This window comes from Chenopodium album, chromosome 4 (assembly GCF_948465745.1).
Source record: "Chenopodium album chromosome 4, dcCheAlbu1.1, whole genome shotgun sequence".
Classification (NCBI taxonomy): domain Eukaryota; kingdom Viridiplantae; phylum Streptophyta; class Magnoliopsida; order Caryophyllales; family Amaranthaceae; genus Chenopodium; species Chenopodium album.
The window spans coordinates 26054882-26126970 of record NC_137837.1 but is presented as its reverse complement, the minus strand read 5'-3'; positions in this window follow the sequence as shown (position 1 = coordinate 26126970).

The following is a 72089-nucleotide window of genomic DNA, read 5'->3' as shown; positions in this document are numbered from 1 at the left end:
CAACGATATATTATAAGCCCAATTCCGATGAAATATTGAGGAAGTTATGACCAAATTACCAAACTGGGCCTGGTTTGAGCCTTATATGCGGCCCAATGATCTAGAGGAGGGCCTAATATGGATTTATCATTCCTAATGCAATTAGGAATGGTTTTAGTCTTCTAGATTCTTCTAGAAGGTTCTTTTCATTCTTAATTTAATTAGCAATGATAAATTGACTTTTATTGAATTTTTAGAGTTTTAATCAGAATAAAAGAACGTTTTTGTGGAAAATACGGTTTTATCCTCCTGTGCATTTCTATCTGATTTTAAGAAAACGCGTCGATTTCTCAGTCAGCGCCAAACGCCAGCTGTAGCGCCTGACGCTACGCTTGGCGCCTGGCGCTAGTCTTAGCGTCTGGCGCTAACGTCAGCGTTTGGCGCTAATCTGGCTTTTTGCGTCAGAACTCTGTTTTTGATGTTTTATCTTTTTGGCTGATTTTCTCTATAAATAGCTTCCTAAAAACTCCGTTTTGATTCACCAACTCTCATCAAGATTTTCTTGATTACTTTCTCTCTCTCTCTCTTTTCTAAACTAACCTTCTCTGAAATACAAAAATTCCGCATTCATTAGATTTAGAAACACCTAGCCATATTCGAATTTGCCTTCGCCGTAGATGTGAAAGGTTTTAATTTCTGAGGGTTTGGTCCCAAAACTTTATTTCGATTATTTGATTTAATTGTTTTAATTATTATTTTCCTTGAAGTTAATAACGTGTGTATTTTGTTATTAGAAAGAGGTACGAGGCATCCAAGTAAGTACTTTAGTGGTTTTATTGATATTATTATGTAGAAATCATGCTTAGGTTGTTATTATGATATTCCTAGTATCATGTCTAGGGTAACTTTAATATCAAGTATGATTAAAAGTATGATGCTTCCTATGTTCTTCCTAATATTTATATCATGTTAGGGCTAAATGTATTATTTTTATTGCTTAGTGACATGCTAGGGTTTGTTATTAATCTTGTTAGTATCATGCCTAGGATCTTGCTATTATTATGCTTTAACATGATTATTTTAATTATTATGATTGTTATTTCAATTATTGTTATAATTATTATTATGATGATTATTTATTATGTTGCTTGATGATTATTTATTGTCATTGCTTGATCACGCCTTTTATGCATGTTTAAAGGGAATTAGTATTTGTAATCACGCATAATAAGATAATTAATAATCTTGTTTAGGGTTAATATGATTATAATTCAAGTGATCGCCAATAATAGTTTATTTGTGCATTAATATTCAACCAACATAGATAAACAGGTTTAGGGTTAATCCTATTGATTGCATGTTAGTCAGAAAGCGCACATGAATACGATCAGAATAAAGTAGAGGCCTATTATTAGGGCAGGTTCAATCTCTTTTAGGTTGGATTTGTACCTTCATCCCCGAACCCTATTTGGTTCAAGACCTTATGGAGTTGACGATCTCTTGGATCGTTAAGGGGTGTAACCTTCACCTCGTGAACGGTTTAAAAGTTCCTAAAAAACTTGTTGGCGACTCTTTTGCTCTATCTTCTTCCCTTTTGGACGCCACCGTACTTTAGTGTATGATCACAGTGGGGTTCAAGCTAGGGGATTAACGCTTGAAATATTCCCTACAGTTTTTGGCGACTCCACTGGGGAGGATTTCTATTTTAATTCCTGAAATTTATTTCGGCAATGATTTAGAATGAGTGGATAAGACTCGAAAAATTCTAAGTATTTCATGTGCGTAATTTTGATTAACATTATTGTCATATACATAAAAAAAAAAGATCTCAATTGAAAGACCATCCGTAATGAGTTAAAACATAGGATTTTTACACGTAGGAAATTTGAGGAATATCTTTCACAACTAGGATCGAAATAACACTGCACGAAACAGGAAAATTTTATCGAGCATAGAAAGCTGCTGAGGAATGTAGAATTAGCGTCAGCGATCAGAAGTTAGCGCCAGCATTTTGACTTTATCGCCAGACGAAAGCTCTGTCGCCAGGCGCTAAAGCCAAAAGTTGGCGCCAATCTCTGTTTGCTGGCGCCAAATTCTCCCAATACCGAGCCAGAAATATGTGTTCTAATTTCGACCAGTTTTTAGCATTGTTTGCTCGATCCTACTTCCTGATTGAGTTTTTCTCACTTTTCTGAAACCCATATGTGTTCTACATATGGACATAACCCTCTGGGAATTCATGCTCCATCTACCTGATTGAACGCTCTGAGAAACAAAGGGTACATCCGAGAATGTTGAATTCACCAAACCATGGAAGCGAGTTTTTCTTAACTTGCTGTGTCCATCCACTCGCGCCAACCCTTCACGTTTAGGCTTCTGCGCGGTGCATCCGGACAATTAACCATGGACCCTCTTTGACTAACCCATATCCCGAACTTTAGAGAACTAGAGACATGGTTAGGTTGCAAACTCATTGCATCATATCGTGCCTACTTGACTAATTGTGCAATATTTGTTGTGCATATGGTATATGTTTTTCCTAACCGTTTGTTTGACTTGTGTTGAGATTAAATAAATTAATGACTAAAAGAACTTTGCCTAATTAATTAATTAATTTTAGTAAATTAAGTCTAATATTATAACCAGAGTTGACTTAGTACGGCTTTAGGCATACCCTGTAGAGTAATAATACCGAAAGCAGTTCCAGATCAACGTTCCAGCACTGGCGCCGAGATTTGGACTGCAGCGCCACTCTGTGCAATGTAGCGCCTAGCGACAGCTCTGTCGTCTGGCGCTACACTACACAGTGCGGCGCCAGTCTTGTCGTTTTGGCGACAGTTCGGTATATTGCTCGAGTCATCACTTTGTGTCTGATTAAACAGTTTACTAATCAATTCTGTTAATTATACCTTGTTAAGTCATTAATTGATTCTAGTCACATAGTGAAGCCACATAGTCATGACACGAGTCTTATCATGTCACCTACACTCACTAGTATTAGCACACACTTTGAGTATATGTCACCACGACCATGTCTTAGGTTCATGCATGAGTCGGTTTTTTCGTCATTTGAGTTGGGGGTACATTTTATTCCTAATTTTTCATATCTCTCCATCTACATGCTTTCTCCATATCACTACCCTCATTTTTCTACCTTCTTCTATCCATTGCATGTTGAATAAAGTTTGAGTCAAACAATTAACAATGAATATCCCCAAATTCCTTTTCCACAGTACTTGGTCGAGGAGAGAAGGCCGATTAATCAAGGATAACCTCTTTATTCAAGTCATACTTTTTGATAAACCGATTCGTCAAAAGAGGAAGGCTAAAAAGATAATGGCAACTCAAGAGGAAGTTAATGAACTTAGGAGTCAATTGACTGACGTGACTGAGGTGTTAAAGGCTTTAACCCTCAAAATTGATGACCTTGTGAAGCAACAACAAATGAACCTCATGCAAGAAAGCTTGAGCAAGCTATCTAGTGACTATAAATTTCAGGGCATTAGCTCACAAGGGGTCTTGGTGGATAAAGAACTTCTTCTGCATAAGTTCAATGCCAACAACATCCCAAAATTCAAGGCAACTAACAACCCTTATTTTCATCTAAGAGCTTTTGAAACAATAATGAGTGTTAAGGGTATTGATAAGAAAGTGTTTCCCTCTCCATTTTCTCTATCTCTTGAAACTGTTTGCCAACAATGGTTCTTCTCCCTTGACAAAGAGAAAACCTCTACCTGGGAATCGATAGTAAACACTTTCATTGATAGGTACAAGTGCAATATTCAAGTTGAAACCGATTATAGACAACTTGAGATGCTAAGACAAAAAGAGAATGAAGGCTTTACTTCTTTCTTTAATAAATGGAGGGAAACTTCCGCTAAGATGATTGAGGTGCCCACTGAAAAAGAATCTGTGAGGATGTTTATCAAGAACCTCCAAGAGAAGTATTCGAAGCATTTAAAATATCAACACAATCTGAATACTTTCAAGGCCGTTTATGACATCGGAATTGAAATCGAAGATGACCTCGCAAAATTAAAAGCTACTAACAATAGTAACCACAGTGGCTGGAAAGGAAAGAAGAACGACAATCCTTCTTCTTCCGAAAACGCCCACTCTAGTAATAATGTTAGTACCTTTGACCATAATGGTGTCTTAGCCATGGACAATCAAGGATCTAAAAGGAAACCCAGGAGAGAGTTCACACCCATTGGAATGACCTACGATGCTGCTTTCGATCGTCTCTATGATCGAGGATTAATCAAACCTATTGGCCCTACCGAGGATTCAACGCCAGAAAATCGATCTTCGAGATGGAATCCCAACTCTTATTGCAAGTACCATCAAGGACGCGGTCATACTACTGACGAATGCTACAGGTTTCAAAATCTCATTCAAGATCTCATAGAGGCAAACAAGTTCCCATTGCCTCTAGCTAGCGAGAAGACTGGATGATGTCGGAGCAAACGACACAAGACAAGAGGCGAACTTCAACGACAAGATTTCATGACCTCTTTTTCTATTTCTTTTTCAATTTTTTCCTTTCCCCAATAAGTCTAGCATAGGCACCTTTCTCTTCCCTTAGATTATTTTTGTAGATTCTTTCTTTTCCCTTAGATTAATTTTGTAGGATCATTATTTCTTTCCCTTTTAATAAAATGAGAATTTATTTCCATGCATATGATCATTGCGTTGCATTGCATTAAAAAAAATAAAAAATAATAAAAAAAAAATCATTGTCAAACTAAGCACAAGGTATACCAATGATTTGAGGCACCCCTTGTAGCCACATCATATTACCTTTCACCCTTCAAATATACAATCTCTTCTTGATAAACCACTTTGAGCCTCGTCTAACGATAAACCTTTCTTTCTTCAACCTACATCTACCTAACCTTGGGATGGGGCAGTGTGCAACTTATGCAATTTATATAAAAAAAAAAAAAGCTGGAGTGATTTCAAAAGATCAAAATAAATAAATAAGCAATAAAAATAATAATAAAAGTGTACAAAAGGGCAAGTGTTCTAATGTCTATGACATGAACATGTCTTTGATATGAACACGTCTCAGATTGCGTCTCTTATCGAGTGCTCGGTACCGTGCCTGAGAAACATGAATGCCAAGTGAGTGATAGACCGCATGATCAGGATTTCCCACACTTATAAAAATAAAAATAAATGCTAAAGCCAAAAAAAAAAAAAAAAAAAAACAAGGAGAAAAGAGAGCTAAAAAAGAGAAGCAAGCCTCAAGCATAAAAGCATAAAGATTCAAAAGCAAGGTTGCACACCTTGGGGGCTTATCGAGGGTCTTGAGCCTTTTATCCTCTTCTTCTATAACCTTTAGCCTAACAACGTTACAACCCTTAAAAAGACCTTTTTGAGGTATACACATACTTGTGCGAGGTCCGGTTAGAGCTACGTTCGGCCTGATTCCTAACGGATACGTAGGCAACCTCACATCGAGGTGCGGCCGTAATAAAAATGCATTCATATTCACATTCACACACTCACACCATGATCATATCAAGGGATCCCCCGTGCTCATCCCTATTCATTTAGAGCTAAACTTGGGGGCTTGATCCCTATATCATTAGCTTACCTAGCCTAAGAATCACCATCATTTGACTCTTCTTGAAATAATATCTTTCCACACACTTAGCCCTTGCGGCCTGACCTTAGTGTCACTTTCACATACATCACAGATACATGACCAAATATACTTTCCCTTAGGAACCCTTTGTCATCAGATCTTAACACAACATTGAAGCATGCCTCGTCATATCAATGTCACTCATCAATTATCATTGCATCACAAAGTATGAAGTGCTTAGCCTCCGTGCCTAAGTTACCTACATACTTTCATTATCAAGTCAACTAGGATAGTCTAAGATGTTACAGTCCTTGTACTATGAGAAACAACATTTGATTAAGCTCATTCAACATGCACCTTCAAACACTTCGATTTTCTTTCGCGTCTTTCTTTTTCGGGAGAATGTCGGTACCCTCCACAAAAATGATGGAAATTTTTTGCCTTTTTGCATTTTTCGAGTCGCACGATCACAATACAATGCACACACGAGTCATATACACGTTGAGTCATGTCATGATATCACCTTGATTTGAGTCTAACACAACAGTGAGTCAAGTTTATACCTTGAATCATGTCAAGTCAATTAGTTGAGTCAACACTAAGTCTTAGGTCATCCCTAAAGAAAGATAAGCAAATTCATATGGTCAAAGATATAAATGCAGGTGCATCCCAGCATGCAAGGACATTCCCGGATCTTTTTTTTCAAAAAAAAAACCGCGAATATGACCGAATGAGATTCTTCCAAGATGAGAGGAGTTTGAGCAAAATTACATGGATCAGTAAATTAGAGATGAAGAGCTTTAATTTACAAAATATTTGAGTTGATTTGGTTGAAAGGAAACGACCAAGCTCAAAGTTCGGAGCAAAACCAAGCAACAGCGGTAGCAAGAGCAGAATAGGGAAGACCCGACTCCAGCACCAGACGACAAGGCTGTCGTCTGGCAATAACATCTGGCGTCTGGCAACAGAGTTCAGCGTCTGGCAACAGAGTTCAGCGCCTGACTCTAGATCCCAGCGTCTGGCGACAGAGCCAATTCTTGACGCCAAAGATATTTCAGCAGCGACAGAGCTCGAAGCCTCTCAAAATGGTTATTTCGACCTCATACAGCAATTTCGGGTTCCTTGGTACGCCAGTTAGCCCCTATAAGCAAATTGACATGATTAGTAGTCGGCTCGATTACAATCGTAGTAAGTGATTGACCTGAAAAAAAAATCGTCTCACTTAGCTTAAGCGCCTAAGCATTGGCTCATTACAAACACCAAGGCATCGGTTCAAAAGCAAGCGCATTACTTATACGACAATTTTTCCAAGATTGGATTGTCATCTCCAACTGACAATATTTCCAAAATATGGATTGTCGTGCATCTTCTTCAACGATAATTTTTCCAAGATTGGATTGTCATTTCTGACAAAGTTTCCAAGCGTGGATTGTCGTGCTCCTTCTTTGTTTGGCAAGTTTTTCCAAGTTTGGATTGTCATACATTCATCGACTCATTGGCAAGTTTTCCGAGATTGGATTGTCATACACCTAGTTCCCTATGGCAAAATTTCCCAAAGGATTGTTGTAGGACTCTATTCATCATAAATTTCGGCAAAGGTTCCTCAACGTGGATTGTCATTCATTTCAGTAAGTGGCAAATTTTCCCGAAGTGGATTGTCAATCGACTCTTTTTTGCAAATGTTCCAAGACACGGATTGTCAATTGTGGCAATATTTTCCTAAAAGGATTGTCGCATAGCATTGGAAAATTTCCAGGGTGGATTGCTTTCAAGAGTTATATTCCAAGATGTGGATTGTCGATCGTAGCAAAATTCTTATGACAGATTGTTACGAAGCATTGGCAACTTTTCCCAAAAATGGATTTTGGCAAATTTTCCGAGATACGGATTGTCGCTTAATCGTAGCAACATTTCCAAGGATGGATTGTTACGAAGCATTGACAACTTTCCCTAAATCGGATTGTCATACATCATACAAGAGTTGTGTTGGCAACTATTCCCAAAGAAAAGAGGATTGTCATCACAACAAAAGCACCGACATACTGGTTCACAAGCAGCAAAGCGCCGACGTACTGACATAGCAGCATCATATTAAGGATCAACCAGCATTGATCTTTTCGAAGACTATCACAGCGGAAATTGGAGGCAGTTATAGGCATAGAAATCTTCAAGCGGTATTCTCTAGCTTGCGGAAGATCGTAACAATAAATCGGTTACTTTCACAGACGTGTGCTCGACGGTGCAAGATACGCGTTTCTTAACTCTCGTATCTGTTTTAACTAACGCTAGTTTGCAGGTATCGGCGTTGCAAGAATGATTTGGGATCACAGAACGTTCTGAATCATTCTCCGTCCCTATCAATGCTTTGACTTTTGTTTTCGAAACTTGCGTTTCTCCAAACTCAGTCAAAGTGGGGGCTTCTGTAGACACCCATTTGTGTCTCCCCAAAACCAAACCCAGTGATGAGTACCTTTCATGTTGAATCATAATCGAATGAAGTGAAAGTGTGGAAAGTTTAATGTTGCGAATAGTTTTAATTTCTTTTCTCTTCTCTCTGTTTTTAAAAACCTATTTTAAGAAAATAGCCAATCCAGTTTAGTTGGTCCATGATATGGGTCCAATAGTAGTGTAGTTGGATGGGGATTGAAAAGAGCTTTCCAACGATATATTATAAGCCCAATTCCGATGAATATTGACACTAGGTGAAAAAAGGCCTTTGGCAGCGGTTCAAACCCGGTCTAAGGCACCGGTTTGAACCGCTGCCAATGTGAGGGGTGCCAAAAATCAAATTTTTGGCACCAGTTCAAAACCGGTGCCATAGGGTAAAATAGGCACCGGTTCACCAGTGCTATATGCCTACTTAGGCACCGGTTAACCAGTGCCTAAAACTGCTCTCCCGCCAATTTTTTATTTTGGTGGTAGATATTTTAGGCATCGGTTGCTGCCTAACCGGTGCCTATTCACCAAATAATTTTTTTTTGTTTTTTTTTTCCAATTTTCGTGCAATAATATTTAAAAAAAACGTGTTTCCAGCAATAATAATAACCTGTAATTCCAACAATTATATTAAATATAATAATAATATTATTAATTATTACAATAAGATACAAAAATAATATTAAAAACAAGAATTCAATTATATATATATAGATATAAATATTCCCAAACGCAATACAAAAAAAAAAAAGTTGCTTACATATACAAATAATAGTAAGTACATATATAATGAATAATAAGTTATATAGTTCAAAAGTTAACAAAAATAATTTACAATTACAATGCCATTTACATGTTGAAGGTGATAAAAGACGCCAACATGTCACGAACTTCATTAAGCTCCTTGATTGTCAACGGACCATCCTTTTGGACCTTGCAAAACTTGAAATACAAAAACATTATTTTAAAAATAATTAATTAGGCAATACAATATGTATTTTATCAAATATTACCTATATGACTTCTATATAGCCCATTTTCTACATTACTTATCAAATGAACTATTTCTTTCTCATAACATGTCAATATTGGGTAGTTGTATGTGTGTAAGCCCTAAAATTGTATAGGAGAGCATTTTATTAAGGTTTATGACGCTTTTTACTCAAAATGGCCCGAATATGGCCTATATGACTTTACTTTGCCGTTTCCTACATTTCTTATTAAATGAACTTTATTTATCTCATAACATGTCAATATTATCTAGTTATAGGTGTATAAGGAAAGAAATCACATCAAAAGAGCATATAAACACAAAATGGCCCTAATATGGCCCATATGACTTCTATTCAGCCCATTTTCTACCTTTCTTGTGAAATAGCCTTTTTGTTTCTCATAACATGTCATTGTTGGATAATATTAGGTGTATAAGGCTAGAAATCACATCAATATATCATTTCAATAAGTTTAACAACGCATTTTACTCAACATCGCCCAAATAGGGCTTATATGACTTCTATGTAGCCCATTTTCTACATTACTTATCAAATGAACTATTTCTTTCTCATAACATGTCAATGTTGGGTATTTGTATGTGTGTAAGCCCTAAAATTGTATAGGAGAGCATTTTATTAAGGTTTATGACGCTTTTTACTCAAAATGGCCCGAATATGGCCTATATGACTTTACTTTGCCCATTTCCTACATTTCTTATTAAATGAACTTTATTTATCTCATAACATGTCAATATTATCTAGTTATAGGTATATAAGGAAAGAAATCACATCAAAAGAGCATATTAACACAAAATGGCCCTAATATGGCCCATATGACTTCTATTCAGCCCATTTTCTACCTTTCTTGTGAAATAGCCTTTTTGTTTCTCATAACATGCCATTGTTGGGTAATATTAGGTGTCTAAGGTGTGAAATCACATCAATATAGCATTTAAATAAGTTTTAGGACTTACCTCATCAAGCTGTTGAGTGTCCGTACAATGAGTCACAATGTCAAGCATGAATCTCATCACATACAAAGCACAATCAAGTCCATTCTCTTGTTGTGCGCACTAGCATATGACAAACAAATCACATCAGTGAAACATGCAAAGGAGATTAGAAAATATTTACTAACATAGATTTTGAAGATAATCACATTATCATGTAAATTACCAATGGTGACTTCCATGTTGGACCCTTTGGAGCACGACAATGTAGCTTCTTCATAACACTGTAGTAAAAAAAGTACATTCAAATTTGATTAGTCGTATGACTACTAAATTAGTTATTATTAGCAATAATCATCACTAGGTAGCTATATATATTTACTTTTGCAATATAGACTTCACGAGCCACTTCTCCGATGATCGAGCTTAATCAAGGGGATAAATTGTGTTATTGGAATTACAAATCACCATGAGGCTCCAGTGCTCCCTACATAAGTTCACAATAGACAAGGTAATTAATATTAAGGAGTCAACATATAATGAGGCCAAATCGATTGAATTTGACATGGTTACACTTACTCTCTATAACATGGGGCGAATATGAACTTGTCTCCCGCACGCGCTGATTCCCTTATACTCTGTTCAACATAGTACAACACGTCATGGGGGTTGCCTATGATTCTAGTAGTGGATAATTGCTCGGGGCATAACCACCCAACTTTACAAGGAGAATCAGTGTCAGTTAAGTGCTCGGGGAAAAAAAATTAGAACTTTGCTTCTTTTATGCAATTTCAACTCACAATCACTTATACATATGTAATTATGATATGGTTTGAGAATGTATAAGTTTATTAGTTGAGAAATGAAGAAAATAGGCTAGTGAGTAGCCATTTCGATTCAAATGACCTTGATTTTGATGAATTAGACCCAAAACCTTAGAACTTAGCAATTTTAATGTAATTTCAAATGACAAACACTTATAAATATGTTATTATGAGTTGTGTTGAGATGCAAGGAGTTTATAAGTTGAGAAATGAAGAAAATAAGCAAGTAAGTAGCCATTTCGGCTCGAAGTGGCTTAATTTTGATAAAATGTGGCAAAAAAATTAGAACTTTACTTATTTTATGCAATTTCAACTCACAATCACTTATACATATGTAATTATGATATGGTTTGAGAATGTATAAGTTTATTAGTTGAGAAATGAAGAAAATAGGCAAGTGAGTAGCCATTTCGGCTCAAAGTGGCTTTATTTTGATGAATTGGACCAAAAAACTTAGAACTTGGCAATTTTTATGTAATTTCAAATGACAAACACTTATAAATATGTGATTATGAGTTATTTTGAGATGCAAGGAGTTTATAAGTTGAGAAATGAAGAAAATAGGCAAGTAAGTAGCCATTTCGGCTCGAAGTGGCTTTATTTTGATGAAATGCGTTTGCTTCTTTTATGAAATTTCAACTCACAATAACTTATTCATATGTAATTATGATATGGTTTGAGAATGTATAAGTTTATTAGTTGAGAAATGAAGAAAATAGGCAAGTGAGTAGCCATTTCGGCTCAAAGGGGCTTTATTTTGATGAATTGGACCCAAATACTTAGAACTTGGCGATTTTTATGTAATTTCAAATGACAAATGCTTATAAATATGTGATTATGAGTTGTTTTGAAATGCAAGGAGTTTATAAGTTGAGAAATGAAGAAAATAGGCAAGTAAGTAGCCATTTCGGCATGAAGTGGCTTTATTTTGATGAAATGCGCCAAAAAAATTATAACTTTGCTTCTTTTATGCAATTTCAACTCACAATCACTTATACATATGTAATTATGATATGGTTTGAGAATGTATAAGTTTATTAGTTGAGAAATGAAGAAAATAGGCAAGTGAGTAGCCATTTCGGCTCAAAGTGGCTTTATTTTGATGAATTGGACCCAAAAACTTAGAACTTGGCAATTTTTATGTAATTTCAAATGACAAACACTTATAAATATGTGATTATGAGTTTTTTTTGAGATTCAAGGAGTTTATAAGTTGAGAAATGAAGAAAATAGGCAAGTAAGTAGCCATTTCGGCTCGAATTGGCTTTATTTTGATGAGATGCGCCAAAAAAATTAGAACTTTGCTTCTTTTATGCAATTTCAACTCACAATCACTTATACATATGTAATTATGATATGGTTTGAGAATGTATAAGTTTATTAGTTGAGAAATGAAGAAAATAGGCAAGTGAGTAGCCATTTCGGCTCAAAATAGCTTTATTTTGATGAATTGGACCCAAAAACTTAGAACTTGGCGATTTTTATGTAATTTCAAATGACAAACACTTATAAATATGTGATTATGAGTTGTTTTGAGATGAAAGGAGTTTATAAGTTGAGAAATGAAGAAAATAGGCAAGTAAGTAGCCATTTCGGCTCGAATTGGCTTTATTTTGATGAAATTCACCAAAAATATTAGAACTTTGCTTCTTTTATGCAATTTCAACTCACAATCACTTATACATATGTAATTATGATATGGTTTGAGAATGTATAAGTTTATTAGTTGAGAAATGAAAAAAATAGGCAAGTGAGTAGCCATTTCGGCTCAAATGACCTTGATTTTGATGAAATGATGAAAATTGCTTAATTTTTTTTTTTTTAAATATGCAACTTCCGCCGCACCAGGACACCCGAGGGAGCCGCCCCCGCTGCCGGAACAGCGAAGGCAGCCCGTGCCGAGGCCACAGCAGCCTCGACAGGTGGCTGCCAAGGCTGTAGCAGCCACGGCAGGTGGTTGCCAGTCTGCTGCTGCCTTGGCAACAGCCTGCCTGGGTTGCTGCTGCCTCGATAGGTGGCTGCCATGGCTGTAGCAGCACAGGCAGGTGCTGCCGAGGCTGAAGCAGCCATGGCAGCCGCCTGTCGAGGCTGCAGCAGCCCAGGCAGGCTGCCGCCGAGGCTGCAGCAGTCTGGCAGCCACCTGTCGGGGCTTTTGTGGCCTCGGCGCGGGCTACGTTCGCTATTCCGGCAGCGGGGGCGGCTCCTTCGGGTGTTCCGGGTCGGCGGAACTTGCATATTTTAAAAAAAAAAAACAAAAATTTGAGCCATTTGAAATCAACTTGGCGGACCTTGCATATTGTAAAAAAAAAAAAAAAAAAAAAAAAAAATATTTGGCGGTTTTATTTTAAGAGTATCTAATGGTTTAACACTGACAAAAATTGAGAACTAAATAATTTACCTCCTTATTAATCAACTTCACCCATGCACGTGGCCAATCAACGAAGCTACCTACAGCATGCCAACGCGTTGTTATCTCAACCTCCTCTATCGGTACGGGTAGTGGGATGTCTTCGAACCCCGCAACCACTGAATCGATCCCAACCGAGTAATGATGTGGCCCCACCGTAGCACCCGTCGTCGGTTGGGCCCTACCATACGCCACCAAACTCAACGCCGTACTATTTGCATGCCCCGGGGCTAGAAGTGCACACCGGGTGTCTTCCTACACAAGTATATATATAAAAAGAAGATAGTTAAATAGGACTTTTACAACAGCATAGATAATATAACAAAATTCATTAAGGTAGAGGGTTACAAATCACCTGTAACTCTGGAAATTCATGCGGTGTTGGATTTTCAAGCTCCCTCGACTCCGCATGTGTAGGAGTAGGAACCTACATCAGTACATCAATCATTGCACCTCAAATCTTAATTAACTCAGTATTTTAAAACTTTTAATAACCCAATTGATTTTACCTCAGGTGGCACATCTTCACCACGTATCTCATCTCCTCCATGTCTATCACCTTCTCCTTGTCCTTTTGGTTCAGAACATGAGTCGACCGGGGTACTCGTGAGGAACGGCAAAGTCGGTAAGTTCATCAGCTTCGCCCAAGCATTCAATTCACCAACTAACTCGTTGCGTACTTGTTCCTTAATTGATGCCACCTTGGCATCCAACTCCCCTAATGAGTTAACACTGGCTCGAGATCTACCCGATTTTGTGTATTCGGGACCCATCACCTTATTCCATCCAAGCAATGACCCTCCCGAACCTACTACTCGTCCTGGATGGTATGGCCTTCCCAAAGCCATGGTGAAAGGGTCATTCTCCACACTTGGTTCAAATTTGCCCTCCACCATCTCTTGAGTGTGCTCAAGCTATAGCATAAGGAAAAATGAGGTCAGTAAAACAGTTAATGGTTTGTACAGTGATTTAGATGCAAAAGTGACTTAATTTCAACAATTCATAGGTAACTTACAAGCTTATCCGCCAGTTTTTTGGCTTCCGGACCCTTGATAACCCATTTTTCGGTTTTCTTATCAAACAAATGGAGAGAACAAAAGAAATCACCGGCACGACTCACCAATGTAGTGATCGTGGAACTAGAGGGTTCCTTCGATGCCACTAGAAGCGATTTAGGGTATAAACCCGAACCGACCCACTAAGGTCTCTTTTCACCAAAAGTCTTAGGACCCATACGATGGACGTATTCCTTCTTTTCTATATTCGCTTGATTTTGCTCTCGAAGTTCCTACAAAACAAAAAATGTTAGTCTCATTACTACAAAAAGTGTCAAGCTATTATTCAATTGAGATCAGATTTACACAAACTTACAATGGCTTTCTTTTGACTCTACATTCTAACGAACTCTTCTCAATCATCTTTTGACACGGTCGACCATATTTGCCACGGAAGACGGTCATCCTCTTTGGCATTCTTCTTCTTTGTTTGCACCTTCTTCTTCTTGTAGATCCACCAATTAGTCAACTTGGTCTTAAAGCCTCTGAATCACAAATTAAAACCGATTATTAGTTTCTATTTAGTAACAACCATAAGGTTAAGGTATCTTAAATTGTCTAAATGTGCCAAAAACACACTTACCCTTGTATCATCCAAAAATGCTTGAATCAAACCCGAAGGTACTTGCCGCATTACAAGTGTAATGGGGATTTTCCGCGAACATATGCCAACTTGATTAGCAAATTGTCGACGCCATTTGGGCCCGGGTTGGCCTTTGTTGTCATACTCCAAGACCATGGAACCGTCCGGTTTCTTAAAGCTTCTCGTCGGACCCCTTCTTTTTCTTTCAGCCGGTGCCTTTCCCCCCCCCCCCCTCCACCACCTGTGTTGTTTTCATCTTGTCCTTGGCCTTGACTTTCAAGAGTCGGGTTCTCACCAACAATCTCACGTGCTAAATTTACAATGGCCGGTGCACGTTCAGCTGAAATTTCAAAATCGTCAAGCCTACGCTCGAACTCATCTTGAGCCTGATCCTCTGGCTCACCCAAGTCATCCTCCTTATTCACATCATAAGGCACATCACTATCATCGGAGTCGTCATCCTCGTACTCGTCCTCATACTCATCATCGTCAATGTCCTCTACCAAATGAGGATCATGATCATCCGCCATGAGATATAAGCACCTGTCAAAGCAATCATAAATCAATATTAGTGTATAGTAAAGTATATGCATGATAGTTATGATGGTTATGTAGAAGCTATTTAAGCCATTTTCACCTACTTATTATGGTCCTATAACCTTTTATATGCATGATAATGAGTACAAAATTCCAATTTCAATCTACATATGGAAAATAGGTTGTTAGAATGAATAAATGTTAGTTCATACACAAAACAAAGGAGTTGGGTTAAGTAGAAGCTATTTAAGCCAGTTTCACCTACTTATGGTCCTATAACCTTGTATATGCATGATAATGAGTACACTTAGGCAATTTCAAACTACAAACATGTTAAATATATTGAATGTAGGTTGTTAGAATGAATAAATGTTAGTTCATACACAAAACAAAAGAATTGGGTTAAGTAGAAGCTATTTAAGCTAATTCCACCTACTCATGGTCCTATAACCTTGTATATGCATGATAATGAGTACACTTAGGCAATTTCAAACTACAAATATATCATTTTCGCCTACTTATGCTCCTATATACATGATAACTAAACTATATTTGCAATGAAACCATTACTAACTTTTAATCAAACTACCTCATTCTGAAATTCCTTCGTTGTGGTCTGATCGCATATAACCTGCTTCGTTGTCTATGTCATTTAGTACAACAGGTCTAGGAACAGTGAAAGGTGCTGAATCATCAAACGCATCATATTCTTCCTCATCCTCAACATCTCCAATGCCTAGGATTCTTCTTTTGCCAGCTAGCACTATAGACCATTTTGAATCCATTGGGTTAGTTACGTAGAACACTTGCTTAGCTTGAGATGCAAGGATAAATGGTTCCGCACTATCATTCAAGTGGCCAAGAAATACAAGAGTAAAGTCCTCATGTTTGACGTTACGCCTGATATTATCAACCCACTTACACTTGAAAAGAGCAACCGTGAAGTCACAATAATCAAGCTCCCATATTTCTTGAATTCGACCATAGTATGACAACTCTGCATCGACAGGTGATTTATCCTTAGAACTTGCAAACTCCCTTGACGATGCCACAAGAGTTACACCACTGTTTTGGGTGGAGGAAGATTTCAAATCACGAGCCTCGGTCCAAAAAGTGTACCATTGATGTCATATCCCTCAAATGAACGGACATCATCCCAAGGACCGTACGCAAGCCACCGTACTGTATCGGTCACATTAGTATCATTCAATCCACTCATTACTCGATCACGAAACCAATCTACAAATTTCTTATTATGCAACTGAATAAGTGCCCTTTCACCTTTGGATGGAAATTTGGCACGCAAACTAGCCATGTGCTCGTCTAAATATGGGTGCACATCTGAAACATGGTGTAACACATAAAGGTGTGCTTGTAAGAACTGATCTCGGTCTGGTGACATTTGTTTCGACCCAATTGTGCCATGACCATCAAGTCTACCTTCATGTCAAGAAGTAGGAAGACCAATAGGTTGAGCAAGGGCTATGTAGTCTGCCACAAAGTTACCTATCTCCTCACCCACTGTCCCTTGCATTATACTTCCTTCAGGGTGAGCTCGGTTCCGTACTTTATCTTGTAATGTACCCATGTGTCTTTCAAAAGGGTAGCACCACCTCATGAACACTGGACCGCACAACTTAATCTCAGGCACCAAATGAAGAACCAGATGAACCATTATGTCAAAAAATGAGGGTAGGAAATACATCTCAAATTTGCACAAAGTCACAACCACATCTGCTTGCAAAGCATCTAGTGTACAAGGATCAAGAACTTTGCTACAAATTGTATTGAAAAACGAACAAAGGCTTCTAATCGCTTCCCTCACGTGTTTCGGTAGAATACCACGGATTGCAATCGGTAGGAATACTTGCATCATAATGTGACAATCATGGGATTTCATACTTGTCAGCTTCAATTCTCCATTTAAGGTTACAAATCTTTTCATGTTAGATGAGTAACCTGATGGAACCTTAATGCCGTACAAACATGCACAAAACATACGTTTCTCTACCCTTGACAATGTATAGCAACCCGGGGGTAAATAATTCTTTTCATCCTTCCCTTTACCCTTAACTTTCTTCTTTGACGCATCTTTGGCCTTTCCCTTTCCCTTGCTCTTTTCCTTCCCTTTTTTCGAAACATTTTCATCTTCTATTCTCGGCTCCTTCCCCTTTCTAACCTTTTCTTGAGGACACAATTCTGGACAAATCCCCATCTCTTTTAAATCTAACCGTGCACCCTTTCCGTCCTTTGTTTTACCTGGGATATTCATAAGCGTCCCCAAAAGAGCATCACACACATTCTTATCTATATGCATCACATCAAGACAATGCCTAACGTCATGTTCTCTCCAGTACGGCAGCTTCCAAAAGATTGATTCTTTCTTAAACAGAGCAGCTGAGACCACAGTTTTTTCTGATTTTCCAAACACCGTTCGTATCCCTTTCATCCGAGCACTAATCTCAGCACCAGTCAATGGTCTAGGCGCAGTATCCTCTTCCACGGTTCCATCGAAAGCCTTTTTCTGCCTACGGTGCGGGTGATCACGCCTAAGGAACCTTCGAGTCCGTAGGTAGACATCTTTGTGAGAATGAGTCAGGTATACGCTTGATGTGTCATCAATACATATGGGGCATGCTTTTTTCCCTTTGACCTTGTACCCACACAAGTTGCCATATGCAGGGAAGTCATTCATGGTCCACATAAGGGCTGCACGCAATGTGAACATCTCGTTTTGATGAGCATCGAAAACAGAAACCCCTTCATCCCACATCTTTCTCAAGTCGTCAATAAGCGGCGCAAGGTAAACATCTATGTCGTTTCCAGGTTGCTTAGGACCGGTTATTAGCAATGAAAACATTGCATACTTACGTTTCATGCAGAGCCAAGGAGGCAAATTATAAATCACTAAAAGTACTTGCCATGTGCTGTGTTAGGTACTAAGAGTGCCAAATGGATTCATCCCGTCCGTGCACAACCCAAGCCTTAAATTTCTGACTTCATTACCAAATTCCTCAAACTTCAAATCAATGTTCTTCCACTGTGGAGAGTCAGCTGGATGCTTCAGCATTCTGTTTTTCTTTCTTCCCTTTGCATGCCACCTCAAGTTTTTAGCGTCTTTTGGTATTGAGAACAGATGCTTAAACCTTGAAATAATGGGAAGATACCACAACACCTTAGCAGGAGGTCCCTCTGTACCAGGATTGCAACTCATGCGCTTGTACCGCGACCGCTTGCATCGTGGACACTCCTGCAGTTTTTCATACTCATTTCGATACAAAATACAGTCATTAGGACATGCATGTATCTTCTTATACTCCAAACCAAAGGGACACATGAGCTTCTTTGCGTAATAATAAGACTTAGGAATTTCATTCCCATCAGGCAACATATCACTTAATGCGGTCAACAAAGAATTAAAATTGATGTCCGTCCACCCATGCTTCGACTTAATGTTGAAAAGTGTTAGCACGGCCGATAGTTTGGAGTATTTTTTGCACCCGGGATACAAAGGCTTTTTGGAAGCCTCCGATAATAATTCAAACACTTCACCTTCAACACCATGCAACATCTCATCCACTTGTTCATCCTCGACCTCATCCACCTGATCTTCATCGGCTCCATACTCACCATTATCAACAATATACTCATCATTCTCGTATTCCTCGTCCACATGAATCTTATTGCTTCTAACACGCACATCATTCCGATCAAGATCCCCACTGTACTCTCCACTTTCTCCGTGCCAAATCCACACATGGTATAATTGCCTAAACCCACGACATAATACATGATCTCTAATGATTTCAACACTATCGACCACATTCACATTATTACAATCAACACAAGGACAATAAAGGCCTTTGCCTCCCAGTTTGCGTTGATAAGCTAAAGCCCTCTCGCAAAACTCTTGAACCCCATTCCAAAATTCCAATGTATCGCGCCTACCATACATCCAACCACGATCCTTCTCCATTTAGTAAATTGTCTCTAAACATATATAGCACCATATAATTATAATGTGTAAGTGCTACATATTTTATGTAAATCAAATTCAAGTACAAAACGTGAATATACCATTCATATAGTGAAAAAATGCATGTTTCCAAAGGGTCCTTATCACTCCAACCTAACCCATCCTTGAATGTCTACTCTCACTAGTGAATGTATGTCAACTTTCCAATTTTAAGGAAAATTCGGCAGCATTTCCCCCTAGTTCTCCAAGTACACGATGTAGATAATTAATTACCCACATATGTACCCAGAGAACATAGTGAGGAAATGGTAAGCCAAGATGTTCCTTAAAATCGAAAAGAAAACATACATTCACCACCTAAGTGAGAGTACACATTCAAGAACAGTCCCAACCGGGGACTATTCAAGACTTTCTCCTAATGAGAAAGCCTTGAACGGGTATCTAGGCATATGATGATGCAATTCAAGTATTCTATATATTGTTGTATTTATTTGCAATTAAACAATACACAAGTTGCAATTTCATGAATAAATTTTTATTAAATGGATAAATAGAAAGAAATATAGCTAAGTAAAGTTTATAAGTCATACCAATATAGAAACTACCCACTTGAGCTCAATATGTAGTCCTCAAGCTAATTAAACTCGTGCTTCAATTCACAAATCTGTTAAAAAAAACAATATACAAAAATTAGGTTAAATATAAGGTATGTACTATTTCTTTCTCATAACATGTCAATTCACTAATTTATTTATAAGCTAAAACACATCATTCATTGAACTAACAATTGCTAAACTAACAAGGTTACTAATCTCTAATTTTTTCAAAATTACCCATCAAAACAACTAAAAAGTAACTATTCACCCATTCCAAAATTCATCTACTTTAGTAACAAGCAAGGTTACTTAGCTAATCTCAAATTAATTCAAATATACCCATCAAAACAATTTAATATTAACCATTTAAACATTCCAAAATTCAACTTATTTAATAACAAAGTTAACTAATCTCTAACTTATTCAAAATAATCCATCAAAACAACTTCAAATTAACCATTAAAAGTAAAATACCAAATTTCACCTATTTAATTAAGTACCAAGATTAATATATTTTCTATAATTATTTCAAAATTATACACCAAAACAAATTAAATTAACCATTAAAACATAATAAAATCCAACTAATTGAGTAACAAGGTTACTAATCTCTAATATTTTCACAATTTCCCAATAAAAAAACCAAAAATTGGTAAAAATTGAAGTAAAATTATATTTAAACCTAAATTTTAATTTGCTTAACAATTCTTCAACAAGAAAAAGAAATTAATAAAAGTACATAATTGATAAAATAATTGTGAATAAAGGAAAAAAATTATACCTAAAACAGCCGTGGAAGGTGGTGCAGCCGTGGAAGGTGGTGCGGTTGAAGGTGGCGCGGCGGCGACGTTCGGGGCTGCGGCGTGGCGTCTTCAAACAGCCCCAGAGGACACGAGCAAAGAAGAGAAGAGGAGAAGAGAAGAGGAAATAGCAGACCGAGGACGAAGGCTAGGTCTGGAGGCGCGACTTCTTCAATTCGAACAGCAGAGATGGAGGGAAAAGGAGGGGACGGAGGCTAGGTTCGGGTTTTCTGGTGGTGTTCAAGGTGGCAGCAGTGGTGGAGGGAAAAGGAGGGGATGGAGGCAACAGTGGTTTGGGTTTTTCCGTTTGAGTCGAATGAAACAGTGAATGTGAATGGTTAAGGAAAGGAGGAAGAAAGAAGGGGGAAGAAAGGAGGGAAAAGGGCCGGTTTTTTTTTAAAAAAAAAACCACCGGTTCACTAAGGCACCGATTCAAACCGGTGCTTTTTAATTTTTTTGGCACCGGTTTGAGTTGAACCGGTGCCTTTTATCAACTTATTAAATCCCGCCCAATTTTGGGCCGGTTTTAGGCACCGGTTTGGCTTGAACCGGAGCCAATAGGGGGTTGCCTTTTTGAATTTTTCTACTAGTGTGAGGAAGTTATGGCCAAATTACCAAACTGGGCCTGGTTTGAGCCTTATATGCGGCCCAATGATCTAGAGAAGGGTCTAATATGGATTTATCATTCCTAATGCAATTAGGAATGGTTTTAGTCTTCTAGATTCTTCTAGAAGGTTCTTTTCATTCCTAATTTAATTAGCATTGATAAATTGACTTTTATTGACTTTTTAGAGTTTTAATCAGAATACAAGAACGTTTTTGAGGAAAATACGATTTTATCCTCCTGTACGGCAATTTCTATCTGATTTTAAGAAAACGCGTCGATTTCTCAGTCAGCACCAAACGCCAGCTGTAGCACCTGACGCTACGCTTGGCGCCTGGCGCTAGCCTTAGCGCCTGGCGCTAACGTCAGCGTTTGGCGCTAATCTGGCTTTTTGCGTCAGAACTCTGTTTTTGATGTTTTATCTTTTTGGCTGATTTTCTCTATAAATAGCTTCCTAAAAACTCCGTTTTGATTCACCAACTCTCATCAAGATTTTCTTGATTACTCTCTCTCTCTCTCTCTTTTCTAAACTAGCCTTCTCTCAAATACAAAAATTCCGCATTCATTAGATTTAGAAACACCTAGCCATATTCAAAGTTGCCTTCGCCCTAGACGTGAAAGGTTTTAATTTCTGAGGGTTTGTTCCCAAATCTTTATTTTGATTATTTGATTTAATTGTTTTAATTATTATTTTCCTTGAAGTTACTAACGTGTGTATTTTGTTATTAGAAAGAGGTACAAGGCATCCAGGTAAGTACTTTAGTGGTTTTATTGATATTATTATGTAGAAATCATGCTTAGGTTGTTATTATGATATTCCTAGTATCATGTCTAGGGTAACTTTAATATCAAGTATGATTAAAAGTATGATGCTTCCTAATATTTATATCATGTTAGTATCATGTTAGGGCTAAATGTATTATTTTTATTGCTTAGTGACATGCTAGGGTTTGTTATTAATCTTGTTAGTATCATGCCTAGGATCTTGCTATTATTATGATTTAACATGATTATTTTAATTATTATGATTGTTATTTCAATTATTGTTATAATTATTATTATGATGATTATTTATTATGTTGCGTGATGATTATTTATCGTTATTGCTTGATCACGCCTTTTATGCATGTTTAAAGGGAATTAGTATTTGTAATCACGCTTAATAAGATAATTAATAATCTTGTTTAGGGTTAATATGATTATAATTCAAGTGATTGCCAATAATAGTTTATTTGTGCATTAATATTCAACCAACATAGATAAACAGGTTTAGGGTTAATCCTATTGATTGCATGTTAGTCAGAAAGCGCACATGAATACGATCAGAATAAAGTAGAGGCCTATTATTAAGGCAGGTTCAATCTCTTTTAGGTTGGATTTGTACCTTCATCCCCGAACCCTATTTGGTTTAAGACCTTATGGAGTTGACGATCTCTTGGATCGTTAAGGGGTGTAACCTTCACCTCGTGAACGGTTTACAAGTTTCTAAAAACTTGTTGGCGACTCTTTTGCTCTATCTTCTTCCCTTTTGGACGCCACCATACTTTAGTGTATGATCACAGTGGGGTTCAAGCTAGGGGATTAACGCTTGAAATATTCCCTACAGTATTATTATGAAAGTTATGGGTTAATCTCTTAGGAAACTCTTACGAGAGCGTCACTCGTCCTCTAGGGCGATCTAGGGGTTTAAATGGCTTGTCTTTAGTTGCTAAATTTGACAGTGATTCCTACGAAAGTGAGTTAGTGTAGTATATTCCCATCTTCTCTAGTTTTCTTGATTCTTTCTTTGCTTGAATAATGTCTTCATTTTTCCCTTGGGTTGGATTTTGTTTTGCTTAAGGACGAGCAAAAGTTTAGCTTGGGAGAATTTGATCCGTGCCATTTATGGCACCTTTAGGCTATGTTTTCTTTATATTTCTATGCTCGTTTTTAGTCGTTTATGTCGTGTTTTTAAGGAATAATGCTTGATTTGCGTGTTTGTGTGTTAGTTTAGAGAAATGCATGCTTTTAATGGTTTTCTTATTATTTTATTCATTTCTCGGCTATTTCCCTCGCTTCTCCGTTTGTTTGACTTGTTTTGTAGGTGTGTCGAGCTTCCCAGGATTTAATCATCAAGGAGGGAGCTCAAGTGCATTCAAGGAATAGTTTCTCTCTTAGGTTGAGAGCTTCTCTCTCTAGATTAGGCTAGATTAGGAGTAGTTTTAGAGAGAGAAAGTGATGGATTCAATGGTGATTGAGAGATTGAAGATACAAGGGTGACAATTGTGTTCAAGATCTTCTCTATTATCAATGAGCATTCTTAACTCTATCTTTCATGTTTGTTTGGATTGGTTTTGATGTTTGATGCTTAATTAGTGTAGTTATTCTTGATATATTGTTGATTCTTGATTTCCATAGTTGTTAGTTGATAGATGATAATTCTTGAATAGTTGTTTGGCTAGGAATTGGGTGAAACTTGTGTGATTGATTAATTGTAATTAATTTGGGAATTGTGTTGATTGATTGTTGAGATTAAAGTGATTAATGAAGGTTTTCATGTGTGTAATTCGATTAGGCCTCGAGAATTATGCTAGATTGCATTGTTCTTGCTAATGACACGAACAATTGATTTAGTAATTGCAATTATCGATTGGTTTTGATTGTGATTCTCTTAGTTTGTTATTCATAGTGAACCCTAGCTTAACAATTAGGAGATAGCTATTTGATTCCAATTGATTTCTCTTATCATTAGTCTTCACAACCTTTGATTAACTTGATCTTTCCAAGTTGTTGCAATTGACATGATTACTTGTTGATCCCCGTTCCTAGTGTTTTATTACCTTGGTTACTTGTATCGTTAGTTGTTAGTATTCACTCTTACCTTCGTCTTCGACCTAGCTTAGGCGCATAACTGAAAGTGCTTGAACATTACCGTTCCTTTGGGTTCAACCCTTGACTTGCCTCTATACTCGTATTAGGGTTTGTTAATTGTTTATAAATTTAGTTTGACCGAGGGAAGATTAGATAACGACCTAGTTTTCCCCTCTTCAGTTGTTGATTGAAAATCTTTTTCTGGATTAAGGCCTAAGTATTTTGCAGTTCGCAATGGGCACACGTTTACAGCTGACCCATTGTCTACCAAAGTTAGAGGGATGTTGTATCCCTTGCACCCCACAGTTAAATATAATGCATTGTTGTGGGTAGTGTCTTTTGAAGGCTAATCATCATTAGTGAAAATGATTGATTTGTCAGATTTCTCGCTAGTAAGCAAGCTAACGAGATCTTGAGGGGTTGTGTCTGTGCTTACAAACAAAGCCATCAGAGCATTCATAAGGGAATTCCTATGTTCTTTAGAAGTACTTAAGAGTTCCCAAATGCTAACATTTGCCTTGGATTGGCGAAGTTGTTTGACCAATGGATCTTCCACCTCAAGTGGAGGTGGTATTGTATTTTGCATTTGACCTTGAGTTTGATTTTGAGTGGTCGAATATCCATTTGGTGGTGGTGCTTGGTAAACTCGCCCAGAACGAGTTAGATGATCTATCTCGTTTGGATTAGTTGTAGGACTCATAAACCAACTTTCTTCTAGAGGTTTTAAGCGTGCCTCCATTTCAAGATGTTATATGAGTTGAGCTTGATGCCATTGTTCAGCCAAGGAGAGATTTGATAAGTCTTGTGACTTCCCTAAGAAATGATCCCAATCAAGCGCTCCATTTGTTACATTTTGTAAACAATATGGAGGTGGGACGACGGCATACTTAGAGACATATAAGTCTTGAAAGTCGTCGTCCCATAGTCCACATACTTCATTAGTTGCCCCTATGAGTATTGTGGATAGAGGTTCTCCTATAGGTGTGATATAGTTCAAAGGATTGAACCTATCACTTTCCATATGGTCCTCATTGATGTGAAACACCCCTAAGGAGGATGTATTATTATAAGGTTTATGTGTGGGAATTCTCCCATCGTCTACCAAATCTTGTATTTTATGCTTTAAGACAAAGCAACGTTCAGTATCATGTCCATTGCCTCTATGATAAGCGCAATATGCATTACCATCCCAATTAAAAAATCTTCTTTCTGGTGGAGTGGGTGGTGTTGGTCCTGTTGGTGCAAGTAAACCTTTTTCATTTAATTTCTCTAACAATTATTTATAGCTCACAGGAAATGGAGTAAATTTTCTTTCTCTTGTCCATCTTTTCCTAGGATCATTATATTGATTCGTGTTATTGTATTGCGTGGAGGTCGCAAATACGTCAATAAAGGATGATGTTCTATCATTCCCCTTCTTGTAGTTATTTTTAGGTTGATGATGATGATGGGGTTTATTTGCTTTTTCTTTAGCAAGATCATCTTCAATCCTAGTAGCCACGGAATAAACCTTTTGAAAAGTGTCTAAACCAAGATAACGTAGATGTTTGTTGTACTTTTCTTGACAGTTGTCAATGAATTTTTGTACTAATTCAAGTTCGGGTGGCCTTTGGGAAAGGTAGGCCACCTTTTCTCGCCATCTACCATAGAAAGCAAGGAAACCTTCATCGTCGCCTTGCTTTAGCATTTCGAGTTCACGTAGAGTGGATTTGAACTCTACGTTACTCTCATATTGGGTAAAGAAAGCCGAAACTACATCTTCCCGTGTTGCCTTGAATTTTGGATCTAGCCCATAGTACCACTCTCTTGCGGTTGGGTCTAGAGATAAAGGGAAAGTCAAAGCATAAAGCTTAGGATCAACTCCCTTTAATGCCATGGTGCTAGTAAAACAAATTAAATGATTTTGTGGATTATTGGTCACCTTAAATATTGGTAAGTCCGTAGCTACGAACTTTTCTGGTAAAGTAAGTCCTGTGGGAGGAGCAAACTTTTCTGCGTCGAAGTACTTGTTCCCCATTGTAGAACAAAGAGCTAGCTTCTCCAACGACTTTTCTTTGATGGATAATTGTTCCATCTTTTCTTGCAAGGCTAAGGCTTCAGCATTTTTCTTATTAGCCTTTTTAATTTTCTTCATTCTTTTCTCCTCGGCTTCTTGAGCCTTTTCTTCTCTCAAACGAAGAATCTCCTCTTGAAGCTCTTCAATGGTTGACATTGTTGTTGGACTAGGACTAGTTGTCGAAAAAAATGGTTTGAAAGGGATTGATCTTTGGATGGTAAACGTAGAAGGCGAGTGCCCGGGAGTCTTCTTTCCCAAGATTGGAAACCGGCCGTAAAAGAAGTACGAAATAATAAGTAAACTGATATGCTTTCTTAGAAGGGGAAGAAAAAAAAAAGAAAATGACGCAAGATATATTCGAACGGATAACATTGCCCCTAACAATTCGAGCGCTTTTTTTTTATTTTCCCTTTTTTTTTTTGCATTGTTCTTTTTGTTGTTCTTTTTTATGTTACCCTTCGAACATGACTCTAAATCACAAAGAGACGACTTCGTAATTGGGAACCTAGACAAAACTAAAAGGAAAAAAAAAAACTATCCTAACACGTTGCATATAGTCACATAATCACATAAGCATGCCACAAGTCATGATTCACGTATTGTCATTCTAAGGACAAAAGGCTTGGGTGTCCAAGGTACCATATCTTAAGAAACGACGCACAAATCAATCACTCAACGAGTTGACCTATGACATCGTCCTCCCAACATTTTGTTGGCGATATGGGTGGGATGATTGTTATTGATTTCGGGATAGAAGCCTAGTGTTGGCAACCCCTAGTCAATGAGCCAATCCCCAATGTTTGAGTGTGATATACTTATGCATGATGCAATGTTGCTTGTTTGGTTTTAACTTTTGTGCAAAAGGAAGATATTATGCGTTCAAGTCTCGCTCTCTAACTAGAGATTATCCAAGTTAGTTCTTGTTACAACCCATAGGCAACCTGGTATTGGAAACCTTGGACCATAATTATGAACTAATCATGTAACCTATAAGTCCCTTGTGGAGTCGCCATTGTAAGGAGGGTGATCCCATCTAAGGGGTACTCTCCTTAAATGCCCATGGCCGCTTAAAAGCCTAGGACTTTACACTTGTTAGGGTGTATTAGGATTTGAATTCCTGACTGTTCGGGGGACCTTGAATTAGAAATGATTCTATCATACACGCTTTTTTGTAAGGAACAAGTAGGAGTCGCCAATGAGTTTTAGGAAAACCCATAAACCTCGTTCATTCCTTTCTCCCAAGTAGAGTTCAAGGGATATTTAGCATGAATCATAAGTTTACCCATGACCAAATTGGTCTACATAAACCAGAAATGAGTGTGGGAGCGAGGGTACTAAGATAACGTACGTTCCCTTTAGAGGGGAATCGCGATCCTAGCCCTACTGCGGCCTCTACTAGCTCTTCCTTTTGCACAATTTCATCACCAAACAATATATGCAACGTGATACCTAAAACTATGTTAATTGATTTTATTTACACACATCAATTCACGTAGGAATTACATCGTAAGGTCGTTATTCTTATTTAATTAAATTCGTGAAAAGAACAAGAAAATAAACAATATTCGCCTTGGCATAAGTGATCAACCAACAATTATTTTATTCAATTCTAATCTATATTTAACGAAAGATGCTATATAGAATTGATTAATTAATTATTTTAAAGGTGATCAAACAACACTAATTAATTAATTAAGGTTCTTTTAAATAAGAAAATAAACGTGATTTAACTAAGTGCTCAGGAATTTACCACTTCTCTTTGCTAGATCTCCGTTTAGAACACTTATGGATACCTTCTTGTTGGGGAACCTCCACCGTAGTAACAAAATATCAAAGGGGTGAGTGTTTAGGACAAGAGGGTTAGGAAGCACAAGTTCACAAGTATTCTGCCAGCATTTTAGGTTATTTTCTGTGTGTTTAAGCCTCGGATTAGGGTCTTATTTGTAGGGAATGATTAGGTTTAGGGTTAAGAGCATTCTGCCGCAGCAGGTGTCGCGCGCAACTGGATGAGTTGCGCGCGGCTGTCACGCACAAGTGAATAAGTCACGCACAGATGATGCGCGAAGTTATTTGTTTTGCGCGTAGCTCTATGGTAAGATCCGATTTTCCAATATTTTGATATTCTGAATCTTTCGCGAGCACATCTCCAGAAGTTGCGCGGAGTGTTGCGCGCAACTGAATAAGTTGCGCGCGACAGTAGAGCGCGACTCTGTGAGATGCGCGCGACATTTTCCGCGGCAGCTTAAATTTTAATCTAGACGCTCCTAAATACGTCATTATTGGGTTTTAAGCACGGGCTTAATCCCTAATATGATCGGGTTTAGTTATTTGGACCTTGTATTGGCCTTGTTCTTTTATTCGGGCTAGTCTTTTGTGTTTTGTGGCTTAACCAGTTATCCATAAGTATTCTTCACTTTGATCCAACACGAAGATGGCTTTATTTATCGTCATTGCACTTCCTGTCGGGACAAGAGGCCAAAAGTAGATGTCTACATGGAGCCTCACCGAATCCGACCCGATCGGTCACCAGCCTCTCATCCATTTTATATGGAATTTTCATGAATTTAATTGCATTAGGTAGATTGGGTTTGCGGACATCCATTTAGAATTGTCAACCTTAAGTATCCTTAATTGCCTCGGTAAAGTAATTCAAGACCAAGATATCCCCAAGTATAAAGATGTGTTTGTTAAATTTGTTAGCAAAATTCTAACTGTTTTTTTAATTTAAATTAAAATCTAACAAGTAATTTGCTTAATTTATACTCTGTAATATTTAATGGTCGTGTACAAATCCGTACTTTAAGCCTAATATTACAAATAAGTGTCTAATATCTTGTAATTTATGATCTTAACTTATGATGTAATGAATAAAGATTAACCAAGCATATTTGTCTTTTTTTTTTAAATGATAACTTAGGTGTATTGTTAACTATACAAGTAATATTGATTTTGTCTATGAGTTTAATAAATGGCGATTTATGGTATTTTGTCTATTGTTTTATTTGAGCATACATAATTTGCTTACTACTACACGTAAAAAATAGACCTTGGTAAAAATTTATGTAAAAAGAGAGAGAATATCAAATATAACCATGTGTGTAGTATCATAGTCTTTCTTATGAATATAATAAAATTTTTCTAACAAAAAAATAAAATTGAAAAAAGAGGGTTTGGTTATAAAATTCATTGAAGGCAAAACGATAAGATTAATAAAAACTAATAATTGTAAGATATTATACCCCCTTTTACATGAAACTATTGGATAATACAAAATAACTAGTAACTATATACTCCCTCCATTTTTTTTCTTAAAAGTTAAAGTTGGTATTGCGAGTAGTTTTATGAGATTTTTAATTTTTAAAATAAATAAATTAATTTAAGTAAAAATGATCGATCAAACAAGATTATTAAGAATTTTTTTTAATTAAATAGGATCCACATGCCGGAGATTCTAGCAAGAACTGTTAGGGGGTAGTGCTAATTAAACTTTTACAACTTTGTGATATTTTTTTGAAAAAAAAAATAATAGGTAGTGGTTTCCAAAAACACGTGCTTTAATTGGTAGTTCTTGACAAAATTTCAGAAGAAAAAGTCATGCATAACATCTATTTTTTTAAAAATAATAAATAAATAAATTTTGTTGGGGCCCACTTTATCTTTTTAGCATTGAAAAGACCATTGATCTTTGTAATTGCATGCATAGATACTAATGGGTCATTGTTTTCACAATTTATGACAAATCCAATACTCCCGACCCGCATGCCTCAACTTATGGCAAATCCAATACTCCATGCATGCCTCAATTTATGACACTTCCAATATTCCATGCATACAAAATATTTTCATCTACAATAAAGGTATATTCATCCACATAAATAAGTATTGTATACAAAATATTCTCATTTACTAGTCTAGCTGACATTAATTTTCCTATTTTCCTCTTGCAAGCATTGAATTGGTTTCAAGAGCACCTTCCTTCATTTCAATAGCTTAAAGTTGCTGCTATTTTTCAAAGGTGTATGTTAATTAATAAAAGAAAATGATTGGGTTAGGTTTGTTATAAATGGCGCAATAAACCATAAAGCTAATGTTTGCACGAAAATTCCAAGATCTAAGGGCCTAGATTAGTTCCTAGTTCTTATTTTGGCCTTGCTTCTCATTTTTGAATTGCTTATTATTTTCGCCATTAATAATGATTTCCCAACCTCCAATAAAAGGATATCATCAAATATACATGTAGGCATGCTGCAAACACATTTGATTATTTAATTAAGATTTTTTTTTAATGAGTATAATTATAGATTAACAAAGGACAATATTTTTCCCCACCCAAATTCAACATTCATCATCATCATTATGTCTTAAAAACATCACCCAACTCCCATCATCAATCCTATTTAGTACATATGAGGAATTATACTATATTGTTTTAAAAAGTAATCGCAATGATAAGTACACCGTAACTGGATATTATCCTGATTTTATTTTACTCCGCCGAAAATCTTGAACAAAATGGGTTTCTAAGGAAAAGTAAACAAACCAAACTACATAGTAAGATTGAAGGATAGAAGTAGATAACAACGTGTAATAGTTTTTTTCTATTTCTTTTTCTCTTTTATCAAAATAAAATAATTAAATAAAGTAAAACCACAAGGTCATCCCATAAAAGTTTAGATTAGTCAAAATTTAATGTATGGTTAAGATTTGGTATAGTAAAATGGATACAATTTTATTGTAGCCATTATTGTAACCCGGCGCTGCCTGAAGTCTGTCGTTGCTCCGACCAGCAACTGTCACGCGTGATAACTCCTTTTTCGGCGACAAACTATCTTGTTGTAAATTGGTTAGTTATTATATGCCCCAATTTTTTTTCCTAATCCACTTAATAATTTTGTCAATTAACTAAATTTTCTTGCTTAGTGGGCGAATTGGTTACTGAATTCGTTTAGTGACTTTAATCACTTTGCCAGGATTTGGAGAAAGTTAATAGGCAAAGTTATTCATTTGATTTTCATACTATTTACTGATTGAAATAATATACTCCCTCCTTTTTTAAATACTTGTTCCATTTCTCCATGCGCGGAGTTTTAGGAGAAATTGGAGAAAGTAATTAAATATGGAGATAGTGGGATTGGTGGAAGAATAAAAATTTGTACAAAGCAAAAGTAGTGGAGAGAACTAGCATAGTGCCCGTGGGATTCACAGTTTATATTATTTTTTTAAAAAAATATTATTAATCTCGTAGGGAATAAAACTAATATAATTCAATTAGAATAATAAAGGGCTCCGTTTCACTAACAAATTAATTATGTATATAATGGAATTTTGTGAGAAACTACCTAATAAAACCAAAATTTTGCGAGAAAACTACTTAATAAACAAAATGTTGTAAGAAACTTCCTAATAAAAGGTAAAATATTGTAAGATACTATCTTAGACCGAATTTCCACCGTTGACTTAATTTTAAGACATTAATCCACCTTAAACAACCCCAAAACCACTGCGAGGGTTGGTTTTCAAGGTGGTAAAGGTAAAATATGGGTGTTTAGAGGATATTTCGAGTTGGAGAAGGTAGAATAGTGCTTCGGTATAGTGGTTCTTGGGGTTAGAGGTGGTGGTTTTGGGATTGAAAGGTGGTTTAGGTGTGGTGGAGGCGATTTCAAGCAAGTTGTGTTAGTTTTGGGAATGAAAGCGGTGGTTTCGAGAGTGTTTTGAGGTCGGTCAACAGTGAAAATTAGGTATATGTAGTAATTTACAACATTTCACCATTTCTTAGGTAGTTTTTTTTTTTAAAAACATTTTATCTTTATTAGGTAGTTTATTACAACATTTTTTATTAGGGTAGTTTCTCACAAAATTTTGGTTTCATTAGGTAGTTTTTGACAAAAAAAATCCTTATGTTATTTGTATTTATTTTATTTTATTCCCTTTTATTTTTTTATTATGTCAAATTTTTAATTGAAAAATAAATGAATTATACTGCACATAACTATATAAGAGAAGACAAGAAGTAGACTAAATCATTTCCTACCTCCCGTACATAAAAACTAAAATTTTCTTACCTTACCATTCACTTCAGCATCTATACAATCGAATATTTGTTTTACTCGTCGTATTCACCAAATCTTTAGACACAATAATAACCTTATAAATTTGACCCACCACTATATACATTTTCCTAACCAAAACATTGTGTCATAAACAATTACATAATATCCATACAACCAAGCAACAACTGATAGAATATACAACACAAATATATAGATATGGATATTGGTTAATTTTTGTATGAATAAAAGATATTTATTAAAAATTTTAAGAATAAAAGACAAATTTCATCAACTACCTAATCATGTACGTAACATAAATATATATTTTTTTTTTTACAAACATGCATTGAACCTGTTTTACAACTTAGATTATTTTTTTAATTTCTTCTTTAATCCCTCTTCTCACACCTCACACCTCACTCCTTCCTCTTCCCTGATTCTCTTCACTGTGAATCCAGCTGCCATCCCCTATCGGACCTAGCTGCCCTATGTTATTGGAGCTGCTCTTCCCCCTTCCCCGATTTGATGGTTTTTTATTTCCAATAGAGGTGGGATTTTACCTCCATTTTCTTTCTAAAAATGGCTTCCTCAAGCTTTGACTATGGCACGAATAGTTCTCATGATTGCAAGATAGCCACACACTGAGCATTTAGGATCAAAAAAATAATAATACTCACAGCATTAAGGACCAAATAGTAGCTTGCACAAAAATCAATGCAATTACACAAGCGGCTAACGACATTGAATTTATAATCAAACCCATTCCCTCACAAAGGATTCATATTAATTTGATGAAAATTACCTCTATTAAAACATAATTTCAATTATAAACCTTTCTCATTAAACACAATCACTACAAGAAAATAACCTTTTCGTAGCGATTATTTTAACCTTTAGTATCGATTGTAATTGCAACAAAAAGCTTTCCCAACGAATGGTCATTCAATACAATATCCCCCGTTGCATTAGCCTTTAGTAGTGGTTTTCAATATTGCTGGGGTTAGCCTCAATAATCTATACAAAAAACTACATCCAATCGTGGTGATTATTGTAGCGATTACAATCGCTATAAATGTTTAACTCATTTTCTTAAAAAAAAAAAAAAAACATGCGTATGATCTTTACAAGATTCGAACATGCAACCTCAAACTCTTATAGTAAATGTTTTACCAATAAGTTATGTCATATTTTATGTATTCTTTGTCAAACAATATTTATATATCTAGTGTTGAAAAGGTTTTTGTATCGATTTTTAGGATTTGGTGGCGATTGTAAATGATACGATTTCACAAAATTATATAAATGTGTAAAAATAGTGTGGATATGTATTATTATGTTTTCCGTATCGATTTTATATGGGAAAAACATGGCAATTGTAAAAATGATACGACATCCTTAATTATTTCACAAACATATTTGCATATTGTAGCGAATGTACAATCGCCACGAAATAATCGCTACGAAAAGAGATTTTTCTTGTAGTGAATCCCATACTGCACAAAATTATAACCTCTGAGAATTTCAATCGCATATTTTTAATAACATCACCTTTAATTTTGTGTAAAAAAATCATAACCATCATCACAATCGCCAAATAAGTAAGCTAAATATCACTAGTACCACACGGGGAAAGGAACTTGATTCCGACAGGGGAGTGTAGTTGTGAGTATTATTATTCCGGCTAGGGATTTGGGAAGGGAGATTTTTTATTTTTTGTTTTTTTCAGTGTGAGGGTGGATGGATGTGGTGGCGGTAAATTGGGTTGGAGGGCAGCTTTTCGGCTAGGTCTAGCTGTTTCGGCGAACGAATGGGTCCGGCTAGTTGATGGACGGTTGATCCGGCGAGGGAGGGGGGCTCCGGCAGCCCGACAGGGAAGGAGGAAGAAGAGAAGTACTTTTTTAGTTTAATCTTTATTTTTAATTTTTTTTAAAAAAATAAAAAAGATAACCAATTAACGTAGGAAAAATGTAGGTCGTTGCCAAACAAATTTATAAACACTTAACAAATCTAAATATGAGTATAGAGGTAGGTCAAGGGTCGAACCCAAAGGAACGATAATGTTCAAGCACTCTCAATTATGTGCCTAAGCTAGGTCAAAATCGAAGGTTAGAGGTAACACTAACAACTAACAAAACAAATAACCAAACAAATAAAACACTAGGAATTGGGATCAACAAGTAATCATGACAATTGCAACAACTTGGGAAAATCATGCCAATCAAAGGTTGTGAAGACTAATGATAAGAGCTATCAATTGGAATCAAAGAGCTATCTGCTAATCGTTAAGTTAGGGTTCACAATGAATAACAAACTAAGAGAATCACAATCCAAACCAATCAATAATTGCAATTTCTAAATCAATTGGTCATGTCATTAGCAATTACAATGCAATCTAGCATACGAAGTAATTCTCAAGGACTAATCGAATTATACACATGCAAACCTTCATTAATCACATTAATCTAAAAAATCAAGCTACACAATTCCCAAATTAATCACAATCAATCAATCATACAAGTTTCACCCAATTCCTAGCCAAATAACTACTCAAGAATCATCATCTATCAACAATCAACTAAAGAAATCAAGAATTAACAAAATATCAAGAACAATTACACTAATCAAGAATCAAACATCAAAATCAAACCAAATAAACATGAAATTAAACAAAGCAATAAAGAGGAGGGAGAGTGAGAAATTCTCATTGATTGATAATGGAGATATTTAATACAATTGTCATCTTGAATCTTCAATCTCTCAAATAACCATTGAAATCCCTCATTTTCTCTCTCTAAAACTACTCCTAAACTAATCCTAAATCAAGAGAAAGAATCTTTCAACCTAATCTAAAATATGAGATATAAAATTGGACTCTAACTGTCCTAAAATTGTTCTCCTAATTTTACCCCAAAAATGGGTATTTATAATTACAAGGATGAAAGGAAATAAAAGAGAAAAAAAAAATAAAATAAAAGGAAATGAAAAATAAAAATAAAACAAATAAGAAAAGAAAAGGAAAGTAAAAAAGAAAGCTAAAAATAAAAAGAAAATTAAAAAGAAATAAATAAAAAGGAAATCAATCCTCTGACTTCGATTTTGGCAGCTCTTTGAGGATGGAAATTTATCCCCTGCCACGCACAACATATCACCCCAAATCACACACCATCACAACCGTTCGATCATAAGTCAATCAAGATCAATGGCCAAAATTCAAACCTAGAAACGCGCACGCACTTGAGGGTCTTCAAGCACGCACCATCTTCTTGGGCTGCTAGTTGAAGTTGTTGCGAGGCTGCTATGTAGGCGGAAATAAGGTGCAACTAGTGGTAGGATTAGTTCTTGTGGCTGGTCAAAGCAGGGTGCAGAAACTGCGGTTTGCGTGGAGGTAGAAGGTGACGTTGGTGGCTGGAGCAGAGGGCAGCAGCTGCGGCTGTTTTACAGTGCGGTTGAAGGTGGTTGTGGCTGGTCGGAAAGCAGAGGAAAGTGGCGGATTAGGTGGTGGTTACAAGGGGCAGTAGCTCGGCGTTTGCGTGGTGTTGCGTGGGTTGCCAGGAGTTGTTGTTGTAGTTTGTGAATTGGGAAAGTATGGGAAGTTGCTTGTTGAGAGTTGGAGGTTGTTGCGTTGCTCGTCTGCGCTCTCGAGCATCAAGCTCGTGTGATGCTCACGAGCAAGGCAACCCCTAAATGTGCAAATTGACTTGTTCATCACCAAAAACGATGAGAGCACTGTTTTGGTCAAAAAACTGAATACCATGTTCGACCTGGGTTACGATAACTACAGCTAGATTGAGGTAAAGGAAATTGCTGACTCTGGATCTACGAAATGAACAAAAAGGAATGAGGGAGAAGACACACGAGATGATGACGTAGAAAACCCCAAGAACAAGGGTAAAAACTGCGGGTGACTATGAGTCCACCAATCCACTAGGTGTTTCGGTTGAACAGATTACAATGTAGGTTATAGATTGTTGGCTGAACGATAATAAAACGACTAGAATTCTATGATTATGCTAAGTAGTAAGGCTCTTATATTTTCTGATGTCCTTTACAATGAATACCCCTATATTTATATACTAGGAAAGCATCTAAAGGGTCTTCAACGGCTCTTTCTCTTGATTCCTAGAAATCCGCAGTTGGGGGCCAAAGCTGCTCCTACTTTCTCTCCACGTCTCCAGGTCTGTTACTTCCACGTTTGAATTGGTCTTCCTCAACGACTAGACTGCTTGGAGTGGTTCCTATTTCCACGGATGGGATTTTGTATCTTTTTCCACTCGAAGATTCCTGGGAATATTCCTTGAGAATATGCTCAGTTGCTTGGTTTCCTAGTGTTAGCTTTGCAGCTATCTTCAACATGTATATCACTAATCTGCTACCTGTAACCTGTCTACCTGTAGAACATGGGAATATTGGGGTGACAATTCTAGCACAACAGTTTGCCCCCAGCTTGTCTCTTAGATGTTCTAGCGACTTCTACAAGGCAAGCTCAGAAAATCCGTTAAAAAAGATAAAAATGCAAAATGCAACTTTAAAGATAAATTCAAATTCGTTGCAAAAGATAAACATCCTTGAAAATATATATTCAAGCCGTTAGATACAATTAATGCGGTATAAATAGATAAATAAGGATTCTTCCAACTACTTCCCCTTTTGCGATAAACACCATCTCAGAAAATCTAGGGTTTTCGATCTGCGAAAATTGGGGAAACAAGATCGACGAGGACACAGCGCAATTTAAACTGGGATTTCGCTGCAGTGGAGTCAAGCTTTTCCAACTCTCTCTATCCTAGTAAGTAATTGAGTTTTTTATTTCTCAATTTCGTTGCTTTCTTTGATTTTTCTTGCGAAAACTGTTTTCAATTATGGTGAAAATTAAGCATGTTGCTAAGAAAAAATGCCATAGACATACGAATAGGAACTTGAGAGTGAACCAAATTAAGATGGGGAAAGCAAATGAAGATAAAGCTAGCAAAGTTACGGAGGCCGATTTGGCGGAGCTGAAAGCAACGGCTGGGTTCCCTGAATCTGCTGTGCTGATTGCGCCTGGACCAGATGACAGGCCACAGCTCTGCAGCAAGGATAACATTTTACTCCACGAGTACCCTTTTAAACATGGTTTCACTTATCCTTTCTCTCACTTGGCTAGGCAAATTCTAGAAACTTTTGGCTTGAGTCCAGGGCAACTTATGCCTGCGGTCTGGAATTTGATTAGTATTGTTAATGAGGCTACGGTTAATTGGGAAACAAATGTGAATGTTGTTGATTTTGTTAGATGTTACGAGATGAGGAAAAAGGACCTTGACAGGGTCGCAATTTATAAGAGAGCCTCCTACAACCCTCCCCCCTTCTTGGGATATGAGACCCCTGACAGGTCATAAAAAATCGAGGTTCTTTTTTGTGTTGAAGAATTCTTTGAAGGTGGATTAGGAGTGGCTGACACAAAGGTAAAGACTTAATCTTGGGTGTGATAGGTTTTAGAATAAGGTATATTAACTAAGTGCTTTGAACTTGTGTATCTTTTGCAGATCTACGCTTGGATGCTATTAGACCAGAGGACGGTTCAGAGTTAGTTGTGAGGGCACTGTACCAGATTCCTGTGAAGGTTACTGGTGATCACCGTACTCCCTCTGCTACTACGACTAGTGCTATTATGTCCTCAGGTATAACTTTTGTGGCTATTGGTTTACTTGTTGTACGGTTCTATGTACTATGCTTAAGAATTGGTGTTTGCTTATTCACACCAGGGAAGAATAATATCATGTCTCGAGAAGAGGCATTACAGCGTGCCAAAAGGAAGAGGGGTGACAACTCAGTAGGCGGTTCAATCGACACTACTGTTCATCGGGCTGAGAACAGCCCTTCTAGGACTCTATCTAACAGAGAAGATGTTAGAATCTCTCGTACTAGGTCTAATGCTCCTTTCGAGGCTGTGGTTATTCCAGATACCTATGATGTTAGTTTCCCTCCTGATTTTTTTGGCTGAGGAAGGTTCAAATAATGGGATCTGGCCAGAGGCCCAGAAGCTCCTGTTTCTAGCAGCTGCTAAGCGTTTGGCGAGTTTGGATGGCTCTTTGGCTTTAGCTGATGGGGCTCAACTGGTCCTACAGGTGTGTCTCCTAAGATGGTTCTTCTTAATTTGCTTCTTGATATATTTGTGCTGATTTGATATACTATTGGTGTAACAGGGTTTCCAAAATATTTTGCACTCTAAGTCCCAGTTCGACGGTTTGGAAAGGAAACTGCTAGAGTCTAACAAGGTTAAGAAGGGGTTGCAACTTCAGGTAGATGCAGCTAGGAAGAAGGTGGAAGATGTTAACCTGCAGCTAGAGGGTAAGCAGAAGCAGTTCGAAGAGGAGTTGAAGAAGAAGAGTGATGCCTTGAAAGCCAAGGATGAAGAGTTGAAGAAGAAGTACAAGGAGGCGGAAGACTTGTATAAGAAGTTTGTTGACCTTGAAGATGAGAACAATAACATTGAGGCTGAAGTTACTCTGAAAATCAAGGCTTATATGGCTAACAGTTTCTTGCTGAAAAAGTTTGAGGGAGACACAGGTGTGAAGAAACTTCGACAGCTAGTTGATGATTATTTGACTGTTGGCTATATCAGGGATCTAGCATCTGGTGAAGCTGACCCTGTGGAACCTGAGGCTACAAAGTCTACTGCTGAGTCTTCCCTAGGTCATCAGCTTGAGTCTCCACCTAAGAAGGTTGATGAGGATGAGAAGATACTTGATGCTTGACTTATAGTGTTTTCTGTTTCCCATGTTTTCTGTCTTTTGCTTTCAAAATAATCTTTTGTTCTTTTCGAATTTGTTTTACTTTGCTCGTGGGAGCGAAGGTTTAGACTTTGAACTTTGTGCTCTTGAATATTTAACGTTAGGTTTCTTTAAGTGTTCGTACAATACCTTAGCTTTGCTTTGATTTCTTTGGCTTGTGAACATGATTTGTCTTTGCTTTTATGAATCTGTTTCTGTGAATCTGCAATGTCTGGCGCTTTGGCCCGTAGCTACATTGTTTGTTGATCAGTCTGAACCTGTATCTACACCACAGGGGTTAGAGGTGGCCTTTGGCATAGCCAACGGCCCTCCGATGCTTAAGTCAGTACGAGTTGTAGAAAATAAATGGATAAAAATAAAGACTGTGAAATTACTCTGATTTCTTGTGTCGTCCTGTTGTATTTCAGATTTCCATTGGTTGTATGCTCGTGTTTCGTTCGTTGGTCCTGCAAAACAACAGGTTAGAGTTGACCGTTGGTGTTTCCACCAACGGCCCTCTGATGCTTAAGTTAGTACTGATCTCTTTTTTTTTTTTTTTTTTTTTAACTGCACGAGTGAAAATTCTAGAAGTGATAGAGTTTCAGATGTGTTGCGATCCAGCTTCTGGGTACCAGTTTACCGTTCGTTGTAGCTAACCTGTAGGCCCCTTTGCCAATGACTTCTACGATTTGGTATGGGCCTTCCCAGGTTGCACCTAACTTACTTGCGTTAAGCTCTTGGGTATTTTGAAAAACTTTCCTTAGAACCCAATCTCCCACTTTGAACATCCTAGCTTTGACGTTTTTGTTGAAACTTCTAGCTACCATTTGTTGATAGGTGGCCATCCTTATGTATGCTAGGTCTCTTCGCTCTTCCACGGTATCCAGGTCAAGCGACAGCTCCTCGCTATTGCGCTCTGGCGTCATCAAGCCGTATCTAGCTGTTGAAGTGGCGACTTATGTAGGTAGTACAGCTTCACATCCGTAGACCAATGAGAAAGGTGTTTGACATGTGGAGGTTCTTGGTGTGGTTTTGTTGGCCCAATGGATTCTTGGCAGCTCTTCTGCCCATTTACCTTTCTTATCTTTCAGCTTCTTTTTTAGAGATCCAATGACGACCTTATTGCTGGATTCAGCTTGCCCGTTTGCTTGAGGGTACTTGGGTGTTGAAGTGACTAACGTGATATTCCATTAGTCGTAGAAGTTTTTGGTTGGGGCACTTATGAATTGGGATCTGTTGTCACTAGGGGTGTTCAAATCCGGGTACCCGGATTTTCGGGTACCCGAACCAACGGGTACCCGAATCTTCGGGTAGTTTGAAACTTGGCCCATGACCCGACCCGAAAAATCCGGGTACCCGGGTTTTGGATACCCGATTTTTTCTGGTCGGGTCATAGGGTACCCGGATTTAATAATTGATATGACAATAATTTACCCAATTATGAAAAAATTATAAACAAAAAGCAATGTAGAATTTATTAGTAATATTACCCAAACTTCACACAATTAAGAGATAAGTATAATAACTAAAAATACAACTACAACTAAAAAGAATCTTTACTTTTCCTAAAAAAACAAGATCCTTGCTGAATTGAACATTTAATTAAAAAAATAGTAGCCCAGATTTTCTTGCGGCAGTCGGCGGGATTCAATTGCAACTGCAACATCAATTTCCACCATCACCACTCACCACCTTTCTTACTCACAATTCCTTCGATTATAACCCGGAAAAATGAAGAACCCTCACAAAATCAAACCACCCACCTTCTCCATAATTCGCACAAAACTAGACCCATGATGCGAATAAAAGCCACGAGACACAAATTCAAGGAGTAAATATTGTATTATAAGCAAGGTCGAGATAAAGACATTAGAGGATAGATTAGATATTTAGAGGGAACTAGAGAAAAAGAGAGGTATAGATGGAGCAAAATTAGAGGAAAACCATACAAAGGAAGAGAGAGGAGAGGAAAACGGCTGAGTGAGTAGAGAAGGTAAAAACTGAAAAGGCTATATAATGTAAACCCTAACAAGTAAAAAACAACTTTGAAAAAAGAAAAAAAAAACTTGGCGGGTTATTTGGGTACCCGTAAGCAACAAAAATCGGCCCATGTCCCGACCCGGAAGCAACACAGATTTCCCGGGTCGGGTACCTGACCCGAAAAATGACAGTTTTTTGAAAATTTACCCGACAGTTTTTCACCGAGTCATCGGGACAGCGGGTCGGGTCATTCGGGTCGGGTATTTTTGAACACCCCTAGTTGCCACACACTATTTCAGATGGTACTCTGAACTTGCAAATTATGTTAGTCTAGATAAAGTTGATAACTTCTTTGTCTCTGACCTGTTGGAACGCATCTGCTTCAATCTACTTAGAAAAATAATCTGTTAGAGCCAACATGTAGACCTTTAGACCTGGGGCAGCAGGTAATTTACCTACTATGTCCATCCCCCATCTCATGAAAGGCCAAGGTGTTAAAGTGGGATGCCGAGGCATGGAGGGTTTATGAGTAATACCTGAATGTCGTTGGCAGCTATCACATTTGCGTACATACCTGTGAGCGTCTTCTCGCAGAGTTGACCAGTAGTACCCATAAGTGAGTATCCTGTTGGCTAAGGTTCTTCCAGCTGAGTGGGCTCCGCATTCTCCATCGAGGAAATCTTTGAGGATCTGCTCGTAGCCATCTTCCTTTATACAGCATTGCAAGATATCCCTGGTGGATTTTTTTAATAGAACCCCTTGGATGATCGCATATCTGTTGGCTTTAAACCTGAGTGCCCTTGCTTCCGCTTTATTTTCTGGTAGTATGTCATGTTCCAGGTAATCAAATATGGGTTGCATCCAGCTGGTTGGGTTGGTCACAGGTGCAATGAAGTTAGGCTCTTCGGGCTCGGTTTTAATAGGTTGACTTGGAGTAGGGGTGAATTTTTCTGGGTTGTCTGGATCTGTTTTTTTGGGGTTCTGGAATGTAGGCTTAGGTGGTTGGTTGGTTGTGCTGACGGCGAGGGTTAGTAAGTGGATTAAAGGGATGGAGGAAAATTTGGATTTTCTTAAGGCTGATCCTAAGTTGGCTAGAGCATGTGCTTGTGTGTTTTTGTCTCTGGGTATTTTCTTTATGGTGAAGGTCGAGAATTTGGTTGCTAGGGACTTGGCGAAGTCTAGGTATAGAACCATCTTGGAGTCTTCGGCTGTGAATTCGCCGTTCATCTGACTTGCGACCAGGAGAGAGTCACAGAATACCTACAGATTAGTAACACCTAGGTCCTTGGCGTGATTCATACCTGCAATCAAAGCTTCATATTCTGCTTCATTGTTAGTAGCTTTGAAATCACAACAAATAGCTTGTACCATCATGTCCCCCTGTGGCGACTTCAGCGCTACACCAAGACCTGCACCCCGAAAGTTAGACAATCCATCAACATAAAGTATCCAGGTACCTAGGTTGAGGACTTGGTTGATCTGTTCAGATTCTAGGGTTGTTTGTTGCTCAAGATCTGGGCTGAAGTCAGCCACAAAGTCTGCTAATGCTTGTGATTTGATAGTTGTTCTTGGTTTGTATGTGATATCAAATCCGCTAAGCTCGATTGCCCATTTGCTCATTCGACCTGTTAACTCTGGTCTGCGTAAAACAGCCTTCACAAGGTAGTTAGTTTTCACCACTATTGGGTGAGTTTCAAAATAATGGCGGAGTTTCCTGCTAGCTACGACCAGTGCTAATACCAGTTTTTCAAGAGAAGAGTACCTGGTTTCAGAACTGAGGAGAGTTTTACTTACATAATAAACAGGTAACTGCTGACTTTCAGCTTCTCTTGCTAAGACATCACTAACAGCTTGGGTGCTGACTGCAAGGTAAAGCTATAAAGACTCTCCATCAGCAGGTTTAGACAACAAAGGTGGTGTCATTAAATAGTGTTTGAGGTCCTGAAGGGACTTTTCGTGATCATCAGACCAATTAAAACCTTTGTTTTTCTTTAGAACGTTGTAAAACAAGTGACATTTATCTGATGACCTCGAAATAAACCAATTTAATGCGGCTACTCTACCTGTTAATTTTTGCACTTCTTTTAGGTTTCTAGGTGATTGAATATCAATTACAGCGCGTACCTGATCTGGGCTAGCTTCGATTCCTCTTTGAGTGACTATGTAGCCCAGAAACTTACCTACAGCTACTCCGAACGAGCATTTGGATGGGTTCAGCTTCATTGTATACTTCCGGAGGATTCTGAAAGCTTCTTCTAGGTGGCTTATATGGTCAGCTTCTTTCTTGGACTTGACCAGCATATCATCAAGGTAAACTTCCATGGTGTCCCCCAGTTGGTCCTTGAACATTTTGTTGACTAGCAATTGATAGGTTGAACCTGCATTCTTCAGGCCAAACAGCATCACTTTGTAGAAGTATATTCCTTTATCTATCATGAAAACCGTCTTCTCTTGGTCGTCTGGGTACATCAAGATCCGGTTGTAGCCGGAATATGCATCCATGAAGGTGAGGAGTTCGTGGCCAGCTGTTGCATCTACCATGGAGTCTATATGAGGTAGAGGGAACGGGTCTTTGGGGCATGCTTTATTTAGATCTGTGAAGTCGATGCAGACTCTCCAGGTTCCGTTCTTTTTGCTGACGACGACTACGTTAGCTAGCCAATCTAGATATTTTACCTCCCTTATTTTCCCGGTATCTAGCAGCTTCTGAACTTCTTCATTGATGATCTAATTACGCTCTGGGGCGAATTTACTCCTTTTCTGCTTTACCGGCCTTACGTTGGGATCTACATTCAGCTTATGGGTGATGATTTCGGGGCTGATTCTCTTCATGTCTTGATGTGACCATGCAAAGCAATCTGAATTTTCTCTGAGGCACTTGATGATAGCTTCTTTCTGTTCAGACGTTAATGCAGCTCCAATTTTAACCTTTTGTTCTGGCTTTGACTCCTCCAGCACCACCTCATATAATTGTAACTCATATGGGCGCTTGGGTGCTGGATTCTGCTATAATGCTAGATGGCAGGGCCATGAGGTTTCAGGACGAGCTGGTAGCACTCTCGCCTTGCTTTCTGTCTCCTTCAACTACCGCTACACCCCATGGACTTGGGAACTTGAGCAACTGATGATAGGTATATGGGATAGCTTTCATTTTATGGATCCAAGGGGTTTCCACTATTACATTATAGGCAGTTTTGCAGTCGATCACGTAAAAATTGTGCATCATGTTAATTCCTTTGAGCAGCGTCGGTAACTGGATTTCCCCCAGTGAATTCATAGGTTTACCATTGAACCCAACCAGATTTGTGGACCTTTTGATGATATCTGACTCTTTGAAGCCGGCTTGATCCAATGCATCCTTAAAAATTATGTTGGCCGAGCTTCCATTATCTACCAATACTCTCTTCATCTTGCAATGACCCACATGGAGGGAGATTACCAAACAATCATGGTGCTCGGGTTCATTGAACCTGGTTTCATCGAATACGACTGTCATATCGTCCAACTTCTTCTCTTCACTGCTTGGATAGGTTTGGGGGATGCTGGACGCTGAGGTACCTACCCTTGCTATGCGTTTTGCATTGGAGTAGGTTAGTCCGCTGATGCTAGATCCTCCAGATATTGCGCTGATTACAACACCCGGGGTAGGGGAGGCTGGCGAACCTGGCAGGGCTTCATTCTTGACTTCAGGCCCTTTTCCCTTTTTTCCAAGTAGATCTTTCAGGTAGCCCCTCTTGAGTAACCAGGCTACTTCTCTTTTAAGACTGTTACACTCGTCAGTCCTATGCCCATGGGGGAATCTGGAAGGCTATGAGTCACAAAACTAAGGGAGAAAACAAAAAAAAAAACTAAAACTAAAACTACGAATTAAGAACTAAAAATAAGAAAAACTTGTAAAAACTAATCGAAAACCGAAAAGACTATTAAAATGGAAAACCAAGTAAAACTAAGAAAATTATATAAAAATAACGAAAGAAAATATAGAAAATGAACCTAAATCTTATTCTTTTGAGCGCCATAAATGACGCTCATCACCAATTAGAAGACACCACGTGGAAAAAAAAACCTTCTAAACAGGTTACTAATTTTTCTAACAGGTAAAAGACTCATTTTGAGAATATGGGGTATAAAGGTAGGATTATTCTAGAATATGCAAAGGTGGGATTGTTTTTAGAAGATGAGCCAAAGGTGGGATTATTAATTTCAATTTCACCTTTTTTTATGTTTTATATTTTTCCTGTAAGATATGATGATATGATATGTATAATCATAAATCATAAATCTCTTAATTTTTTAAAGTTGATGGATAGTGGTTCTTTGTGAACAAGTGAATTTTACACTTGGTTTATACATAGAAAATGAAACTGCCAATAATTTTAACATACAATCTACTATTCCCGATTTTGTTTTTTTTGAAAAATCATAAAATGCTATTTAGAAAAAAAAAATTGTTTTATTAATAAGCTATATATTCATATATTGATTCAACTATCGACCCTCCAAGCTTTGCCCCTGCTATTATGAATTGACTTGATTTTGTTCTTTCTCTAAGTGTTATCAATTTTGGAATACTATCGTTATGTGATTTGGAAATGAGATTATGTGTTATTCTAGATGAATCAGAGCAGCTAGCTCAAGATTTAGAGAACATCCTTGTTAATATGTCATATTAACACGTAATGCTTATATGGGGGCGGGATTGTCAATACGTATGCTTGAGTAAGGGCATAAACATCAACACAAAGTTTGGTTGATAACCCAATTTCTTAATTCCCTTTTCCAACTCCATCTGCTTAACTTTAACTTCCCCCACCTTCCATTCGCAAACAATTAAACATCCCCATATCAGTTTAGTACTCCTTCAATGATCAACTACAATGGAGATATCAAAGATAAGGCAAATATATACCCTTTGGGGTTAACCATACCCTTTGTTTCACCCTTAATTCTTAGGGTTTTCGTTAATTTTGGCGGTGAAGCCGCCGGAAATATGGTGGCGGTGAATATGGTTGAGACAATTTCAATGGAGGACAAAAGCTTGAGCATCTTTAATGGAGGATGAAAGCTGAGTTTTTTTATTTCCAAATTCAAGACCAAACGTGATTGTGACACCTCACTTGCAAAAAATAAAAACATTAAAATAATACAAACCCCTTTCATATTTACGAAAATTCCACCATATTAACATTGTATGTTAATATGCTATATTTACCAGAGGAAATACAAGTCAATCAGGCTGATTTACCAACTTTGTAAATTAGGGGTATATTGGTAATTTCAGCAATAAAAATGGGGACAAATAGGTAATTGAAATCTTCTTCTCTTCTTACATCAGTACATCAATTCCTGTTTATGTAGGACTTTAGATACTATAAGCGAAATTGCATGAATCACATTAATAAGCATTTAAACACCAAGATCAATGCATAACACATAAAGAACAAATAGTAATACATTTGAAGCGTGAATGCACGTGCAATCGAGCAAGAACAACGGGCGATATAGAGCCCCAAGTGTGATTCTTCTAAGCTACTTGGTCCACAAGCACAGATCAAACCTTCACTAATGCTAGTTAATTGTGATTGAATGCTTCAATCAACCTTCAGCGGAGAAGAGAGACACAAACTAACCACGATCCACCACCACGAACACCGCGACCTAAATTAGGGGGCGGCCGGCCGTACGGATAGGGAGAGAGAGGGGAGGGCCGTGAGAGTGATAGAAATATTAGGGTTTGGGACTTGGTTGCTTGATTAGAATTAACTGACTTGTGAATTGTTTTTTAAATTTAAATCATGGATCTTATTTATAGATCATATCTTTAAATAAGATTCCATGTCAAGCCCAAACTCCTTACCCTAATCAAACTACTCTAGCCCAACACTCCTTATGGTATGTCATGATCTCATTAGGCCAATTAATGGACTTCTTACTTGTTTGACCCAATACCCCTGTTATGTGACCTCATATGATCTATTCTATGGGGCTTTAGACTATTTAACTAGCCCTAAGATAATTTTCCATATCTAGCACCAGACAACGACGACCCTATAGAATGAATTAATAATCTCCATAATAGTGATCCTTGATATATCTAGTAATTGCACTTATCGAAGACACAATTCCTTCAATCTCCCACTTGTCTGTTGTCTGAGACAAGTGCGCAATATTCAAATTCCTTAATTCAATATGCGTTGATTTGATAATATGATTGCATCTCATGTCGAGATCATATTTATCTACAAATCTTTTCTTGAAATCTGAGTTAGAATGACAAAACAAATGATTACTATGTAATCCATTTGAGCATGACCATGCATTTTCTAAATTTTTGCTCTTCAAGGGGCAAGACACACTCCTAATTAAATAGGTAGACTCAATCCAATATTGTGAAACCAAAGCTCCTACTCAATTCTTGAAGTAACTAGGAAACATCCTTTATAACCCCCTTTTACGACATGACGTTTGAATGTACCACAGTTAAGACAGTCATTGAATGGAGTCAATTTTCCACTCATATCAAAGGAATCCACTAATATCTCCGGAAGCTTTATACTTGAACTTCAAAGTAGATCTATAGTTCAATCATGCATCTCTAAACACCCATTTGTGTCCCCCCAAAACCAAACCCGGTGATGAGTACCTTTCACGTCGAATCATAATCGAATGAAATGAAAGTGTGGAAAGTCTAGTGTTGCGGAAAGTTTTTTATTTTCTTTTCTTTTCTCTTTTCTTTGTTTTTGAAAACTTATTTTAAGAAAACAGCCAATCCAGTTTGGTTGGTCCATGATATGGGTCCAATAGTAGTGTAGTTGGATGGGGCTTGCAAAGACCTTTCCAACAATATATTATAAGCCCAATTCCGATGAATATTGAGGAAAATATGGCCAATTTACTAAACTGGGCCTGGTTTGAGCTTTATGTACGGCCCAATGATCTAGGGGAGGGCCTAATATGATTTATCATTCCTAATGCAATTAGGAATGGTTTTATTCTTCTAGATTCTTCTAGAAGGTTCTTTTCATTCCTAATTCAATTAGCATTGATAAATTGACTTTTGTTGACTTTCCAGAGTTTTAATCAAAATCAAATAGCATTTTCGAGGAAATTATATGATTTTATCCTCCGATACGGCAAACTTATCGGATTTTTGAAAACGCGTTAAAATTAGGCTTGGTGCCTGACCCCAGGCCTGGCGCCTGGAACCAGGCCTGGCGCATGGCGCTAGTGTTGGTGCCTGGCGCCAGCTAGCCAGGGTTGGCGCCAGCTCTGTTTTTTGTGCGTCAGACTCTGTTTTGTTTATTTTATCTTTTTGGCTGATTTTCTCTATAAATATCGTATTAAAAACTCCGTTTACAATCATCAATTCTCATCATTCATCACCAATTCTCACGATCATTCATCTACAATTAGTTTTCTAATTCTCTCTCTCAATTCTCTTTCTTTTTCTAAACTTTGCTTTTTACATACAAAATTCCGCATTCAAAAGACTTAGAAACACCTAGCCATATTCGAAGTTGCCTTCGCCCTAGACGTGAAAGGTTTTAATTTCTGAGGAAAGAGGTACGAAGCATCAAAGTAAGTGCTTTAATGGTTTTTAATTGATATTATGATGTAGAAATCATGTTTATATTGTTATTATGATATTCCTAGTATCATGTCTAGGGTAAATTTAACGTTAAATATGATTGTTGCGATGCTTCCTACGCTCTTCCTAATATTTATGATTGTTAGTATCATGTTAGGGTTAAAGATTTGATTTTTATTGCTTAGTGAAATGCTAGGGTTTGTTATTAATCTTGTTAGTATCATGCCTAGGATCTTGCTATTATTATTATGCTTTAATATTAACATGAATATGATTATGATTGTTATAATTCATGACGATTATTATTATTATTATTATTTTGATGATGATTATTTATGATTATTATAATTATTTTTCATGATATTGATTATTTATTATGTTGCTTGATATTTTATTGATTGCTTGATCACACTTTTATGCATGTTTAAAGGGAATTCGTATTTGTAATCACGCTTAATAAGATAATTAATAATCTTATTTAGGGTTATTATGATTATAATTCAAGTGATCACCAATAATAGATTTATTTGAGCAATAAATTCAACCAACATAGATAAACAGGTTTAGGGTTAATCCTATTGATTGCATGCTAATCAGAAAGCGCACATGAATACGATCAGAATAAAGTAGAGGCCTATTATTAGGACAGGTTCAATCTCTTTTAGGTTGGATTTGTACCTTTATCCCCGAACCCTTATTTGGTTCATGACCTTATGGAGTTGACGATCTCTTGGATCGTTAAGGGGTGTAACCTTCACCTCGTGAACGGTTTATAAGTTCCTAAAAACTTGTTGGCGACTCTTTTGCTCTATCTTCTTCCATTTTGGACGCCATTGTACTTTAGTGTATGATCACAGTGGGGTTCAAGCTAGTGGGATTAAAGCTTGAAATTATTCCCTACAGTTTTTGGCGACTCCACTTGGGAGGATTTCTATTTTAATTCCTGAATTTGTTTCGGCAATGATTTAGAATGAGTGGATGAGACTCGAAAAGTTCTAAGTATTTCATGTGCGTAATTTTGATTAACATTATTGTCATATGCACAAAAAAGATCTCATTGGAAAGACCATCCGTAATGAGTTAAAAACATAGGATTTTACACGTAGGAAATTTGAGAAATATCTTTCACAACTAGGACTGAAATAACACCGCGCGAAACTGGAAAATTTTATCGAGCACAGAAAGCTGCTGAGGCATGTGGGAAGTAGCGTCAGGGGCTAGAGCTTGGCGCCAGCATTTTAGTCGTAGCGCTAGACGCCAATATTGGCGCCAGGCGCTACAGTTAAAAGCTGGTGCCAGTCTCTGTTTGCTGGCGCCAATTTCCCCCAATACCGAGCCAGAAATATACGTTCTAATTTCGACCGGTTTTTCGTATTGTTTGCTCGATCCTACTTCCTGATTAAATTTTTTCTCACTTTTCTGAAACCCATATGTGTTCTACATATGGACATAACCCTTTGGGAATTCATGCTCCATCTACCCGATTGAACGCTCTGTGCAACAAAGGGTACATCCGAGATGTTGAATTCACCAAACCATGGAAGCGAGTTTTTTCTAAACTCGTGGTGTCCCATCCACTCGCGCCAACCCTTCACGGTTAGGCTTCCCCGCGGTGCATCCGGACAATTAACCATGGACCCTCTATTGACTAAACCATATCCCGAACTTTAGAGAACTAGAGCCATGGTTAGGTTGCAAACGCATTGCATCATATTGTGCCTACTTGACTAAGTGTGCATTATTTGTTGTGCATATATATTCTATGTTTTTCTTAACCGTTTGTTGACTTGTGTTGAAACTAAAAAATTAATGACTTAAAAAACTTTGCCTATTTAATTAAATAATTAATTAATTTGAGTCAATAAAGTCTAATATTTCAATCGGAATTGACCTAGTACGACTTTAGGCATACCCCGATTGACTAATAACACCGAAAACAGTCCCAGACCGAAGCTCCAATATTGGCGCCAAGGTCTTAGCTGTAGCGCCACATCATGGAGTGTAGCGCCTGACGACAACCATGTTGTCTGGCGCCAAGCTTCACAGTGCGACGCCAGTCCTGTCGCTTGGCCGACATTTCGGATTATTGGTCGAGTCATCACCTAGAGTCTAATTAATCAGTTGTCTATTTAGTTCGGCTAAATTTTTGCTATCAATAGTATTTATTTGAGTCAATGATCGAGTTTAGGCACTAAGTCCCATGGTCTTACACAAGAGTCCAAGCATGTCACTCAACGCACACACCAATCCACATACTTTGACCATGTTTAAGAGAGTCTTGTGTGCGCGTTTTTCTGTCATTTTTTAGGGGGGTAAGTCAGATATTAATCCTCCAATAAAAAAAACAAAAAAAACTATACTTAGTTCCCTAAAAATATGTACTCCCTAAAAATATGTACGTTATTTTTGCCAAAAATAGGCACCTTTTTCCTTTTCTTTCTTTTTCCTCCTTAAAATAAACCGTAAAGTCAAGTTGATTCGAGTCAAGTAATTAAAACGCAAAATGGTTTAATTTACAGCGCGTGGTCAAGAAAGGAAGGACGGTTAATCAAAGACAACCTCTTCATACAAGTCCAACTTTTCGACAAACCCATAGCTCGCAAGAGAAAAGGAAAGACTATAATGGCAACACAAGAAGAAGTCAATGATCTTAAGAACCAACTGGCTACTGTGACTGAGACACTGAAGCTTCTCGCACTCAAGATTGATGACCCCGTGAAGCAACAATAGATGGACCTCATGCAAGAGAGTCTAAGCAAGTTGTCTAGCGATTACAAGTTTCAAGAGTTTACATCACAAGGGGTCTCGGTGGACAAAGAGCTTCTTCCGCAAAAGTTCAACGCCAACGACATCCCAAAATTCAGAGCAACTGACAACCCATACTTTCATTTAAGAGCATTCGAAACCATAATGAGTATCAAGGGTATCTATAAGAAGGTCTTCCCTTCTCTGTTCTCACTATCTCTCGAGACCGTTTGCTAACAATGGTTCTTTTGTCTCGAGAAAGAAAAGACCTCTACCTGGGAGTCCATAGCAAACGCTTTCGTTGATAGGTACAAGTGCAACATTCAAGTCGAGACTGACCATAGAGAACTTAAAATCCTCAAGCAGAAAGAGAATGAAGGCTTCACCTCTTTCTTTAACAAATGGAGAGAAACCTCAGCTAAAATGATTGAGGTGCCAAGTGAAAAAGAGTCTGTGAGACTATTCATCAAAAATCTCCAAGAAAAATATTCCAAGCATCTCAAATATCAAAATAACCTCCATACCTTCAAAGCCGTTTATGACATTGGGATCAATATCGAAGATGACCTGGCTAAATTAAAAGCTGCCAACAATAACTCCAACAGTGGCTGGAAAGGAAAGAAGAACGACAATCCTTCTTCTTCCAAAACCGCCCACTCGAACAATGTGAGCACCTTTAATTTAGGAGAAGTCCTTGCTATGAACAACCAAGGACAGAAGAAACCATTTAGGAGGAATTTCACTCCTATTGGCATGAGTTATGACACCGCGTTTGATCGATTAAATGCAAAAGGTCTTATAACTTCTATTGGACCATTTGGGGACCCACCAGTTGAGAAGAGGTCAGCTAATTGGAACCCCAATGCACACTGCAAGTATCACCAAGGTAGGGGTCATCTTACTGAAAACTGTTGGAAGCTTAAGGAAGCTATCCAAGACTTGATCGACAACAACAAACTGCTGTTGCCCCCTACCAGTAAGAAGCCAAGCATTGACAATGCACCTCTAGCTCATACCCTGGCTATCTCCGATGAGGAAAACGAGGTTGACCCCTCCTCTCTCATTAAACCCGTCAAAGAAATCCGTGTCAAAGAAAAAGAAGAGGAAATCTTTTTCGATGTCAAGGATAGCCTTCCAGAACCGGCGAATAAAGATGATATACAATTGCTCACACTGTCTATGAGAAAGGTATCGCAATTACTACGCGAAGCTCTCAAAGTTATGAACGAACTCCATAAAAAATATGATGAGCTTCCACTTCCGAAAGAAGAACCTAAAAGAGAATTTACACCAGTGAGAATAACTTATGAGGCAAAGTACTTTCCCTTACAAGTCACTGAAAAAACTAAGAAGAGCAATAGAATCTACACTCCAATTGGGATCCCATATGCGCAAATGTTCGAAATGCTCTCCGAGAGTGGCGAGGTCAAACCTCTCGAACCGAGACCATTCGAATCATTAAAAAGAACAGATAGATATTACTGTCAGTATCATCAATCAGGAGGTCACACTATAGAAAACTGTTTCAAATTCAAGGATTTGGTACAGAAAATGATTGATGAAAAGAAACTAGTCCAAATTCAACAAGAAGAGGATGCGACCATCAATGGAGTTTGGGACAGTGATGAAGAAGATGTCTATCTAAAGGATGTAATAGGACCTACACCTTCTGTGTCATATACCACAGATGACATTTGGGGTTAAGAAGATTCATCAATAGACGTCCTCACAAGATCCGGGAGAATGCAACCTCCCGTTTCAACACAACCTATGCCGACCACACAACAAGTTCCCATACCTATCATCGAAGACAATGATATTGTTAAGCAGTTTAAGAAGACAAAGGTTGAGATGAATGTGTGGAAACTTCTGGCAACATCTCAAGAACATAGGTTGGCTGTAATGAATGCCTTGGACAAAATCGGGATAGATTCTGACACTACTCCTGAGGGACTAGCCAACTTCCTCACAAGTGACCTTCCTAGTTCGATTAATTTGATCACCTTTTCTGACAAAGATTTACCCCCAGAAGGTGACAAACATTATAAGGCATTAAACCTCACAGTAGTTTGCAAGAGGATGAATGTTCCCATGACTCTTGTAGACAATGGATCGGCTATCAATGTCTATCCACTTAGAACTGCGAGGATGCTCGGCATAAGGGACGAAGATTTAACTCCGTCCACACAAGGAATAAGAGCCTACGATAACACTCATCGTCAAGCTCTTGGCAAGATTACCCTAAATATAACGGCAGGAGCAATAGAACATGCTACTACTTTCCAAGTAGTGGACATCAAAGCTTCATTCAACTTATTGTTGGGACGCCCTTGGCTTCATGATCTAAAGGTCGTCCCTTCATCTCTCCACCAACAAGTAAAAGCTATAGTTGGGGGAATTCCAATCACTATCGATGCTTTGCCTATGAGGATTAAATCCATAGAGAATCCAATCATTAATGTAGAGCACGACGAAGATGATGAAGATTTATGGGGCTTTAACGAAGAAGTCTCCTTAATCCAGGAGGATGAAAGGACCCCTCTTTGCCATGACCCCCAGTCCAACATGATTGTCAATGCCATGTTGAAGAAACAAGGACACTTTCCTGGGATGACCTTAGGAAAGAAGAAAGGAATGGCAAAACCGCTGGAGTCACCTGGCCTCCCTAAGTTAGATACTTTCGGACTTATGTTTCGAACCGACTCAGAAATATCTCAAGCGAGCCCAGGAAAAGTTGAAAGAACGTATGGACGCTCGCATTCAAAAGAAAGCAATTCCAATGGATCAGTACCCTCTTACGCTTAATGGTCAGTTCATAAAAGAAGGAGAGGACTATCCATGCCATGAATTTCCCGAGCCATTTGTTGTAAATGGCATACGACAACCGGGATTCGAGATTTTCTTGGATTGCTACTTCACTTATGAAATCCCAACTCCCGTCCACAAGGAGAAAGCACCCCCATGCTTTGACTTTAACGTCATGGGATTACTGTTTGGGCAAGAAAAGCATGAGCCAACTTATGAAGAAGATAACTCCTCACTCATTCAAACAGTCCTATAAAGTGAAAGCTTCGACCCCTCGAAGCTAATTACTCCAGCTGAAGGATCACTACAAGGGTGGCGCAAGACTATCAAGGTGACTACTCCAAGCGGAAGGAAGATATCCATCACGACAGGGCAAGGACCGATGTTTGAGGAGTCGTCTGAGTCAGAGTCTGAGTTGGAGTCTCTCCCTCTAGAGTTTTCTAAGTCTTTAGTAGTAACACCTCCCCCTCTTATTTCTTCTCCTAGGATAGTTAGTGATCCAGTCCCTAAGGGCATATCACTCTTTGATGTAATGATCTCAGAGTATAATAATATTTCTCATTCTCCTTACTTCTTGTGTTCTTCTCTAACCCAAGATGACGAGCATTGCTTAGCTAACAATGGAAAAGACAAAGAAATTATTAAAGCAATGGAAACACTCGAAAAGAAAACACCGGTAATTAAAGAAACTAAAACAGTTGACATCTCAAATGATTCAACTCATAAAAGAGAAGTTAAAATCGGATTAACATTGAATAAGCAAGAAAGAACCGATTTAATTAACTTACTTAAAGAATTCATTGATGTATTTGCTTGGTCATATGAAGACATGCCAGGCATTAACAGAGAAATAGCTCAACACACTATACCACTAATTCCAGGAATGAAACCTGTAAAACAAAAGTTACGTCGAATGAAACCCGACGTAGCACTTAAAATAAAAGAAGAAGTTCAAAAACAGATAACCGCAGGTTTCATCAAGGTATCCAAATACCCCGAATGGGTCGCCAACGTCGTCCCAGTTCCGAAAAAAGACGGAAGGGTAAGGATGTGTGTCGACTATCGAGATCTAAATAAGGCAAGTCCAAAGGACGACTTCCCTTTGCCACACATCGATATTCTGGTAGATAACTCGGCAAATCACGCGCTTCTTTCATTTATGGATGGATACGCGGGTTACAACCAGATTCTCATGGCAGAAGAGGACATGGAGAAAACAACCTTTATAACCCCATGGGGCACTTACTGCTACACGGTAATGCCATTCGGATCGAAAAACGCGAGTGCTACTTACCAACGTGCAGCAACTGCCTTACTCCATGACATAATGCACAAAGAAGTCGAAGTATATGTCGACGACATGATTGTAAAATCAAAAGACCGTCCAGGCCATCAAGTAGCCTTAAGGAAATTTTTCGAAAGGCTAAGAAAATACAATATGAGGTTGAATCCATCTAAGTGTGCTTTTGGAGTCACCTCAGGCAAGCTCTTGGGTTACGTCATAAGCTCTAGAGGAATAGAGGTTGATCCAACCAAGATCAAAGCAATCATGTCAATGCCACCGCCCAAGACTGAGAAACAGATTCGAGGATTTATTGGCCGATTGCAATACATAAGTAGGTTCATATCAAAACTGACAACGATATGTGAACCAATCTTCAAAAAACGCAAGAAGAATGTACCAGTAATATGGGATGACGAGTGTCAAAAAGCCTTTGAAAAGATCAAAGCCTATCTCGCAAATCCCCCCGTATTAGCACCAGCACTCCCTGGAATACCTCTTAGGTTATATTTGACGGTTACCAAAGAGACAATGGGAGCTATGCTAGCACAAGAAGTAGAAGGCAAAGAGAACGCAATTTACTACCTAAGAAAGAAGATGCTCGAATACGAAGCACGCTACACACCGCTCGAGAAGTTGTGCCTCACCTTGGTGTGGGCCACAACTAAGTTAAGACATTACATGCTGGTGTACACCGTCTTCGTAGTCTCCCGATTAGATCCACTCAAGTATCTATTCGAGAAATCTACACTCAATGGACGCATTTCAAGATGGATAGTCAATCTAGCCCAGTTTGATGTGAGATTCATGCCACAAAAAGCTATCAAAGGATCCGTGGTGTCAGACTTTCTAGCAGATTTTCCAATAGAAGACTCGACACCAATACAAGACAATGAATTTCCAGATGAAGACCTGATGGTTACTGAAGATGATACTTGGACTTTGTATTTCGACGGAGCCTCAAACCAAAAGGGATGTGGCGTTGGAGTACTACTAGTGTCATCTAAAGAGGAGCATGTTCCAATCTCCATAAAGCTTGATTTCGACGTTACCAACAACGCTGCTGAATATGAAGCATGCGTCGTAGGCCTTGAAACAGCTTTGGCATTGGGAGTAAAGAAGTTAAGGACATTCGGAGACTCTTCTTTGATCATCAATCAGATATCCAAGAGGTGGAAAGTAAGGAGCGAAAGTCTAGCCCCTTACCAAACCTATCTAGAAACTCTTACCGATCAGTTAAATCAATTTGCTGATGCCTTGGCAAGATTTGCCTCAATGGTTAGGATTCCCACGGAAATCGATCAAATGCCTCTAACTATTTAAAAAAGGCACAAACCAGCATACATCCAGGCCATAGAAGACGACGAAGTAGTCCAAGGCGAAGAAGAAGAAGAACCATGGTACACGGACATACTCAATTATGTCACCAATGGAGAATACCCTCCTCATGCTGACAAAAGAGAAAAACGAGCATTAAGACTTTTGGCTTCTCAATATGTACTCATAGACAACGAGCTACATAAAAGGGTACCTAAAGGTCGAGCTCTTTTATGTGTAGGAAAGAAGGATGCACAAAGAGAAATGAGAATAGTCCACGAAGGAATCTGTGGAACACATATAAATGGCAAACTGTTAGTCCAGAAAATAATGCGAGAAGGATGTTATTGGACTACAATGAATAGGATTGCCATCAATACGTAAAAAGATGCCCTAAGTGCCAAATTTATGCCAATTTACAACATGTTCCTCCATCTTTGCTCTACACCTACACATCGCCATGGCCATTCTCTACATGGGGAATTGACATCATTGGCAAAATCACTCCCCCAGGAACAGGAGGCCACGAATATATCCTAGTAGCAATCGACTACTTCACAAAGTGGGTCGAAGCGCAATCATACTCTAAACTCACTGCAAAACATGTAGCACTCTTTATCGAGAGAAATATTATTTGTCGATACGGAGTCCCACATGAAATGATAAGTGACAATGGAACTCACTTTCAGGCCGAATGTGAAGAATTGCTACAAAAATACGGCATTCAACATCGTCATTCTTCCCCTTATAGACCTCAAGAAAATGGAGCAGTCGAGGCAGCCAATAAAAATTTAAAAACTATCATCGAAAAAATGACGGACAATTATAAGGATTGGCCTGACAAACTTCACTATGCATTGTGGGGTTACCGCACGTCAATCCGTACATCAACAGGAAATACACCATTTTCCTTGGTATATGGAATGGATGTCGTACAACCTGTCGAACTAGAAATACCATCTCTACGCATTGCGTTGGAGAGTAAACTCAATGAAGTCGAATGGACTAGGGCAAGATATGAAGAATTGATTCTACTCGATGAAAAACGACTAGAAGCTCTACATCACACTCAGTGTTACCAAACTCGTATGGCTAGGCATTTTAATAAGAAGGTCAAGACAAGAAATATCAAACTAGGAGACTTAGTGTTAAAAGCACTAAGGAAAAATTTTTTAGATCCAAGGGGTAAATTTAGACTTAATTGGTCTGGACCCTACATTGTCAAAACAATCCTGTCAGGAGGTGTAGCAAAATTAACTGATATGGATGGCAATGAATTCTAAAACATGACAAATCTTTACCAACTTAAGAAATACTACCCATAATTACTTGAGTAGGACACTCAAGAGAGCTACGTTCGGCCTGATTCCTTAAGAAAGGATACGTAGGCAACCCTTTACGGGTGCGGCCACTTTATTCTTCGACATCCCCGCGTTCCAGAATTAATTAAAAATTTAACAGAAGATCGGCGAGTCATCGGCGTCGCAGAGAAGAACCTGGCGCCAGCCAACAATCATCAGCGCCAGCCGATGATATTAGCGCCTGGCGCCAGACTTCAATGACAGGCGCCAATTGCAAATAAGTGGCGCCAATCTGGAAAATAAATTCTGGGCAAAGTTCGGTGTTTTTCGGAAAATTTTCGAATTCCGTACTCGAAGAATTTCTGGAAAATTAATTTTTTCGATTTTCATTGCTTTAATAAAATAAATTTAAAGTAAATAATTTAATTGAAAGCTCAAATTTCATTAATAAAATAAAATTACATTATTGACGGAATTTAAATAAAGCTGAAATAAATTAACTTTAAATAAAAATAATAATCTAAGTCTAATAAATTGAAAGTCAAGCAATGCTCCTAATCTTTCTTTTCCTTTCTAGCCCTTTTCCAATTCTTGTCTGCTTCCTCCTCCTCATCCATAACTTTAGCTTGTAGGCATCCTTTAGAGGACCTACATTCAATTTTAGAATAGATAGTCTCCCCTTCAGCTAACACTCCATGCTTCTTTTCCACCCAAGCCTTTTTATCTGTGGTGTTAGCTTTCCTTTTCCCTTTATCTTTGGTAGCACCTTTCTTCCTAGGCATTGCAGGTGCTTTGAATTCAATTCTTGCACCTAAGCGTTCCTTGGCGGGAATCACCCTGTCACCTAGACGATTCTTCACATCAGTTCTACCCTGATCCTTCGAAGATTTCTTCAGCAACCACTTCTTCACATCATTGGGCAAAGAAGGAGGAACCTTTTGGGTAATCACTTCCCACAAAGGTCTTGCACTCCAGTAAGCATCAAATCTGTCTACTTCTTGAGATACAGGGTACTCATAGGGAGGACGAAGATCCCCGGAAGGAATATTCTGAAGCAAGCCGTATTGTCTTTTTACCCTGCAGGGATAATAATAAGTCACACGAGACAAGCTTGGAAGACGGCAGAAAGGTTGCTTGTTAACACCAACCATCCTTTCTATTTTCCACCATGGGACGACCCACTTGATAGCAAAATCACGTGATTCGAAGACTTTTCTCCACCCGTGGCGCCCAATTTTACGGATGCGCTTCTTCCTTCTCACGAAGCAATTGGGAGTATACTTCTCAATATCGTCCGGAGGGCTAATTAATCCTAGCCTCTCCATTAGCTACATCTGTAAAAAATTGCAACGCAAATAAATTATTATTACAATACAAAAATATATTTTTTTATTTCTGTAATTAAAAATATTATTTTTCTACCTGTAATAAAATTGGAGAGCCGCGAAAAGGTGCTTTTGGGTCCCTTTTCAGTTCATCAAGACTAATCATAGTCTCTCCAACTATCAATGGCATTGGGTTTCTCCCTGATTCAATTTGTTCTAAAACAGTGGTTATAATTGATTGGCCTTCATTATTTTTACCACTACTAAGAAAAAATTGATTAAGCATGCAAAATAGGAAGGCCCTTCTTCTATATATATGAAAAGATTCAGAAAGAGATTTATCAAAATAATGGCGTGCAAATTCTTTCAAATTAACTATGTTGCCATCTACTATTTTTGATAAATCCCTTTCTTTTAAATTAAAGAAGCGCTCAAAATCCTTATAATAATATGCATCTACTCTAGGGATTAATATAAGGTCTATTGCAGGGAAGCCTAAGATAGCACCAAATTCCTCCGGCAAAGATCTAATCTCATCATACCCTATTCTGAAGCAATGAGTATCAATATTCCAAAATTCTAGAGCGGTATGTATGAAATCTAAGTCAAGATCTACCCCTTGATGCCATAAATTCCCCCCAAGTGACACAAATCTAATTCTTTTCTCTCCCTAGCATTAAGAGATAGACACCATTCATGAGTATATTGGGTGAAGGTTTTAATGACTAAAGACATGGTTATTAATTCTAAATTTTATTCGCTGGAATTATGAGAAGAATCGGCTGGGCAGGGGGCTATTTATGCACAAATTGCGAGAAGTTTTAATCAGAATGAAATACGGCATCAGCGTCAATTGGCGTCAAAATCCCGTAATTGGCGCCAGCCGCCAACGCTTGGCGCCACACGCTAAGTGTAGCGCCTGGCGCCACGGGCCATATTGTGGCGCTAGCTGGCGCCAAGTTGTCACAGCAGGCGCGCGTGATTAACCTGCGGTTTTAATACTAAAATCGAGTCGACTAATGACTTTATGGCTCCGATTATCTTTCCTAAGCATCTTTTTCTTTATCCTTTTTCTTAATTAATTAAAATAGCTATTATTTTTTATTATATTATTCTTTTTTTTGGACTTTATTTAAATTCCTAACACCCGACATTTCATTTGACTTTTTCCTTTTTTATTTTTTCTTTTTGGGGGAGAGAGTCGGATACCCTCCATCAAATAATAAAAATGACGGAATTTTTGCGCAAAATTGTTTGTCACACTTCACACACTAACATACACATAATAATAACAAACAAATAAATTCATAATGGCATAAATATACAAAATGTGTCTATAAATAATGAGTCTAAGGCAAAGTTCTATAAACAAAGTCAAAATAAAATATACACAGGAACAAACTACGGCGCTGGAGGACGTATGCCCATCATATCATAAAATTGCGCCGTACGAGGAGTCACCTCTCCACCATCTCCGGCTCCAGCTCCAGTCTCCGTAGGAGGAGGAAGACTCAATATAGGACCACTCCACCCAGGATCAACCTGAGGCTGAGGCTGCGCAGGCTGCTGCGATGACGAGCCTACCTCGTACATCCCACCACCTCTGAAAGTCGAGGTAGCCTCTCCTACCGGTGTAACATGAGCACCCTCAGAAGAAGATCCCGAGCCCTCTGCAACGTCAGCACGGGCAGTCTCGGAGCGACCACCTCTACCCCCTGACGAAGTACGACGACGTCTCGAGCAGGACCTCGCCGGATCCCTCCGCCCCTTAGGTCTCGCGCGGGTGTGAGAAGCGATAGGCTAACCCTGCAAAAAGAATTAAATCAGAAACAAGGCAAAATTGAAGCGGTAATACAAAAAATATAAAGAAAGACTACCTCTCGGGTGACGTCATCCCGACGGCAAGTGGCCGCATTCCTCATCTGGACGAGCTGGCTCCGAAAGGCATATATGCATCGTGCCATCGCCGAAACCACCTCGCGCGAAAACTGTCAGAAAAATAAGTCAGTAAACATGCATGATATATGAACACAAAATTGTGAATAACTAGGCTTACTCGAGTCTGGTGGCGAGGAATCGACCGCTCTACGAAGCGCTCGCCCTCGGGAGCCGGAGGAATCATCTCCTCGATCGGCCCGAACATCCCCTGGTAGTGGATGGACATACGGGGTGGCACGAACTCAGCAGCACCGTCCTGATAAAACAAGAAAAAAATCAGTAAAACATTACTTGGGGGCTACTTAATGGAAAGTAAAAAACTGAAAAAATTTTACCCTCACATCCTCAGCCGGTACGGGGGCTGGAGCTAACAAAGGTAGTAGCTCCTCAGCATAGCACCGCCCGAGGATCACATAGGACCGCCAAGGGGTACCAGCTCCCTCAGACATGCTCGACAACCGCGCATCATCGAACATATGACGTGGTGGAGCAGTAGGAACGACGAAGACATCAGAGGAATGCTGTCTAGCAACCCTCTCTCTTAAGTACGCGATCGCTCCATAAGTCCCCAGAAAATAGCGACGCTCAGCAGAATAATGTGCGGCTAACCCAGGGACTGTCCAACCGCCTCACGGCCGGTATACCACCTCAGGCCCCTACAAAGAGCATCAATCAGGCAAGAACGTACCTAAAGCAGCGCGGAAAAGCAAAATAAATAATAAAAGTCGTATCGCGATGATCCAGTTCCGGACATGTGTAGTGGACATGTCCACATGGTGGCCGCCCCAAGAGGCGCTCACTGGAAATCCCCGCGGTGATGGTCTCGATGGTGCAGCAGAAGGGAAGTGTTCGTAGAACCAGATCTACAAAGAGCTAAAAGTGTGAGTAAATGCTAAACTAATATGCAGAGCTAAACTTTATAGGGAATACTGTTTACCTCTACGACCTTCCAAAAGGCAGACAAAGCAACGTTCGTCCCAAAGGACCGGTGTCGACACGAGTCCCTCAGCGCACGAACAAAGTAAGCATAGGACAAGCTGGCCTAGTCATAAGTCCCGATCCGGTGAAGATCACGAACAGCAGGGAGATAGTAAAGCAATGCCCTACTACCCTTGTCAGGGGAGAATGTCCCTGACAACAACATCAGCACAAAGATGCGCACCCGCTGCTCTCGGGTGGTCGCATCGTCATCAAGAGCCGCTGCCAGTGTCGAGCGGCGGATTCCCCTAGCGCTAAACTGAGTCGTCTCGACCTCAGCTCGGGCCCGAATAGCGATCGGCCCCAACAGCTCCTCGACCTCCGAAGAAAAGACGTCGATTCCACTGTCAAACGGCAGTGGCATAGAGGTAAACTCCAGTCCTGTGATGAGACTGAAGTCCCTAGGGGTGACCATCATCTCGCCCCAGGGGAAATGGAAGGTGTGGGTAGTGTCCCAGAAGAAATCCACCAAAGCGTGCACTACATGATGACCCCCGCTGGAGGCGACAATAGCCTCAGAGGTCTCGAACAGAGTAGCTAGCCCGCAAGACTCCCATAGGAGTCTCGTCTCAAGATCCCTGGCGATGTACATCCTATACAAATCGCCCAAACCATCACAGCCGGAGCCGTGATGCCGCGTCCTCCCGGGCACGATGCCCCGTATCACCCTCTTAGAAATATGGTGGACGGGGGCGAAGAACAGGGTCCGCTCATCCCACTCCGGAAGTCGACCAAGCGAAGTGGAAGGCGTGATGTCATCCTCTACGGGCTCATGCTCCCGTCTAGTGTTTCGGGACCGTGAACCCGAGCCTCGTTGTTTAGCCATGCTACATTGTGCAAAATCATCATAAGTTAAGGTTCTATAGTATCTAAGGTTCGCCTAGCCGCATGATACTATGTTCGCAAAAACATAGTACGTAGTACTAAAACAGAGCACAAATTCAAATTGAGCATAACGGCATTTTTTCAAGCAATCAAACAATTTCTTGAAACACTATAGTAATTATTGTGACAAATTGGACAAGAATTGCTAGCAAAAACGTCAAGAACGAGTCATATTGTTCTTCACGACCTTAAGAGGTCCAACAATGGCAAATTGCTCATTTCTTCACCAAATTGAGTCAAACAAGTCTCTAATTACTCCTAAGGCAATATATAAACATAATCAAGCAATTTCATGGCATAAAACTTGACAAACAAAGCAAATTGAGCATTATAAGTTTCGAATTTTCATGAAATTCGTGAATAAACATGCCAAAAATTCATGAAAACCGATGTGATTTTGAAGAAAACTTACATAGATCGAGAAAATAGATGAAATGAGCTTTGATTTGCAACAAATTTGAGCAAATTCGGTTGAGAAACGAGCAAGAACCGAGCAATTGAAGTTTTCGGACTTTTTTCGAGCAAATTCGCGACGAGCAGCCAGCAAAATGAAGAGGAAAGGGGTATTTAAGGAAATCCCCGTGCTGGCGCCAAGCCCTATGCATTGGCGTCACAAATTTGGCTTGGCGCCTGGCGCCAATCTCAGCGCCTGGCGCTAAGGCTAAATGATTGGCGCAGATGGCTTTTCAGTGGCGCCAGATCACCCAGCCACCTGGTGGGGTTGATCTACCTTTCTGCAACATATTTTTGGGTTCCTTAGTACGCCAGTTAGCCCCTCTAAGAAATTTGACATGATTTAGTTATCGGCTTGATTACGTAAAGTGATCGACCTGATGAAAGATCGTCTCACTTAGCTTAAAGCTCCTAAGCATTGGCTCATTAACAAAAAGCACCAGCATATAGATTCAAGAGCAAAGGGCACCGACATAATGGTTCATTCGCAAAAGAGCACCAATTGTACAGGTTCAAAGCAACAGAAGCGCCGACGTACAGGCATAGCAGAAGCAAAGTTCAGGCGAACTTTTAAAGATCGACAGGCGTGGATCTCCAGTAATTTCCTTTCGAAAATTATCGCATCAAATGAGGATGACTTCAAGAGAGGATATCTTCGACAGCGTTCCCTATCTTGCGGAGAGTTGTCACAAACAACTTGAGGTAATTTCGGGCGAAGTTGTCTTCGATCATATTCCCTTAGGCATGGAAGATGGTCATAATGCGGATGGAGATTGTTTCAAGAGAAATAATCTTCGATAGTATTCCCTTGGACGTGGAATATAAAGCGAAGGAGGACAGTTTCAGGCGAAGCAATCTTCTATATTGGAAGCAGTTACAGGCGTAGCGGTTTTCAAGCGGGATGGCATTCTCTAGCTTGCAAGAGGTCATCAAAACAGCAAATTCGGTTATCTTTCAGAGACGTGTGCTCGACGGTGCAAGATACGCGTTTCTTAACTCTTTATCGGCGTTACAAGAGTGATTTAGGATCGCAGAACGTTCTGAATCATTCTCCGTCCCTATCGATACTTTGACTTTTGTTTTCGAAACCTGCGTTTCTCCAAACTCAGTCAAAGTGGGGGCTTCTGTAGACACCCATTTGTGTCTCCCCAAAACCAAACCCAGTGATGAGTACCTTTCACGTCGAATCATAATCGAATGAAGTGAAAGTGTGGAAAGTCTAGTGTTGCGGAAAGTTTTTTATTTTCTTTTCTCTTCTCTCTGTTTTGAAAACTTATTTTAAGAAAACAGCCAATCCAGTTTGGTTGGTCCATGATATGGGTCCAGTAGTAGTGTAGTTGGATGGGGCTTGCAAAGACCTTTCCAACGATATATTATAAGCCCAATTCCGATGAATATTGAGGAAGTTATGGCCAATTTACTAAACTGGGCCCGGTTTGAGCTTTATGTACGGCCCAATGATCTAGGGGAGGGCCTAATATGATTTATCATTCCTAATGCAATTAGGAATGGTTTTAGTCTTCTAGATTCTTCTAGAAGGTTCTTTTCATTCCTAATTCAATTAGCATTGATAAATTGACTTTTGTTGACTTTTCAGAGTTTTAATCAAAATCAAATAGCATTTCCGAGGAAATTATATGATTTTATCCTCCAGTACGGCAAACTTATCGGATTTTCAAAAACTGGTTAAAATTAGTCTTGGCGCCTGACCCCAGGCCTTGGCGCCTAGAACCAGGCCTGGCGCCTGGCGCTAGCCTTTGGCGCCTGGCGCTAGCCATCGGCGCCTGGTGCTAGTGTTGGTGCCTGGCGCCAGCTAGCCAGGGTTGGCGCCAGCTCTGTTTTTTGTGCGTCAAACTCTGTTTTGTTTATTTTATCTTTTTAGCTGATTTTCTCTATAAATATCGTATTAAAAACTCCGTTTACAATCATTCATTCTCATCATTCATCACCAATTCTCACGATCATTCATCTACAATCAGTTTTCTAATTCTCTCTCTCAATTCTCTTTCTTTTTCTAAACTTTGCTTTTTACATACAAAATTCCGCATTCACAAGACTTAGAAACACCTAGCCATATTCGAAGTTGCCTTCGCCCTAGACGTGAAAGGTTTTAATTTCTGAGGAAAGAGGTACGAATTATCAAAGTAAGTGCTTTAATGGTTTTTAATTGATATTATGATGTAGAAATCATGTTTATATTGTTATTATGATATTCCTAGTATCATGTCTAGGGTAAATTTAACGTTAAATATGATTGTTGCGATGCTTCCTACGTACTTCCTAATATTTATGATTGTTAGTATCATGTTAGGGTTAAAGATTTGATTTTTATTGCTTAGTGACATGCTAGGGTTTGTTATTAATCTTGTTAGTATCATGCCTAGGATCTTGCTATTATTATTATGCTTTAATATTAACATGAACATGATTATGATTGTTATAATTCATGATGATTATTATTATTATTATTTTGATGATGATTATTTATGATTATTATAATTATTATTCATGATATTGATTATTTATTATGTTGCTTGATATTTTATTGATTGCTTGATCACACTTTTATGCATGTTTAAAGGGAATTCGTATTTGTAATCACGCTTAATAAGATAATTAATAATCTTATTTAGGGTTATTGTGATTATAATTCAAGTGATCGCCAATAATAGATTTATTTGTGCATTAAATTCAACCAACATAGATAAACAGGTTTAGGGTTAATCCTATTGATTGCATGTTAATCAGAAAGCGCACATGAATACGATCAGAATAAAGTAGAGGCCTATTATTAGGGCAGGTTCAATCTCTTTTAGGTTGGATTTGTACCTTCATCCCCGAACCCTTATTTGGTTCATGACCTTATGGAGTTGACGATCTCTTGGATCGTTAAGGGGTGTAACCTTCACCTCGTGAACGGTTTACAAGTTCCTAAAAACTTGTTGGCGACTCTTTTGCTCTATCTTCTTCCCTTTTGGACGCCACCGTACTTTAGTGTATGATCACAGTGGGGTTCAAGCTAGTGGGATTAAAGCTTGAAATGATTCCCTACAGCATCATTCATGCATATCTATGTGATTGAACGAGCATCATCACTATGCCCCTATAGCCCATGAAACTGTGGTATCCTATCAATCTTACATGATTTTCCATTTTATGAAATCATTTATGTCCATTTTAATGATTTCGAACTAGGAATTTAAATAATAAATGGATTTTGTTCACCTGTGGGGTTTTATTCACCAGGTCATCAACTTGATAAGCCCATCAATCCATAATTATTTTGGACACTTTATTTAACATTAATACCATAATTAAATAAGAGAAATAATATCCCCTAAAAAAAGAGATAAATAATAAAATTCTGGTTAAACATAATTCTACAAATGAATGTATTACATATGCAATAAGTTTTTCTCAAAAACAAATACAACTTAAAATTACATCATTAGCCTCAATCCAATAGCTCTATTATGACCCTCATGCTTAGGCTATGAAAGGGGGTTTAGTAAGTGAATCAGCGATGTTCTCATCCGTATGAATTTTACACATCTTGACATTTCCTCTGCTAACGACCTCTCGAATGAGATGATACTTCCGCTCAACATGTTTGGATTTGAAGTGTTACCTTGGGTCCTTTGACTGAGCAATGGTGTCATTGTTGTCACAAAATAACTTAATTCCTTTCTGAGCACTTAGTACAATGTCCAACTCTATGAGGAATTTCTTAATCCAAACTGCTTCCTTAGCTACTTCAACGGCAGCCAAATACACTGATTCTTTCGTATAGTCTGCGATAGTACTTTTCTTTGAACTCTTACAGCTCACTGCTCCTCCATTCAGACAAAAAATATACCTTGACTGGGATTTGAAGCCATCTCTGACTGTTTGGAAACTCACATCCGTATAGCCCTTGACAACCAACTCATCTTCGCTGCCATACACTAGAAACATTCCTTTAGTCCTTCTCAAGTACTTAAGGATGTACTTAGCAGCAGTCTAGTGTGCTTCACCTGGATTTGCTTGAAATCTGCTACACATATTTAGAGCATATGTAACATCCGGCCTTGTACATATCATGGCATACATGATTGACCCTATTGCCAAAGCATAAGGTTTATCAACAATACGTCTCATCACTTTTGGCGTTTAAGGGCATTAAGATTTACTGGGCGTAATGTCATGAGACATGGGAAGAAATCCTCTCTTAGAGTCTTTTATCAAAAACCTGTCAAGAACCTTATCAATATAAGTCTCTTGACTTAGTCCAATCATCCTTCGAGATCTGTCTCGATGGATCTTGATTCCCAAAATGTACTCGGCCTCACCCAAGTCTTTCATGGAGAAACAACTCTTCAACCATTCCTTGACTGACTCAAGCATTAGTATGTCATTTCTTATGAGTAGTATGTCATATAATACAAGACTAAGAAAACTACGATACTTCCACTAGATTTCTTGTATACACAAGGTTCCTCTTCGCTCTTGAGAAAATCAAACTGTTTGATTGCCTCATCGGAACAAAGGTTCCAACTCCTCGATGCTTGCCTCAATCCATTGATGGATTTCTGAAGCTTACATACCTTTCCAGGATTTTATGGATCTTCAAAACCCTCAGGTTATATTATATACACTTCCTCCGTCAAGAATCCTTTCAAGAAGGCGGTTTTAACATCCATCTGCCAGATTTCATAGTTGAAAAATGTAGCTATTGCTAGAAGAATCCGAATGGACTTAAGCATAGCTACTAGGGAAAAGTTTTCAACATAGTCAATACCATGAATATGTTTGTACCCTTTTGCAACCAGTCTGGCTTTGTGGATGGGCATTTCCATCCTTATTTGTTTTAACCTTGTAAACCCACTTGCAACAAATAGATTTTACCCCATTAGGAAAGTCTACCAGGGTCCACACTGCATTTTTAGACATTGATTCCGTTTCGGACTTTATGGCCTCAAGCCATTTGTTGATGTTGAGGCTCGCCAAAACTTTCTTGTAGGTTTTAGGTTCCTCATTCTCCAATAAGAAGATTTCAAAATCCTCAGTTAATAGAACCTCAATAAACTGTTTGACTCTGATTCTAATAGACCTACGTGGGCTAGGAGCAACAACAGAATTATTTTCTCCAACTCTTTGAAGATTTTCGTAAGAATTAGATTCAAGTGGGATAATAGGAGTCTCGCTAGTCAAATTAGATTGCTCCAGCACATGATTTGTCGAATTACCGGAACATGATTTTTCGAATTAGCCGACTCATGTGCCCTCGCCTCTGATGTGGTGTTATCCACATCTATTTGTTGCTCATCTCGAATTTCTTCGAGAACCACTGTACTCCCACTTAACTTTTGACAGGCTAATTAAAGTCGTATCACCTAATCAAAAGTAATTCCTAAAACCACTAACTAATAATAGATAGGGAAGCTGGGTCGAATCCACAGGGAAACTGGTCTTTCTATTCCTAATTAATTCAAGCAATCTAAATTATAAAGTAACCAATATATAAATTTGGATATAAAACTAAACTACGGAGATTAAGAGTAAAGAGAAAACAATGAATAAAAGATCTAGGGCATAGGTTAACCAATAAATAATATTATAGGGTAAAGCATAATAATTAATCATCAATGCATAAATTAATCAAATCATAAAGGGCTTTCGCTACGTATTACAATCACACAATTAATTTACCGGTATTAAATCTCATCTCTCAAATCTCGACCTCACCATTTATAAATTAACCTGCCTATTGAAACTAGACCTAAACATAAATTCTCATCTCTCGAATCTCAAATCAATATTGTCAAACTCATGCATAGAAGATCAACGCAAATCTAGTCACAGAGCATTAAATCAATCAATAGGAAATTAATCTCGCATTAATAATCAACAACAATAAATTACTCCTTCATATTATTTATGGATACCCATAAACCCTAGAAAGAAATCTAATCACGCATAATTAAATCTAAACTAATAAAATCAATAAAAGAAGACATAATTGAATAAAGAAATAAAATTGCTAAAACTAATAAAGAAGAAATCGTTACCGAAAACGACGGAACTACAAAGTTGAGTTAAGAACAAGAGTAAAAGTTTAGAGAAGTCTAGAGAGAGAAAATATTCTAAGTAGAGAGAGAAAGTCTAAATAAGAAGGTAAGTAAAAAAATAATAATCCTAAAACGTACTTAAACAAAACTCTAAACAACTCCTAATTAGAAACTAACTGTTCGTCTAAGGAGTAGCTCCGGAAACACGCGCCCGATCGGGCGAAGGGCCGCCCGATCGGGCCCGCCTTTTTCTTCAGAGTCTTCCTGCGAAGCCGCGCCCGATCGAGCTAATGCTCACCCAATCGGGCGCGCCTTTTGCTGGTGCCCTCTTCTACGCTCCCGCCCGATGGGGCGCAAGCTTGCCCGATCGGGCCCGGTCTTCTCCTCGAGGCTTGGACTTCGATTAGGCTTATTTCTTCGGCCCAATCAGGATATCCACTTAGGGTCTTGATCACTCGGTCCCAATACCTCGGTATCCTGATTGTCGAACCCTTAATCACCGGCTTGATAACTCTAACCTGCCTTGGGCTTCAAAGATGGTCGAGCTCCTCCAATTTCCATAGTTGATCCATGAAAACCCGGGAAAATACTCCAAAAGTGTAATTTCCTACAAAACTCAACCAAAACTACGAAAACACTAGAAAACACCAATTAGTAATAAAAGTGGCTCGAAAGAGCCAAAAACACCACTAATTATGACTAAGGGACGGGGATAAAACACTATATAAAATAGACATATCAAACTCCCCCAAGCCAAACCTTTGCTTGTCCCTAAGCAAAGAGCTCATCAATGAACATATAAAACATGCCTCACCCCAATAATCAAATCAAGCACAAACGATTCAAGGCAAATCTAATGAACATGCTTCAACATCAATCAATCTCATTCATCCAATCACTCATCCTCCCCAACAATTGTCAAATAGAGCAAACCACATGAGTATATAGAATTCAAGACTAGTGCTTACACACTCAACTCTCATTGTGGCGAGTAAAAGATGTACTGGATTGCTCTCCAACCAACCCCTTTATATGTGAACAATGCCCTCCTAACTCACACTCTCGTGTGTATAAAAAGATGTACGCTCAACCTACTAGTCGACTCGAAATATGTCAAATCATAACTTGCATTGATAAGCAACACTTTCACATTCACACAACTCTTATGCACATAGGTCGGAAGGTCTTTAAAGCTTGTAATGTAAGGCTAGGGTAAAGGGTAGGATAAATTTGGGAAAATGTGAGAGAAAATCCATGCTTAAGGGAGCCATATCCTAACAAAACCCAAGGTCAAAAACAACTAATGACCAAAACATCTCCAATCACAACTCAACTCCACAAAATTTCACCAAGCAATCCCATACATAACAACAATCCCAACACTTACATATTCACTCACAATGTATGATAATAGGAAATAGAGTGAATTAAAACAAACTTTGAACTACTTATTTTTTTTCTTTTTTTTTCTTGAGCAACCTTCACATAGAACATTTGAACATTTGAAACAATTTTTTTCTTTGCTCTTTTTTTCTTTTTATCTCACATTAGAAATTTTCAACTTTGAAACACAAAACATCAATATTTTTCCAATCATAATATCAAAAGAACAATCACTCTTCTTTTATTCCCACGTTATGCAAATAGAGTGCACACCACAACTCCCTCACCTCACCAACTAATAGCTCCCCCAAGCCAAGCTTGGGACTAGTAACCAATGGGACTCATATAGGCTTGTAATGTGGCTAAATAATCAATAAAAAGGGCACAAGCAACAACATGGGTAGCAAGAAGGGAACAAATGTATCTAATATCGTCTGAAGGTTACCTAAGAGAACAAATGCCTTCGTCCTCCTCAATGTGCATAATATTGAGCCATACAAACATTACTAATAGTTGCAAATCAATACTTAAATTCATTAACATACCAGGAACTAACACACATTCCTAACCAAATCAACTAGTCAAGCACTATATTCACAAGTAGTTGGACAAAATTGACGCATGTTAAGGCATCCAAGCAATTAAACTTCAAATCATGATCAACAAATCCACAATGCTCATCATCATATACCAAGAATCAAAACAATTTTTCTCAAATATGGGGCACAGGGAAACGTGATTTATAATTCATTGAAACGTATGTTTTTATTTTTTATTTTTTTGTATTTTTTTCATATAGGAAAGAAATAAAAGAAAGCACAAGAACTATACTAGAAAGCAAATAAATAGAGAAAAGGAAGAAAATTACCAAAAACAAGATCACCCCCTAAGCCAAATCAAGCAATGCCCTTATTGACTTGGGAGTAGCCAAATCAAGCATATAGGATGGATGAGGAGTAGCTAGAAGTAGCTACTCCTCATCCATCCTCGAATAGCCTCCCCCATGGCTAGGACCACCACCTCCGTAA